General features: G+C 37.5%; 2 protein-coding genes across 2 annotated transcripts; both read right to left on the reverse strand.

Annotated features, from left to right (window-relative positions):
• Positions 1-15,328: 15,328 nt before the first annotated feature.
• Positions 15,329-56,760, reverse strand: LOC128733071 (E3 ubiquitin-protein ligase HRD1). Its single transcript, XM_053826663.1, has 7 exons — positions 56,651-56,760; positions 56,316-56,579; positions 56,018-56,263; positions 55,583-55,962; positions 55,072-55,430; positions 16,088-16,287; positions 15,329-16,020 (listed from the first exon to the last, which is right to left on the reverse strand). Exons 2-7 carry the CDS (start codon positions 56,448-56,450, stop codon positions 15,559-15,561), a joined length of 1,782 nt encoding a protein of 593 aa, XP_053682638.1. The 5' UTR covers positions 56,451-56,579; positions 56,651-56,760; the 3' UTR covers positions 15,329-15,558.
• A 10,469-nt stretch (positions 56,761-67,229) lies between these two features.
• Positions 67,230-70,594, reverse strand: LOC128745805 (uncharacterized). The gene is made up of 2 exons (XM_053842878.1): positions 68,946-70,594; positions 67,230-67,407 (listed from the first exon to the last, which is right to left on the reverse strand). The coding sequence occupies exons 1-2, from the start codon at positions 70,592-70,594 to the stop codon at positions 67,230-67,232; spliced, it is 1,827 nt and encodes a 608-aa protein (XP_053698853.1).
• Positions 70,595-72,089: the final 1,495 nt, after the last annotated feature.

The raw sequence follows: 72,089 nt of genomic DNA on the forward strand, positions 1-72,089 counted from the left end.
GCAGCGGATCATTGTTTGGTGTAGAGTGCGCCGAACGCGTTGGTACCGGAGCATCGATCTATTATCAGCTGTATTAGAATATTTGGTTGCGGGAGGGATGTTCGGTAACCATTGTCACCATTGCCCTGGGAGGTGTTGTGTCAAACATTCAAGCCATTCTGCTGGCCGGATTTTCAACCACATAATTTACCACAACCCGTCCTTTTTAGGACGAACGAATTTGTTTATGAAGAGTTTATGAAAATTTTCTATACTAAATTTCCAAATGTCGCTGATTCTTTAAATCATGAAGAATTTCTTCTGATCCGTCCGGACGCGGCAAAGGTGGTAAAACTCGGCAGCAGCCGATTATTGTTTGGTGTGGAGTGGAAATTGCGCCGACCGTGTTGGATCCGAAACATCGATCTATTATTGTCAATTGCAAGGAAAATTGTCCAATCAATAAGTGCGCAATCGCTCATAAAAGTACTATTTTAGCTTAAATCGTTTCGGTCTCTTCGGCGCACTTATTGCTTGGAAGATAACGAAAAAGTGCGCCGAAGATCGAAACGATTTAATGCAAAATAGCACTTTATGAGCGATATCGCACTTTGGATGGTACAATTTTACTTGCAATTGACAATAAGCTGCTATAATAGAATATTAAATATGCTACAAAACCCAAAGTTTGGTCGCGGAAGCAAAGGGTTTAAATTGGTGGGAATAGTGATGTCCGAAATTTTCAATTATTCTATTACCGATTAATCGGTGAGCCTTGTCTGCACTAATCGATTAATTCAACTATTCGTGCTAGAGAGCTTTCTGACAGCTCAAGCACCCACACTAGCGAACACGAAATCCGCGTGTATATACATGATGTTTACCTCATTTTGGGCAACAGCTGATGCTGGAGGAACAAACCGAAAAATAGCGATTACTAGTTGTGTTTCTCCATTTGCCACACTGCAGAGCACATATTTCGGTCAAATTTTTCATCCTGTTCCAAATTCAAGCACATATTTTGAAAATTTGCTGGTATTTAAGCCAGCGGAAGACGAAACTCATTCTGTACCTTGGTGCCAAAGGAATGCATCTCTTTTGTTTACTGTAGTTGTTTGCCTCATTTTCACACATAACTTTGTTTGCCTCATTTACACACATAACTGGAAAGGTCTAGTGGTCTTCAATTAGAAATATTCGCATATTTCTTTGCATAATTCGATTAATCGAACGATTATGAACGATTACCGAGCATTATTCGGGGATTATACGTACTGATTGAACTATTCGATTAATTCAACTACTCGTGCTGGCATTATTCGATTAAAAATTATTCGAATATTCCTTGTGTTATTCGATTAGTTGAATTAATCGAACGATTAACGGACATCACTAAGCCCATCTGAAGGACGAAAGTTGACAATGGACACTACGAGTCAGAAATTTGAGAATTAGAGATTAATGAACGGACCTTTTCAGGTCCACCATATAAATTAGCTGAAGAGTTGAAATTATGAATTTCTCACATGTAAGAACACAATTCTTTAATGCGCAACTTGAGCATCTATATATGAAATTCATACAAAAATCACCGGCTTTAGCATTGGGAGACGAATTGCGCTACATTCGTAGTCCTACTTCAAGCCTGCGCCCGTGCCACTAGGCATGGACCCTTATACTTTTTTTACATCGTTTTATTCATTTTCATGATTGAAAGCTACTAAATAAGTAATTTAAAGTTGTTTGCAAAATGTTTTGTACCTTAATGGCTTATACTGAGTTGACGATCAAATAAACATTGGCATAACTACAGATCCCTCCTGCTTTGTCTTGTACATCGAAAGAAATTAATATAAACGTAATGACTATTGAATAGTAGAATTGCAGCAACTAACTGACGCAAAGCAGCAAATGAAACTTTCAAAACTATTCGCGGTTAATAGAGTCGCTGATTTTTCTCGCTTTGAGAATTACTACGTTACATCACATGCACAAATACCCCTTCAGTCGTGTTTCCTTGTTAGACAACAGCTCCAACCAAATTCTTGCACTACCTATGTGGATACAGTATGGCAAAAGGAACTGCTCACTTTTCTATGACGTTTCACTTTCAGAACAATAATTTGAACTAGATTCAATGTTTAAACATAAACTCGGTTGAAGAAAAGGGGTGGTTTTATACTTTAACAAAATTGTTTACTTGCAGGGCATCAAATTTGACTAGGTTGAATGTACAAACGATAACCTCGGTCGAAGAAGAGGGGTGGTTTTGCACTCTGGCGTAATTCCCAAGCACAGATATCAAATTGGTATAGGTTTAAGAACTTCGTAATCGTAAAGAATCTTCGACCTGTTGGGACGAGAGGGCTTTGTCACTTTTTTTTTTCTAAAAATAAAGCAATCGAAATCCCAGTAAACAGATGTTGTATTTAACTGTCGTGAAGCAAGGCGATCACGAAGAAAATGTATGGGGATATTTGACCTTGAAACTATTCGTTAATTTTCTCTAATTAGGTAGTGGTTGAAAAAGATAGTTATAATGGTATTTACATAATTGCTACATCGATCGATCGGTATATAAACCATGAAAATCCATTCATAATTGGAAGAGCTATTATTAGTGTTCAAAATCTTTCATTTTTTTGATTCTTAGCCGTAGAGCTTCCAGTTGTGTGTGTTGGAGCTTGAAAATGAGGCAAATAACAACAGTAAACAAAAGAGATGCATTTCTTTGTCACCAAGGCACAGAATGAATTTCATCTTCCGCTGGCTTAAATGCCAGCAAATTTTCAAAATGTGTGCTTGACTTTTAAAAAGGATGAAAAATTTGACCAAAATATGTGCTCTGCAGTGTGGCAAACGGAGCAACACAACTAATAAATCGCTATATTTGGTTTGTTCCTGCAGCTTTAGCTGTTCCCCAACATGAGGCAAACATCATGTATATACACGTGTTTTGACGTAGGACTACGTCTTACGGCAAGTTTTGACACCCTATGTGTCATTCCAAAAAATCGAAAAATGCGAGCGTCACGAAAAATGAAAGGTTTTGAGCGCTAATAGCTCAGCGGTTTTCTAATCGATTTTCAATATTCTTACACCAATCGATCGGAAAATCTTCTAAGAATTGACCCAAATCAAGAAAAGTATGGATTCTTGATGTTGAACTATTGAATAATTGAAAATGATGAACCTATGTTTTACTAGAATTCTCGCTTCGTGATTGGTTGGAAGATTCTTTACGATGATCTAAACCTATACCAAATTTGATATCTGTGCTTGGGAAGTAAGCCAAAACAAGTGACCAACACCCTTATTCTGCGAGGCGAGTGACGTGACTATTTGGAGTCACCGCGAATCAGGTGACATTTGTCACCTAGGTGACTCGCTTTGTCACCTAAGTGACACGGTCTGTCACTTAGGTGACTGGGGTTTCTTACCTAGGTGACTCGGTTGTCACCTAGATGACTCGACTCGCCGTGGCGAGTCACGGCGAGTGACAATTGTCGTATTGAGTCACGTGACTCGCAGAATAAGGGCACAAGTTTCCTCATTTCAACAAGATTTCTTAACACCGCGGTCCAACCTAGACCATTTTGATGTCCTTGCTTGGAAAGTACGCCAGAGAGAGTAACAAAGCCCCCTCGTGCCAACAGATTTCTTACGAACGCGATTAAACCTAGTCCAATTTGATGTCTGTGTTAGGGAAGTGTGCCAGAAAAAATGACAGAAGTTCGTTGTCCCAACAGATCGCAAATTCTTTACTGCGAGACGATTAAACCTCGGCGAACTTGATATCTGTGTTGGAAAAATATGCTACAGCTGTACTGTTCGGTTATAATACGACTCTGTATGAATACGCATGCTTGCCGTTTCATTAGAAGTGTAGTGAAAAGATGTGCTGTTGATAAAATAGGATTGAATTGGTAAAATCCCTTCAACGTGGGAAACCATGGATAGTAAAAACAATCTTTAATTTCAGTAAGGTAGCAGGAAAGCAAAAATTTGTGTTCTTGATTTTGTTAAATTGTTTTCAAATGCACAATCTTTTGAGAATTGAATGTATGCAATGTTACTACTTTGATAAATGTTACTTACAACGCATGTAGCATGTATATATGTTGCATATAGCATGTATACATGAAGAATCGAATGATTATAAGCATTAATACATGCCACTATCACTACAAAGAGACTTACGTAGTCCTGCGTCACCTATATACGCGGTCGTGTCTTGTACACAACCCCTCTGATTTTTCGTGTTCGCTAGTGTGGGTGCTGGAGCTGTCAGAAAGCTCTTTGGCGAATTGATCTGCACCAGTTATATGTAACTATAAATAAGTTTGACATTAAATGTGGTACAGTACATACTGGCGTGAATCGCATAACTGTCCCATTTTCTACGGTGTTTCCCATATAAATGGGACTGTTATGCGATTCACGGCAGCATAGCAAAACAGAACAAAACCTGTAAATATCCAGTGATGCCAGCGCCAATACTTGTCTAGGGACTACGAGGTCTGGTTATCCCACCCCATCGACATATCGAGCTGCAGTGAACGTCAGCGACAGTATGTCCTGGGCTCAAAATTTGACAGCGGGCTCAAATCAGACCGCTGACAGTTGAGTGAAACGCAGTGCTGACATGCTATCTCATTTTCGCACACACGAGATGTTGGCGGCGAGAACATGGTTGCCTGCCAATGGGGTTAGATGCTCCCGGTGCGAGCGGAAATTGTCAAAATGGTTTCTAATTTAGCAATAAAGACCGATTGTATACTATTCCCCCGAAAACCATTCCCCAGAAGCCCATTCCCCAGAAAATCATTCCCCAGAAAGCACCATTTCCCAGAAAATCATTCCCCCGAATGTACCATTTTCCGGAAATACCATTCCCCAGAAAGACACTCCCCAGAACGAACCATTCCCTAGAAAGCCAATCCCCAGAAAACCATTCCCCAGAGAGAAAGTTAGAAATAAAAAGGGCTGGCGGCTTACAACTAGAAGCAAAATTAGAAAAAGAAGAATATGTTTCCCGTGTCCCCAATACCCTGAATTCCACATACCCGAATGTAACACCAGCGGATTGAAGTTTCTATAATAGCAGCTTTGCCGATTAATAATTTCGAACTGTAAATTTATTATTGCGAGGGGTATGACTAAAGGATTGTAACTAGAGTTCAGTAAACCTAGGAAAACGAATTTTAGACGAGGTGTTTAAGTGTCGGTCTCGTCAATTTATAAGTATATGCTGTCCTTACTCGCTGCCGCTCGTTCGGAAAACTAAGGGATAACACCTACTAGTCAGTAAGCCTAGGAAAACGCCCGCACCTAAATAGAGGTGGTTTCTGCGGGGGGCTGCCCCCCCGCAGTGGCCGGCGCTTCCGACGGCGGGTCGCCGGCGAACATTCGCGGCCTGCGGCCGTCTCGCCCTAAATCATCTATAATCCGAAGGGAAGCAGGGGTTTCATGCAATCGATTCCCGAGTCACGCTTATTAGCGAATTAGTAGCAAGCGTCGCCTAGATGATTCAGGGCGAGACGGCCGTAGGCCGCGAGTGTTCGCCGGCGACCCGCCGTCGGAAGCGCCGGCCACTGCGGGGGGCAGCCCCCCCCCCCCCGCAGAAACCACCTCTATTTAGGTGCGGGCGTTTTCCTAGGCTTACTGACTAGTAGGGGTTATCCTTTAGTTAAGTCCGAACGAGCGGCAGCGAGTAAGGACAGCATATACCCAACAATTGATTAGGGTGAATTGGTAGAATTATTGGTGGGGATGGTCACAAAGATCCTTGTACTGCACGGAAATTCACTAACGATAGTAATTGCGGTGAATCAACCATGTAACAGTTTACCGTAAACATAGCCCATTGAATTTTGCTTCGACGTTCTAATTATCTAGATCAAGCAAGCAGTAGCGATCGGGATAATTTTCCAGGTTGTGCCAAGGCAAACTACGCAAGGCCAATTGTTTGAACCTCTTGCGCACTCGTTCATTTTGAAGCTTCCAATAAAGTTTATGCAGAGTCCAAATTAGACGCGCGTTGGCGTTTTCAAAAAGGGGGTAAACTAAGGTACAATACAATGCTTTTAGGCAGTGCAGGTCCTGGAAATCATCAATTCAGTTTTCGCAATAAATTCCAGCTGTTTGTTCTTTATAATCAATCATAGTAACTGATTACCTGTTGATTCTAACTGTTTGATTAACAACACTGTGTGACAACTGTTTTTGTTTTTTAGGCAGAAAACACCTCTTTTTATTCCTTTGCCTAGGTTTACTGACCGTTAGTTACAAACCTTCAGTCCTCGTAATGATTCACAACTGAAACGGTGAGATCCTCCAAACCGCTAGAATTACAGTCGAGCTAGTGTTATTAGAGCTACTGATATTCGGCCCAGTAACGTTCGCCCGAATGATCTATGATGAACTTTCTAAGTGGCTCATTCTGGGACAAAATTTTCTAGGGAATGGTAGGTTCTGGGAAGTGGCTTTCTGGGGAATGGTATTTTCGGGATAATGACTTTCTGGGGAATTGTTTTCTGGGGAATGGTATATTCTGGGAAATAGTTTTCTGGGGAATGGGTCATTCTGGTGTTTGGAAATCTGGGGAATGGTTTTCGGGGGAATGGTATACAATCATAAAGACCCGTTTGAGGACTGCCGTTAAGGTGCTTTAATCAAGATCGAAAGAAAACTCAGAGGGGTTGTGTACAAGACACGACCGCATATATAGGTGACGCAGGACTACGTAAGTCTCTTTGTAGTGATAGTAGCATGTATTCATGCTTGTAATCATTCGATTCTTCATGTATGCATGCTATATGCGACATATATACATGCTACATGCGTTGTATGTAACATTTATCAAAGTAGTAACATTGCATACGTTCAATTCTCAAAAGATTGTGCATTTGAAAACAATTTAACAAAATCAAGAACACAAACTATTACCACAGACAAACAGACGAGACACTCGCGTCCATTCCATCGTCCATTCAAAAACAACTTATTTTTCAAAAAAGCATGTTTCGCAACATGTCCACACAGCGGCGCTCGAGTGTTGCTTTGAGTTTCCAGTATAAAACCATACAAATGCAAAAAACCTACAGTATAAAACCCTGCAAATGTAAAAAACCTACAGTATAAAACCCTTCAAATGCAAGCTACTCCGCAACATGCATAATAGAGGGCGCTAGCGTGCAAGCAAAATGTGTAGGACGATGGTTTTGAAGAATTTTCTTCTATGTGTCATGCCAGTTCATCAGTGCTACTACTTTCCTGCTACCTTACTGAAATTAAAGATTGTTTTTATTATCCATGGTTTCCCACGTTGAAGGGATTTTACCAATTCAATCCTATTTTATCATCAGCACTTCTTTTCACTACACTTCTAATGAAACGGCATGCATGCGTATTCATACAGAGTCGTATTATAACCGAACACTACAGCTGTAGCACATTTTTCCAACACAGATATCAAATTCGCCGAGGTTTAATCGTCACGCAGTAAAGAATTTGCGATCTGTTGGGACGACGAACTTGTGTCATTTTTTCTGGCACACTTCCCTAACACAGACATCAGATTGGACTAGGCTTAATCGCGTTCGTAAGAAATCTGTTGGCACAAGGGGGCTTTGTCACTCTCTCTGGCATACTTCCCAAGCAAGGACATCAAAATGGTCTAGGTTGAACCCCGGTGTTAAGAAATCTTGTTGAATTGAGGAATTCCATCGTCCATTCAAAAACAACTTATTTTTCAAAAAAGCATGTTTCGCAACATGTCCACACAGCGGCGCTCGAGTGTTGCTTTGAGTTTCCAGTATAAAACCATACAAATGCAAAAAACCTACAGTATAAAACCCTGCAAATGTAAAAAACCTACAGTATAAAACCCTTCAAATGCAAGCTACTCCGCAACATGCATAATAGAGGGCGCTAGCGTGCAAGCAAAATGTGTAGGACGATGGTTTTGAAGAATTTTCTTCTATGTGTCATGCCAGTTCATCAGTGCTATTACTTTCCTGCTACCTTACTGAAATTAAAGATTGTTTTTATTATCCATGGTTTCCCACGTTGAAGGGATTTTACCAATTCAATCCTATTTTATCATCAGCACTTCTTTTCACTACACTTCTAATGAAACGGCATGCATGCGTATTCATACAGAGTCGTATTATAACCGAACACTACAGCTGTAGCACATTTTTCCAACACAGATATCAAATTCGCCGAGGTTTAATCGTCACGCAGTAAAGAATTTGCGATCTGTTGGGACGACGAACTTGTGTCATTTTTTCTGGCACACTTCCCTAACACAGACATCAGATTGGACTAGGCTTAATCGCGTTCGTAAGAAATCTGTTGGCACAAGGGGGCTTTGTCACTCTCTCTGGCATACTTCCCAAGCAAGGACATCAAAATGGTCTAGGTTGAACCCCGGTGTTAAGAAATCTTGTTGAATTGAGGAAACTTTGTCACTTGTTTTGGCTTACTTCCCAAACACAGATATCAAATTGGTATAGGTTTAGACCATCGTAAAGAATCTTCCAACCAATCACGAAGCGAGAATTCTGGAAAAACATAGGTTCATTATTTTCAATTTTTCAATAGTTCAACATCAAGAATCCATACTTTTCTTGATTTGGGTCAATTCTTAAAAGATTTTCCGATCGATTGGTGTAAGAATATTGAAAATCGATCGGAAAACCGCTGAGCTATTAGCGCTCAAAACCTTTCATTTTTCGTGACGCTCGCATTTTTCGATTTTTTGGAATGACACCCTATCTCAAAACTTGCCGTAAGACGTAGTCCTACGTCAAAAAAAATATTTTCCTTTCCTTTTATTTTCCAAACCCTAGGACAGGACGTGCCATCTGGTTTCTTAAGACCCGCGCAGAATTGGTACTTTACGGTTGCGTTTACGTTAATCTGACAGTTCGCCCATACAATTTGACAGATAATCTGTCAAATCTACGCAACCGCTACCACAAACGACCAATTGTGCGTGGGCCTTTACTCTTCTTTTCATTATGGCCGCCCTCCCTAATGAAAATTCTTTGTACACTCTGCGCCATGGTTGCCTGCACATATTATTTTAGGAATCACTTCGTTTGCCGGACAACAGTTCAGGAATACGCCGCAGTTTATGCGATTGAAATCATGTTTACATTTCATTTTGAAAATTAAAATTTGTTTGCAAACAAAACTAACATACAACTACAAAATACAAAAGAAATCAAAATTCGGAAATAATATTACTGATCTTTGTACTCCCACTAATCAGCTCTAGCAACACTGAAAGTGATACCGCGTTATATTTTCCATGTTACTTTCAACCAATCAAAAATTGGATCAATTTTGGGTCAATGCCGCGGTTGACATTTGGCACGCCCTGTCCTTAGGCTACACCAAGTTCATTAATTGTACCCAAAAAACCCGAATTAATCCACCTAGCGGCGTGACCTAGCCTTTCTACTGCCACAATAATCATTATTTAATTTCTCAGAAACATCTGAACAGAACAGAAAAATAATGTTAACACAAAAGATAATTTTTGCAGACTTGAATGAATATATATAGAAAATTAGAAATTAACCCTCTAACGGGTCTACAGACGGCCTTAACTTTCGGGCTTCAGAGCCACATACGAAACATAAGAAAAACAAAAAGTTATTTATATCCTTTAATTTTACTACTGTGTTTTATTGATAAATACGTATTTCGGTCTCGACGTGTGACCTTCATCAGTATCTAACTAACTTAGACTGTTTTGTTTTGAATTGACAATATGAAAAATGTGTTCATAGCAGATGTTTTGATATATTGATATTAATACCATGCGTTCAAAAGTTAGCATCTTTGAAAAACAAGAATTCAGAAAAATTATTATTATACTTCACTTTTGAAGAAATAGGATATCTACAACAAAATGATTAATCTCAAAATTTTACTATTTTTTGTTTGGCTTCAATTTTGCAACATATCTGAATTAGAAAAAATAACTGATTAGAGCATTAGATATGAAAAAGAAAAATTTCTTAGCTGGAGGAGCTCCTTCAGATAATTATTTTTGCATAAAAATCAAAACTTGAGCCTCTTTTGAATGTACTTTCATGAAAAGATAGTCATTAGCCTGAACGCATCGTTTTTACAATGTTAGAGGGTTAGGAAAACAAGAAGAAGTCGAAAAATAGTGCAAAAGCTGCGCCATAAACATGCTAGAGAATGAAAAATATTATCGACATGATTTCCAGCGCTTGTCATTTTGAATTTATTTATTAAAACATGATACATGACATAAGACATCTGTCCTTTAAAATGTCACTAACGAAAACAAATCTTACAAAATTACTACCGTGCACCGTTTACTTCCTATTTTTCAAATAACATTTCTAATCTCTAATATCTAATGATTGAAAAGAGCATCTATTGATGCGCAAAATTTGTTTGAAATTTGTATAAATTTATTTGGAAAAATCAACTCACTAGTATTTTTAATCCTGTACACCACGTTACCTACATGCTTAAATTAACTGCTTTTTTTCGCTTTTTGCTTTTCTTGTACAATTGTGAGTAACAGCAAGTGAAGAAAATGACAATTGAAATCTGAAATCAAAGAAAGAAAAAACTTCGATTGAATCCCACTATTTAATATTTATTTGCAACAGATACGTAGTTCGCCTACGACGTGCAGGCTTCATCAGTGTCTTATTTCAAAGCGTATACGTATCTGTCGCGAATGAATATTAAATAGTGGAATTTAGTCGGTAAAAGCACAGAGAACAGACATCCAAGCGAAAGGTCCCCACTTGGATAAAACTTATGTCAAATTAGTTGGGAAACTATAGTGATGGTGTCGCTAAAGGCGCATAAAATTCTACACTACAGCCTCTGGCGCTAGCATAACGCATATAGTCCATATATACTAGCGCCAGAGGAGCCAAAGGTTGTCAGTTTGCAAATCAAAAGAATCATTTAGTTGGGAAACTATAGTGGTGGTGTCGCTAGCATATTAGGTGATTTTAATTTGAAATTTTATCCAAGAATTCGCGAAACATTTGTTCCTGAGTGGATGTCTGTTCTCTGTGGTAAAAGTTTTTTCTTTTCTTTAACTTCAGAGTTCGTATTCCACTAAGAGGCTTCAAAAACTTCAGACAATTGAAATGTTTCTCACTTTTCTTGAATTTCAGTGCAAATTAGAAAATTGCAAATTGTCATCACATACACACGTACATACATACATACATACATACATACATACATACATACATACATACATACATACATACATACATACATACATACATACATACATACATACATACATACATACATACATACATACATACATACATACATACATATATACATACATATATACATACATACATGCATATATACATGCATACATACATACATACATACATACATACATACATACATACATACATACATACATACATACATACATACATACATACATACATACATACATACATATATATATATATATATATATATATATATATATATATATATATATATATATATATATATATATATATATATATATATATATATATACTAGCTGACCCGACAAACTTCGTATTGCCACAAATTAACCTGTGTTGTACATAAATCATGAATCTCGGATGATCTTTGTCACTTCTCGAGTTTTGCAAGCCCCCCAGTGGGCGGCGCTTCCGACGGCGGGTCACCGGCAACACTCGCGACCGGCTCGTCCTGAATGATCTAGTGTTACTATAGATAGTTTTTGTGGTCTTGTTATTGATTAATGTTTTATGGAAGAGTCTCGAATTTCTCGAGTTGGATTAGTTTCTGTTTTATTTGTATGAGAGTCCATATCCCCCTACCACAGGGGTGAGAGGTCTCTAACTATCATAAAATAAATTCAAGACTCAAAAATCTCCTACATGCTAAATTTGGTTCCATTTGCTTGATTAGTACTCAAATTATAAGGAAATTTGTATTTCATTTGTATGGGAGCCCACCCTCTTAAAAGGGAAAGGGGTCGTAATACACCACAGAAAAAAAATTCTACCATCTAAAACTCTCACATGCCAAATTTGGTTCCATTTGCTGGATTAGTTCTCGAGTTATGAGGAAATTTGTATTTCGTTTGTATAGGACCCCCCTCCTAAAGTGGAGAGGGGTCCCAATTCATCATTGAAAAAAAAATTGTCTCCAAAAACACACACATGCCAAATTTGGTTCAATTCGCTTGATTAGTTCTCGAGTTATGAGGAAATTTGTATTTCATTTGTATTGGAGCCCCCCCTCCTAATGTGGGAAGAGGTCCTAATTCATCACAGAAAAAATTTTTGCCTCCAAAAACACCTACACGCCAAATTTGGTTCCTTTGCTTGATTAGTTCTCGAGTTATGAGGAAATTTGTATTTCGTTTGTATAGGACACCCCTCCTAAAGTGGGGAGGGGTCCCAATTCATCATTGAAAAAAAATTGTCTCCAAAAACACACACATGCCAAATTTAGTTCAATTCGCTTGATTAGTTCTCGAGTTATGAGGAAATTTGTATTTCATTTGTACAGGAGCCCCTCCTCTTAAAGTGGGGAGGGGTCCTAATTCACCATAGAAAATTTTCTTGCTCTCGAAAACCTTCACATGCCAAATTTGGTTGCATTTTCTTGATTAGTTCTCGAGTTATGAGGAAATTTGTATGGAAGTCCCCCCTCTTAAAGGGGAGAGGAGTTATAATTCCTCTTATAAAGAGGGGAGGGGTCTCAATTCACCATAGAATAAATTCTTGTCACCAAAAAAAACACCCACATGCCAAATGTTGTTCTATTTGCTTGATTAGTTCTCGAGTTAGGAGGAAATTTGTATTTCATTTGTACAGGAGCCCCCCCTCTTAGAGTGGGGAGGGGTCCTAATTCACCGTAGAAAATTTTCTTGCCCTCGAAAACCTTCACATGCCAAAGTTGGTTCCATTTGCTTGATTAGTTCTCGAGTTATGAGGAAATTTGTAAGGAAGCCCCCCCTCTTAAAGGGGAGAGGAGTTACAATTCCCCTTATAAAGAGGGAGGGGTCTCAATTTACCATAGAATAAATTCTTGTCACCGAAAACACCCACATGCCAAATTTGGTTCTATTTGCTTGATTAGTTCTCGAGTTATGAGGAAATTTGTATTTCATTTGTATAGGAGCCCCCCCTCCTAAAGTGGGGAGAGGTTCTTATTCATCATAGAAAACATTCTTGCCTCCAAAAACACCTACATGCCAAATTTGGTTCCATTTGCTGGATTAGCTCTATAAGGAGTTATAAGGAAATTTGTATTTCGTTTGTATAGGAGCCCCCCCCTCTTAAAGTGGGGAGGGGTCCCAATTCATCATAGAAAAAAATTTTGTCTTCAAAAACACACACATGCCAAATTTGGTTCCATTTGCTTGATTAGTTCTCGAGTTATGAGGAAATTGGTATTTCATTTGTACAGGAGCCCCCCCTCTTAAAGTGAGGAGGGGTCCTAATTCAACATAGAAAATTTTCTTGCCCTCGAAAACCTTCACATGCCAAATTTGGTTCCATTTGCTTGATTAGTTCTCGAGTTATGAGGAAATTTGTATGGAAACCCTCCCTCTTAAATGGGAGAGGAGTTATAATTCCCCTTATAAAGAGGGGAGGGGTCTCAAATTACCCTAGAATAAATTCTTGTCACCGAAAACACCCACATGCCAAATTTGGTTCTATTTGCTTGATTAGTTCTCGAGTTATGCAGAAATTTGTGTTTCATTTGTATGGGAGCCCCCCCTCTTAGTGGGGGGAGGGGTCTCTAACCATCACTAAAACCTTTCCTGGCCCCAAAAACCTCTACATGCAAATTTTCACGCCGATTGGTTCAGTAGTTTTTGATTCTATAAGGAACACAGGACAGACAGACAGACAGACAGACAGACAGACAGACAGACAGACAGACAGACAGACAGACAGACAGACAGAAATCCTTCTTTATAGGTATAGATATAAGATATATATATATATATATATATATATATACATACATACATACATACATACATACATACATACATACATACATACATACATACATACATACATACATACATACATACATACATACATACATACATACATACATACATACATACATACATACATACATTGAATACAATCAGCATTTGATTGATATGTTTTGATTTCACACGTTTTAACGGTTTAATATACGGTGCTCAAGTGTTAAAGTTTGAATAACTTTTGAATACACCGTCCGATTTTAAATAACTCGGTTTCGTTTGATAGATCTCAGCAGTAATTTTCAAATAATAATAAAATGTGTGATGTTTTTCATTGAATTAATGTTTATATGTTTCAAAAATATGTTTTAAATACTATTTTTTCACATTTCTTTATGTAACTTTCAAACTACAAGGCTCGTCATGAAATTTGGAAGTTAAGGGTTTGCAAGACTCCTCTTTCATATGCAATCAATTTTGTTCAAATCGGTTAAGGGACCTGTGAGATAATGAAGTCCCATATTTTTCGTATTTTTATACATAACTTTTGAACTAAAAGTCCGATCAAAATGAAATTCAATAGCAACTTATGGGACACCTAGACCTTTCATTTGACACTAAGAACATTAAAATCGGTCCAGCCATCTCCGAGAAAAGTGAGTGAGATTGAAAGCGTTACATACACACACACATACACACGCACACACACACACATACATACACACACAGAAAATGCTCAGTTTTCGAAACTGAGTCGAATGGTATATGACATTCGGCCCGCAGGACCTTTTTCCATTTCCGGTTTTCCAAGTGATTTCTATACCTTTATACTATATATTTATATAGTAGAAAGGCAAAACGTACCGTTTCCCTGGAACCGAAAAGCTTGTTGATGTATTGTGCCTTTGCACATCGAATTATTAATTGACATTATTTTTCAATTGATTGTAAAATGTAAACATTACTTACGTGCTTAATAAACGATATTCCAATGTACAGACACAAGATTTCTAGCAAACATAGTACACGTAATGTCATCGTTGAACTACCGGTTGTGTAGTTCACGATGTCCATAAGAAATACATGCATCATGAGTTGTTGCGATATTGTTAACGAAAACGTTAATGGCCTGCTCAACGAATAAAGCTGGTCACAACCAACATTGTCTACTACGTACCTAAGAAGTTTCATAGTTTTGACATGGTATTGACCAAAACCAATCACGTCATCAGGCTGATTTGTTTTTAAAACAAAACTAGGTGTACTTACTTGTGAATGATAACAAGCAATATGCGGAAATAATGAAGCCACAATTTTTCTACAATGGCAGTTTCTTTGAAAAAAATGCTACAAAATTATTAGTGAATAACTTAGGTATTTGCTCCTTCTTTGAATTTACATTCCAATTTTGAAACATTTGGCAAGCGTCTGACGCTCAGTTTTAGCTTACCAGACATACATATTTTCTTTATTTCACAGCTTTTCAATGCAGCAACGATTAACTTGCAATCACCAAGACCTATTCGCCTCTTTCGTTATCTTCGCTACAGTCTCAAGTGCCTTTAATATTTTTAATCTGAATTGGTTCGAGAATCAAATTTTTCCAATCTCCTACGACGAATTTCACTTCTTTCAGAGCTCTCAGTTATTTTAAGATTGCTACTACTACTACCGGAACTAACCGGAACTTCGGAAATTGTTGCTGTCGGTTGCTGTTGCTGATCTGGTGTGATTATAAGTTCCTTGCTCGTGCTAGGAAGATGTACTTTGATTGCCGCAGATTCGTCGTCACTTCCCAAGTCTTCTAGTCTAGCAGTATTCGCTTCTTGTGAGAATAAAGAATAATTATTTGCTGAATCTTGAGTAACACAAGCTGCTGTTTCTGCATTAGTATGAACTATATTTTCTGCAATGTTACTATCAGGATTAACCTCGATTGTTGTGTGGTATGGCGGCAATCGAGATACAAGAGCGGTGTATTGGTTCATCAATGCTATGGAAGCATCCATTAGAGTCCGAATATTTTGAAGATGCTATAGGATAATAAATTGAAAAAAATAATAAATTGGATTAATGAAACAGATGTCAATAGAAAATTACCCTCAACCGTTCCTCAATATGACGACGTTCATTTCCTTCCATTGCTCTTAGTTCATCCTCAGTCAATGTGTCCAAAGCAGGGGGGACTGGTGGCAATGGTATTCCATATGATGGAAATCCCACAAATGGAAACTGTGGTACGAATGGTGAACCACCCACGAGAGGAACTTCTGTTGTGTTTAATGCATTGTTGTTTAGAACTAGAAAAAAGCGGATATGTTTCTTAAAACAATTGTGTACCGTCATCCGGGGATACTTGCAACACCGGGGTTACTTGCAACACTTTTGCGCATCGCGCTTTTGACAGCTCTAACGCATTTGTTTGTTAACATAACTATTTGTAGTCAATGGGGTTTTAAAGAAGGGACGTTTACCTATTGTTTAGTTAAGTTTAATCCATTATATCATTGATTTGCTTGTTTTCATACGACTGGAAAGTAATTTCATTTTCAGAGTAGGAAAAATGGATGCGCAAAGTTGCGTCAGTGCATTGACATGAAAGTATTTTTTATCGTTTGGTTCCTGTACACAATTAGTACATCATATAAGCTAACAAATAGCAACTTTGAGCTTTATTTATATTTTGAACTTGGGGAAGGAACGACGAACTTGTGTTGTTACTTCCAATATGGCGCGGCTTACAGCACTTGTAAAACAGATAATTAGAGTAATAGACAGTATGTAAACAGTATGTTTGCATCTGTACGATGTTATTTTGTCTACTGCCATCTCCAGAAAAATTAAAATTCTGAAAAATTCCACGTGCCTTGAAACGGCAATTTGAAGTTCGTCTACATGCTGCATTGTCACCGAATATCTTTAAAAAAGCGATAGACAAAATTGGGAATCAAAACATGCCTCCAGTATCACTTGTTTTACTAGAAACATACTCAAAATATCTGAAAATGCTCATTTGCGGTTTGAAATAAAATTTAAAATCATAAGAAGCGCAAAATCAGAAAAGTGTTGCAAGTAACCCCGTTTACTGGGTAACTTGCAACACCCCTATTTTCGGTTCATTCTACAGGCTCAGTTAGTTGATAATTTTTCTCATAATCATAAATCAAAAGTACTGACCACTATACAAGTTTTGGCTACTTACACTTGGATCTAAACGGTACACTTCGAAAGTTATACCAAGTCAAAGTTCAAAAGTGTTGCAAGTATCCCCGGATGACGGTACCGTCGATTCGGGCGAAATTAATCAGCTGGGTGAAATTGATCACCGCGGACCAACGAACAAAAAACTGATTCATACAGCTGAATATGCACCCATTCATATAAAGATTAAGTTAAAGATCAAAGTCTCTTGGTGGATTTCAACAAGATTGATCTTGTAAATGGCTTCATTTTTGAAAATTTACTATTTTGGTCGAATCAAAGTGTTTATTTTTTCATGTTTAAAACTCAATTTTCAACAACTCACGCTTAGGTATCATTTTGGAGTAAACCTAGTTTCAGGAGATACAATTTCTCAAACATAGTACCTATTAAAATAAATACGCCCTTTTCAAAAGTGATTCTTGAGCCTAAATGGTGCCAAATTCTTTGGAAGGTGCATATTTCCTCTTATCAAAAACGTAAGTGACGTTGAAATAAAAGTTTTTTCATTTACCTCTTTTACATAAAGCTGCTAAAATTTGAAAATAACAGAAATGTGGAACAAAAGCCTTCATAAAATGGTAAATATCTCAGCGAGATTTGAAGATACGTCCTTACTTTCGGCAAAGTTGTTCTTCATAAAATTTCCCATATAGCTACGTTGCTTTGAGACACTGTTCGATACCCTGTTTTGACGTTTATTTAAATGCAATTTCGAAAATTTTAAATGTTTGCCGAATTCAATAAATTTTTGTAACCAAATATGACTCCAGACATGCCACCATAACCTTTTTATGAATGTATCAGTTCTCAATGATTGTGAAAAAAATAGTTAAGTACCTTGTTTCACCTACCTTAACATTTCCAATAATATTTTTTTGAATTTACTCCTGGAAAACGGAAGGGGGGGGGGGGGTTCCATACAAATGAAATACAAATTTCCTCATAACTCGAGAACTAATCAAGCAAATGGAAACAAATTTGGCATGTGGGTGTTTTTGGAGGCAATTTTTTTTTCTATGGAGAATTAGGACCCCTTCCCACTTTAGGAGGGGGGGCTCCTATACAAATGAAATACAAATTTCCTCTTAACTCGAGAACTAATCAATCAAATGGAACCAAATTTGGCATGTGAGTGTTTTCGGAGGCAAATTTTTTATGGTGATTTGAGACCCCTCTGTAGGAGGGGAATTATGACCCCTCCCCCTTCAATAGTGGGAGGAGCTCCTATACAAATGAAATACAAATATCCTCATAACTAAAGAGCTAATCAAGCAAATGGACCCAAATTTGCCATGTGGGGGGGGGGGGGTATGGAGGCAGGTATTATGATGATTTGAGACCCCTCACCCCTGTGGTAGGGCGATAAGGACTCTCATACAAATAAACCAGAAATTTTTGCGTTACTCAAAAACTAATCGAACTCGAGAAATTTTAGACTCTTTCATAAAACAGTCAATAACAAGACCACCAAAAACTATCAATAGTAACGTTAGATGATTCAGGGCGAGACGGCGTTACTGGCGACCTGCCGTCGGAAGCGCCGGCGACCGCGGGGTGCAGCCCCCGAGAAGATTTCCTCTATTTAGGTTTATTTATTTTCCTAGATCTACTGACCTCTATTACTTTCCCCCCGAAAATGGTACTTTCCACGAAAAGATTTTCCGTGAAATGGTAAATCCCGCGTAAGGTATTTCGCGAAATGGTATTCTGCGATAATCTATACCGCGTTATGGTCAACCGAGAATTGGTGTTCCGCAAAATGGTATTTGGCGAAATGGTTTTTAATGATGGCGAATATTTAAATACTATCCGCTTTATTTTATCAGGCTAAGCTATGGGGGGTGTTGTTTTCTACTTTACTCTGAGGAAAATTTGTATATTAAAACACCCATGAACTCCTCACAAACTTGCAAAACTCGAGATTGTGACAAAGGTCATCCGAGATTCACGATTTATGTACAACACAGTTTAATTTGTGGCACTACGAAGTTTGTCGGGTCAGCTAGTTTTTTCATAAAACTCAAATGTGCGACCCCTAAATCGCGTCAACCAATGTTGACGTCATATAAAAGTTTTATTGTGACACCCTAAGCTATCATTTGAGGGGTGAGTCCTCGGGTTTTCTGACATAGTGCTATTTTGGGACACTCTAATACAGATACGTTTAAGCAAAACAACGCAATTACGATACTAAAATTTGCTTAATATCCTTTTTATAGTTCATGTTTATCGAGATTCATGATTTATGTACTGTGTTGTACATAAATCATGAATCTCGGATGATCTTTGTCACAATCTCGAGTTTTGCAAGTTTCTGAGGAGTTCAACCTTAGATGATTCATATTGGCAGTTACGTAACTATGAAAGCATCCCAGGTAACCAATAAGCATCACTAATGTTATTCAAATGCAAGCCAATAAGCATTTAAGTCGCCTTAAATGCTACTTAAATGCTATTTTGGAAAAATATACAGCTACTTTACTGCTAACTTTCTTATAGTGCTGGCAATGCTAATTTGCAGCTAATTACCGCCACGAAGAATTTGAATAGAATTTTGGATGCCAATTTACAACACCTATGCAGTCAAAAAACTAATGAATAACAACGTGCAGTATAAAATGCCAGATATGCTGATTTGCTGTTTATTTTAATGCTTATTGGTTACCTGGGATGAGTAGTTTAATATACAAATTTGTAATTTTTCCTCACAGGGCATATGGTCCTGGCGGGTGTTGAGGGTTCGAATTCGGTTATAATCTCAGATTATAGCTTGGTTCGACTCATGTACCTTCCAGCATTGGACAAAAGGTAGGAGTCAAAACGACTACTTAAGCATAGCTACCGCTCTTCCCCCTAATTTCATTTTTCAAATTCATTTCTCTCCCCTACCGTCCCTTCATCAATTGTAGAACCATCGTTTAAAAAAAAAATATAAAAATATAAGATTTTGATGAAAAAACTTAATTTTATAAAACTGTGCCGTGTCCTCTATGGCCGGACACCAACTTGTTCTCTATGACCGGACAGTAAAGTAATCAGCGAAATTTGCTTACTTCGTCTAGAAATGCTATATCTTTGATTCCTATGTGAAATAAAATTAGTTAAGCAATGCAAAAGGTAGAAAAAATCAGAAAAAACTACAAGGTATACAGCCCTAAGGGTTGTACGAAAGGGTGACGTAGGACTATATCAACACCAGATCAAAGACTAATGTAAACTGCATTTCAGGCATATGTATGTTCATAAGAATCTGTGAGTGAATGTTTAAAAGAGAAGAGCGAAATATTCTGATTCAACTAATAATGTAATGTATATACTGGACACTATCACTTGTTGTTCTTACAAAATAAAATAAGCATTTACCTTATTCGCCAACCGGTTTCGGGTAGATGTTACCCAAATGCTTATTTTATTTTGTAAGAACAACAAGTGATAGTGTCCACTGTCCAGTATATACATTACATTATTAGTTCAATAGTTCTTACGTTGCACGAAGATACGAAAGTGAAAGATTCTGATTCAATTCTTCATTTAATGCAATGGTGGCTTCAAAAATATGTGGACGGGAGTTCATAAGTACAACGCTTGCAACCATTGGGACGTAGACATTTCTTTCAACCTGTTCATAGGACAGGCAACAAAATTCAACCCGACAAAATTTTTTTTCATCACTAGTTCATGATTTCGTTTGAACCGACGCACATGCAATACGAATAATTCGGTAAATTATTAGTTTAGTTTACGAAGCTGCTGAGCAAACCGTTCAACACGACGTTTGAACGTTGCTTTGATCTCAATGCACAAGCATATATTGCGCTCTTCACACTCAATTGGACTCCACAGTTATTAAGTGCAACCTTCAAAACTGTGACGAAAAGTGTGCTACTGATAATATCGCTAGTAATCTTATATCGATAATACCATCAAACTTTATCGTCACGAAAGAATATCGAAAATTGGAGGGTTTAAAGTGAACTCTTCTTCTTGGCTTGTTATTATTTTAACATTTTTGTTCTATTTCTTACGTATTTTTGCCTATACTGTTATATTATCGTTATTAATTATTAACGATAAGAAAACTTTATCAATAATCGTTATAGATTTTGATCGGCATTTCCCATCATTACAACTCTCCCATCTGAGCTGACATTTGATTTAGCAGTGGCGCCAGTACCAGTTGGTGGAAAAGCAAAAAGTATTTAACTTTTCATTTATTTCATATATGCTGCATATTTGTTCAAGTTATGAATTATGCGTGGTATTATGTATTTAGAAACTATTTTTATATTATTCGTAGCGTCGATAACAACTGTACGTAAGCATTAGAATTCAAATAGGAATCAACCAAGATTCATGGGTTTTCCCAGTAGAATCAATATATATAGAATGCCAGTGTCGCTGCAGTGCTCGTGGTAAACATCACACATTTGAAAATTATGTATTTACATTGTATGGCGCATATGTGTGAGTGATCGATTCGAAACGGGAATCTGATTTTCAAACTAAAAAGCCAACCCAATAAAAAATCGTTCTGCTTTTCCGTGAATCACGTAGGATAAACCACCCGATTTGATCGTTTTGGGGTATTTCATCGGCAGGAAAATTTTCTATTGGGCCATTTGACAATGTAGTTCCCGTATCCAAGACATGAACCAGCAACATGTTTGCCACCAAAATATCCATGAAACACCAGCGACACTGGCATTCTATATATATTGATTATACTGTTTTCCCACGAAATTTTGGCAACTTTTCTCACCTACAAAATGTGTGACTGAACAAGTGTGTTCAAAATCCAACTTTCAATGCAAAGAGTAATACCAACACATTATTCCTGGTGTTGATTCTGGGTACGAAGGAGATAAAAAGAGAATGTGAAACAGCTTTTACTCGAAGGCGCGGGCGCATTATTGTCTCATTACTCGTTCATCTTCAGCATTGAACAACTTACTACCCCATTTTCCTATGGCCTGCGCTTTGATTCCATTTTATCGAGTTACGAAGCTAATGAGCAAAACGTTCAATATGACGCTTGAACGTTGCTTTAGAGCAGTGGTGCCCAGACATAGGCAAGGTGCGGGCCAAATCAGATCGCCCATGAATGCCGCGGGCCGCAATAATCTTTGGCCATTCCTGTGCATAACAAAATGTAAAATATGCGACAACAAAAACCATTTTCTAGGAATCGACACAAGTTTTAAACCTGAAAGCATTCAGATTCATAACATGCACGAGGCATTACAACTAAACTGAAGGACTCCTATGTCATCAAAAATATTTCTCATAAGTCCACCATCTTTCAAATCAGTTCGCGGGCCGCACGAATCATCCCGAAGGGCCACATGCGGCCCGCGGGTCGCAGTTTGGCCATCACTGCTTTAGAGATTAGCACCAGGACAATGTATTGGTACGAAGGGGATGGCATGCATTATTCGCAAAATTTCTCATTAACTCGTTCATCTTTAGCATTGAACAACTTACGCATATTGCTTGTGGTGCGTGTGGTGGTTATTCTTGAATTTGGTTCAATAGGTAAATTGAACGGAAAGTCTTAGGTTCGTAGTTAAAATTCAGAGACGGGCTTGCTGGTAAAGTAAACCGCCGTATTCCGTTGTTATTTAAATAATAGAGGTATTCCCGTAGCGCTTGTTATGTTGCGTATACGGAGTATTGCGTATTTATACTGCCGCTTCCATAGAAACCGGAACTGCTATGCGAATTGCGGCAGTTTATACACGAAATACACCGTTTACGCAACATAGCAAGCGCTACGTGCATACACCTAATGTTTGTTTTATGAATAAAATATAGAATTTCGATAATAAAAAAAGCTGCGTATTAATTTGTATTTTTCGCTGGTTGAACAGGTAAGCTAAACCACCACGAGTCGCCACTGATTTCTTTTAAAAATCACTTGTATGGATCATAAAGGTTAAAATGATAATGAATGACCAATTTATGTATTATTTGTATGAGAGTCCTTATCAGAGCCCGACATCGTCGAAACAAATAAATGAAGCTGACTTTCTCTTACCTTCGCTTCATCATGAAGCGACTTGCTTCATTTGTTGAACAGAACGTTTCAAGCAAGTTTCAATTGATGGCAGTTTCAATGGACGACGACTGAAAGTCAGGTACGATTTTTCGATATTGAACGGGTTAATTATAATATGCGCTACATTATAGGAAATGTTACTCAAATTCAATTCATTTGCATCAAAATTGTTGCCCTGCTTCTGAATATTTGATAGAAAAGTACAAATGAAAAGTTAAAACCGATAGTTATGATGAAGTGAAACCCGTCTCAATGACGCTGACTGAAGCCAGTCTGAAAGCGAAGCGGTGCTGCTTCAGCTAAGACCGAAGCTTCACTGTTTTAGTGTTGTGTGACGCTATGCAATTGAAGGTGACGTTATCGGGCCCTGGTCCTTATCCTCCTACCACAGGGGTGAGGGGTATCAAACCATCATAAAATAAATAAATTCAAAATAAGTTCATGCCTCCAATAACCAGCACATGCCAAATTCCGTTCCATTTGCTTGATTAGTTCTCAAGTTATGAAGAAATTTGTATTTCATATGTATAGGAGCCCCCCCTCTTATGCCCTCCTTAAAATTGCTCTTTTACCCCCTGTAAAATTGCTGATCATTTTATCTATCCAACGACATATAAATTGTTCAGTTTCGCTTAGCAGTTTACTAGTTATTAGCATTTGAAATCTTTCATTCAAACGTTACACTTCTATTTTCGTTTTCACAAAGTGCTACCCAGTCCCAGTATAGTAAACAAAGACGTAGTTCTACGTCAAAAATTGCAGCAAAATATCAGTTTAATGTCAACCTATCAACGTGCCTTGTAAATGGAGTTGCCGCGTACATTTTCACGTGCATTCCGCATTACCACCACACTCAATTAAAAAATTATGTGAATAGAACTTTATTCGACTTTTGTACAGCAAACCTGCAAGGACTGGACTCACAAGATTTGTGCCGGAGTTTTAAATTGTTCTAGGATCTTTTTCTTCTATTGATGTAGGTTTTAATAGATAATTTTTTCATGTCCGAGTATAGAGGACAGCTTTCGAATTGAGCTAATTTGTATACAAAATACAATCTACTTTCAAAATTAACCTTGCGGCGCAAATCTTGTTACCTTGTATTTTTTTGCTAATAATATTGTTTTTCTCTACATTAAAGTGAAAATAGATGTAATAAACCCGGTATTTTTTTAGTTTTATCTGAAAAACCTTAGGTGTCCGAGCATAGACGACTTCCCCCTACCATTTCGCAGGGGTGATCCTCTCCTTACTCGTTGTCGGTCGTTCGGACTCAACTGAAGGAAAGTAATAGAGGTCAGTAGACGTAGGAAAACAAATCTCTCGGTGAATGATCTAGTGTTACTATAACTAGTTTTTGTGGTCTTGTTATTGACTAATGTTTTATGGAAGAGTCTCGAATTTCTCGAGTTCGATTAGTTTTTGAGTTACGCAAAAATTTCTGTTTTATTTGTATAAGAGTCCTCATCCTCCTGCCACAGGGATGAGAGGTCTCTAACCATCATAAAATAAATTTAAGACTTCAAAATCCCTCATATGCCAAATTTGGTTCAACTTACTTGATTAGTTCTCGAGTTACGAGGAAATTTATATTTCATTTGTATGGGAGCCCCCCTCCTAAAGTGGGAATCGGTCAAAAGGGGGAGGGGTCATAATTCACCATAGAAAAAATTTCTGCCTTCTAAAATCTCCACATGCCAAATTTAGCTCAAAACCCCCCACATGCCAAATTTGGTTCCATTTGCTTGATTAGTTCTCGAGTTATGAGGAAATTTGTATTTCATTTGTATGGAAGCCCCCCTCTTAACCCTTTATAAGACCGTGGCAATTATATTGCCACCACCGAAAAATATTTGTTTTGCTTCTATAATGACATCAATATAATTATAGAAGCAAAATAAAATTTTTTTGTTGGTGGCAATATAGTTGCCACTGCCTTATAAAGGGTTAAAAGGGAAAAGGGTCATTATTCCCCTCCTGAATAGAGGAGGGGTCTCAATTCACCATAGAAAAAAAATGCCTGCAAAAGCACCCACAAGCTAAATTTAGGTCCATTTGCTTGATTAGTTTTCGAGTTATGAGGAAATTTGTATTTCGTTTGAATGGGAGCCCCCCCCCCTCCTAAAAAGGTAAGAAGTCCTAATTCATAATGGGAAAAATGGTTGCCTCCAAAAACACCCACATGCCAAATATGGTTCCATTTGCTTGATTAGTTCTCGAATTATGAGGAAATTTGTATTTCATTTGTGTAGAAGCCCCCCCTTTTGAAGTGTGGAAGGATCCTAATTCACCGTAGAAAATATTTTTGCCTCCAAAAACCTCCACATGCCGAATTTGGTTCTATTTGCTTGATTAGTTCTCGAGTTATGGGGAAATTTGTATTTCATTTGTATTGCAGCCCCCCTCCTAATGTGGGAAGAGGTCCTAATTCATCACAGAAAAAATTCTTGCCTCCAAAAACACCTACACGCCAAATTTGGTTCCATTTGCTGGATTAGTTCTCGAGTTATGAGGAAATTTGTATTTCGTTTGTATAGGACCCCCCCTCCTAAAGTGGGGAGGGGCCCAATTCATCATTGAAAAAAAAATTGTCTCCAAAAACACACATATGCCAAATTTGGTTCAATTCGCTTGATTAGTTCTCGAGTTATGAGGAAATTTGTATGGAAGCCCCCCCTCTTAAAGGGGAGAGGAGTTATAATTCCTCTTATAAAGAGGGGAGGGGTCTCAATTCACCATAGAATAAATTCTTGTCACCAAAAAAAACACCCACATGCCAAATGTTGTTCTATTTGCTTGATTAGTTCTCGAGTTAGGAGGAAATTTATATTTCATTTGTATGGGAGCCCCCCTCCTAAAGTGGGAATCGGTCAAAAGGGGGAGGGGTCATAATTCACCATAGAAAAAATTTCTGCCTTCTAAAATCTCCACATGCCAAATTAAGCTCAAAACCCCCCACATGCCAAATTTGGTTCTATTTGCTTGATTAGTTCTCGAGTTATGAGGAAATTTGTATTTCATTTGTATAGGAGCCCCCCCTCCTAAAGTGGGGAGAGGTTCTTATTCATCATAGAAAAAATTCTTGCCTCCAAAAACACCTACATGCCAAATTTGGTTCCATTTGCTGGATTAGCTCTCGAGTTATAAGGAAATTTGTATTTCGTTTGTATAGGAGCCCCCCCCCCCCACTTAAAGTGGGGAGGGGTCCCAATTCATCATAGAAAAAAATTTTGTCTCCAAAAACACACACATGCTAAATTTGGTTCCATTTGCTTGATTAGTTCTCGAGTTATGAGGAAATTGGTATTTCATTTGTACAGGAGCCCCCCCTCTTAAAGTGAGGAAGGGTCCTAATTCAACATAGAAAATTTTCTTGCCCTCGAAAACTTTCACATGCCAAATTTGATTCCATTTGCTTGCTTAGTTCTCGAGTTATGAGGAAATTTGTATGGAAACCCCCCCTCTTAAAGGGGAGAGGAGTTATAATTCCCCTTATAAAGAGGGGAGAGGTCTCAAATTACCCTAGAATAAATTCTTGTCACCGAAAACACCCACATGCCAAATTTGGTTCTATTTGCTTGATTAGTTCTCGAGTTATGCAGAAATTTGTGTTTCATTTGTATGGGAGCCCCCCCTCTTAGTGGGGGGAGGGGTCTCTAACCATCACTAAAACCTTTCCTGGCCCCAAAAACCTCTACATGCAAATTTTCACGCCGATTGGTTCAGTAGTTTTTGATTCTATAAGGAACACAGGACAGACAGACAGACAGACAGACAGACAGACAGAAATCCTTCTTTATAGGTATAGATTGTCTGTGGGCTCTACAGCCTGAAAAACTTGAAAAATGAGTGTACGAGTTGAGTTAACGCTTCTAGCGTGAAATAGAAATGGAAATTCAAACAGTGGAATTTCAGAAACCCGACCAAAAAAATTTTCTTTCGTTTTTGTCTTTTTTTCGTGGATTTTTGCATGGAAATTAACAACGTATATATTAAAAGTAAGAATAGATTTGGTTTTCACGTTTAAGGCGGAACCGAAAGTGGCTAACGTTATTGTATTAGTGCGACAAACACTGTACTGTACATCTCATGTGTTCGTTAAAAACCTAAACGTTTATTTGAATATTGCATTAGTATTGGTAATATATGTCAAATAGCGGAGCTTGCAAACATAAACAGCTGATCCGCAGCCAACCGCACTGACTACAAACATCCCAAAAAAGGGTTTGTTTTCTTTATCAAGGCATTCCGATTCAATCAAAATTAACAGCAGCAACTGAATAATGCGTAGGATCACTAGGATGTTTGATTAATCCGCTTGCATCGGATTGCGTTTTTGATTCCTGCATTTGCGTTTTGTTTGTTTATTTCACTCTAAGCTCATCGATGCGGCGAAAGTTGAAAGCTCTTTAAAAGCTCATTGATGTGACGAAAGTTTGCTGAGCGTTTATTGATACACAGCAGATCGATAAATTGAATTACAAGTTTTAGGACATTATAACAGCGCTGGAAGCACTGATTACGTAGCGAAAGCGTGCTCTGCCAATACAGATGCATTTTTAAGGCGCAAAACAATACATGCTTCGAATGGTAGCCATTTATCCAGCCATCTTTGAGCCACTTTCGGTTTCCCCTTAAACTTAAAATAAAAATGCCTAAAATCCATATTTTTTTTGCTCGATTAAAAAATTCACTTTGTTTTTTTTGCCCCCCCCCCTTCAGTGGCCCAACACCGGAGGGACAAAAACTTTTTTAAATATTTGTAATGGCCTTATGAGGAAATGTATTTCATTCGTATAGGAGCCCCCCCCCTTCCTAAAGTGGAGAGGGTTCTCAATTCACCATAGAAAAAATTCTTGTCTCCAAAAACACTCACATGTAAAATTTTGATCCATTTGATTGATTAGTTCTCGAGTTATGCAGAAATTTGCATTTCATTTGTATGGGAGCCCCCCCTCTTAGTGAGGGGAGGGATCTCTGACCATCATATAAAACCTTCCCTGGCACCAAAAACCCCTACATGCAAATTTTCACTCCGATCGGTTCAGTAGTTTTCGATTCTATAAGGAACATAGGGACAGACAGAAATCCATTTGTATAGGTATAGATTGTCTTGATTTCAACGTGGTTGATCAACAGCATGACAGCATAATTACAACAACAACAGGAATAACAACTATATTTCTTTCGATCATCGACAAAATAATAACATCAGCAATCATCGAAATCATCTTCCCCCGGATAGAGTACTACTTGCGGCTGCTAGGCATCACTTTTCTGGACCACCTTTGAGACCCTCAATACAATTTCAGCGGGAAGAACGCTCATCCTTTACCTAACAAATGATGAACCGCAACGACCGATGGCATCTACTTCTTCTGCTACACCTTGTATGGCTTGCCTGTCGCAACACTCGTGTTTTTGATGAAACAAGTCATCTTGGAACCTCGGTTCGGTAAATATGTTTAATAACCATACTGCTACTACTACTTTCCAAACATTGCTTGGAAAATATATCAAATAATTTGATCATTGACTCTCCATCAACTACTTCGCTTAATTATTCTATGATAACCGAAGCTTCGGTATACTGTCAAAATCTTAACCGCATGCGGATTGCTCACAAAATTAATGAAATTCAAAAGAATATCTTAGGCTGCTCCTTTTCGATGATTCTTGTCACCGAAACTACTTGGGATGATAGTGTACATAGCGAGGAAGTTTTTGGTAATAGATATAATGTTTATGGAAATGATCGTAACTATCAATTGTCTGTAATGAAATCAGGTGGCGGTGTATTAATTGCCATTCTATCAGAGTTAGACTCAGACATCATAATCACTCCATCATTTACCGAATTTGAACATGTATGGGCGAAAGCACGTCTTTGCGTCCGTCTATTTTCCTCCAAACAATGCACGTAAAGAAAACTATAAAAAGTTTTTTGAAGTCGCGGAGAATGTCTTATCTGAGCGCTCTCCTGAAATAAAGCTTCACATATACGGAGATTTCAACCAACGCAATCTTGACTACATTACAGACATTGACAACGAGAGCATTCTTCTCCCAGTCGTTGGTGAAAACGAAACCTTGCAATTAATATTTGACAAATCTGCCAACTTGGGCTTCGGTATCCTATGCTTATGCTTAATCTGCCAACTTGGGCTTTTATCACATAAAGAATAGGCAAGATGGCTATTTAGACTTATTGTTTACTAACATAGAAGAAGACTTCTGCGTAATTGAATCGCAAACTCCATTATGGAAAAACGAAGTATGTCATACCGCCATCGAATACTCGTTATTTATACATGAAAATCTGCGACCCTACGAGTGCGAATATGAAGAAGTATCGGACTTCTAGTCCGCAAATTATGAGAACATAAAGCAAAGGATTAACAATATTAATTGGCAACATGTATTGCGCTCTTCGCATTCAATTGGACTGCACAGTAGAGTGTCCCAAAATAGCACTATGTCAGAAAACCCGGGGGCTCACCCCTCAAATGATAGCTTAGGGTGTCACAACAAAACTTTTATATGACGCCAACATTGGTTGCAGCGATTTAGGGGTCGCACATTTGAGTTTTATGAAAAAATGGCATTTTTCAGGAGTAAATTCAAAAAAATATTTTTAGAAATGTTATAATAGATGAAACAAGGTACTTAACTATTTTTTAACAATCATTGGGATCTGATACATTCATAAAAAAGTTATGGTGGCATGTCTGGAGTCATATTTGGTTACAAAAATTTATTGAATTCGGCAAAAATTTAAAATTTTCGAAATTTCATTTAAATAAACATCAAAACAGGGTATCGAACGGTGTCTCCGAGCAACGTAGCTATACTGTATAGATGGGAAATTTTATGACGAACAACTTTGCCGAAAAAAGTATGGACGTATCTTTAAATCTCGCTGAGATATTTACCGTTTTCTGAAGGCGGAACAAAACACATTTCTGTAATTTTCAAATTTTAGCAGTTTCATGTGAAAGATGTAAATGAAAAAACTTGAACTATTTACTCTAAACGTCACTCACGTTTTTGATAAGAGGAAACGTGTACCTTCCAAAAAATTTAGTACCATTTAGGCTCAAGAATTACTTTTAAAAAGGGCATATTTATTTTAATAGGTACTATGTTTGAGAAATTGTATATCCTGAAACTAGGTTTGCTCCATAATGAAGCCTAAGCGTTAGTTTTTGAAAATTGAGTTTTCAACATGAAAAAATAAACACTGAAAAAAAATTCACTATGTTCTAAAGTCAGGAAAAATGTAAAATAAAATATACAGGAAATGGTAACTTCGATTTTTTTGGAAAAATAGTGGTGATTTGAAGGATTTTGAGAATTTTTCTGAAACGGTACAACATTTATCAAAGGATTTTGTAGAACAACGGCTTTTATGAATATTTTGTAACCTAAGATTATTATTACTTATATTTCTTATTATTATTCTTATATTTCTCGTTATACATATATGTAATTTGAATTTGAAGAATGACTTCATATGTGCTTGACAACACGTGATCAAAATAATAATTAGCTTCTAAATGCAGCCGTATGTAAGATATTTGAAAAAAAAAAGTTTAATATATTTTATTTTTTTATTTTAAATGTGCCCCTTTCATATGTTATCCGTGTTATATTACCATGTTAGCAACTAGAATAAATAATACTTTTCAATTTGTCTGAATATACCTTGCTGATTCTACCATCTACTGATATTACAAATAGGGTAAAATAAAATAGGGTGTTTATTTTTTCAGGTTTAAAAATCAATTTTCTACAACTCACGCTTAAGCATAGTTTTGGAGCAACCCTAGTTTCGGGAAATACGATTTTTCAAATATAGTAGCTATTAAAATAAATACGCCCTTTTTAAAGTGATTCTTAAGCCTAAATGGTGCTAAACTCTGTGGAAGATGCATATTTCTTCCTATCAAACACGTAGGTAACGTTTAGAATAAATACTTCAAGTTTTATCATTTACCTTTTTCACGTGGAACTACTAAAATTTGAAAATTGCGAAAATATGTTTGGTCCCGCCTTCAGAAAAACGTGAATACGTCAACGAGATTTGAACATACGTCCATACTTTCTTCGGAAAAGTTGTTCGTCATAAAATTTTCCATCTAAACAATATAGCTACGTTGCTCTGAGATACTGTTCGATACCCTGTTTTGATGTTTATTTAAATGAAATTTCGAAAATTTTAAATTTTTGCCGAATTCAATAAATTGTTGTAACCAAATATGACTCCAGACATGCCACCATAACTTTTTTGTATGTATCAGTATTTTATGAATGTATCAGATCCCAATGATTGTGAAAAAATAGTTAAGTACCTTTTTTCACCTACTTTAACATTTCTAAAAATATTTTTTGAATTTACTCCTGGAAAATGCCATTTTTTCATAAAACTCAACTGTGCGACCCCTAAATCGCGGCAACCAATGTTGACGTCATATAAAAGTTTTGTTGTGACACCCTAAGCTATCATTTGAGGGGTGAGCCCCCGGGTTTTGTGACATAGTGCTATTTTGGGACACTCTACTGCACAGTTATTAAGTGCAACCTCCAAAACTGTGATGAAAAGTGTGCTACTGATGTGTACTGATAATATTGCCCCTTTTATGACTGTTTAGACTACTGTGATAATCATTTAATGCAACGTATAAGTATAATCAATATATATATAGAATGCCAGTGTCGCTGGTGTTTCATGGATATTTTGGTGGCAAACATGTTGCTGGTTCGTGTCTTGGATACGGGAACTACATTGTCAAATGGCCCAATAGAAAATTTTCCTCCCGACGAAATACCCCAAAACGACCAAATCGGGTGATTTATCCTACATGATTTACGGAAAAGCAGGATTTTTTATTGGGTTGCCTTTTTAGTTTGACAATCAGATTCCCGTTTCGAATCGATCACTCACACATATGCGCATACAGTGTAAATACGTAATTTTCAAATGTGTGATGTTTACCACGAGCACTGCAGCGACACTGGCATTCCATATATATTGATTCAACTAACGTATACCGCATTTTGCACTGTTAATCTGACACTAGAGTGGCTTTTAGTTTGATCTACTAATGAGTTTGGCTTCTTTTTCCTTCTTCTCTTTCTTTTTCACTTCATTTTCTTTGAACGAAATCGTGTGCGAGATTCGAATGTGATAATCGTGTAAATCGGGGTAGTCTAAATAGGGGCAAATGTCACAATATCGCTAGTAATCTTATATCGATAATACCATCAAACTTCATCGTCACGGAAGAATATCAAAAATGGGAGGGTACAAAGTGAAATCTGCTTCTTGGCTTGTTATTATTTTAACATTTTGGCTAGGACTACGTCTTTGTTTACTATACTGCGACTGGGTAGCACTTTGTGAAAACGAAAATAGAAGTGTAACGTTTGAATGAAAGATTTCAAATGCTAATAACTACTGAACTACTGAATGAAACTAAACAATTTATGAGTCGTTGGATAGATAAAATGATCAGCTATTTTATGGGGGGTGAGTGAACAATTTTAAGAATGGCGTAAGAGGGGGAGCTCCTATATAAATGAAACACAAATTTCCTCGAAACTCGAGAACTAATCAAGCAAATGGAACCACATTTGGCATGTGGGGGTTTTAGAAGGCAGGATTTTTTTCTATAGTGTACTGAGACCCCTTCCCCGTCTAAGAGGGGGACTCCCATGCAAATGAAATACAAATTTCCTCATAACTCTAGAGCTTATCAAGCAAATGGTACCAAATTCGACATGTGGAGGTTTCAGAAGGCAAGAATTTTTTCTATGTTGAATTATGACCCCTCCCCTGTTTAGCAGGGGGGGCTCCCATGCAAATGAAATGCAAATTTCCTCATAACTCAAGAACTAATGAAGCAAAAGGAACAAAATTTGGCATGTGAGGGTTTTTAAAAGTAAGAATTTTTTCTATGATGAATTATGACCCCTCCCCTGTTTAGGAGGGAGGCCTTCCATACAAATGAAATGCAAATTTTCTCATAACTCTGGAACTAATCAAGCAAATGGACCCGAATTTGGCAAGTAGGGGTTTTTGGAGGCATGAATTTATTTTACGATGGTTTGAGATCCCTTACCCCTGTGGTAGGAGGATAAGGACTCTCATACAAATAAAACAAATTTTTGCGTAAGTGCCATATTTTCTGCTATGTAACAAGCGGTAAGGTGTGAAAGTAAACTAGTAAAGCCTTCTCGGAGCAAAAGACAGTGAATCGACGCCGCTAACTTACGTGCCTGTTGCCATTCATGTCAAAAGAGAAGGTCATTTGAATGACACATCATATTTGTGATGAACGTGCTTTGGCTTTAATGTTATTTGTAACCTATGGCCCTTTTAAAGGCCACAAGGGAGTTAAAGTAAGATTATTGAAACATGTCAAGCTTCGCATAATCATATTTAATACAGTAATCTGTGGGCTGGCCATTCATTACTATTTCAACCTTTATGGTGCACACAAGTTATTTTTAAAAGAAATCTCTATATCTCAACGGTTGTAGGCGTTGTACTTATGAACCCTCGTTAACGTATTTTCAAAGCCACCATTGCATTCAATGAAGAATTGAATCTGAATTTTTCACTTTTTCGCTTAATGGCATTCACAGATTCTTATAAACATACATATGCCAGTAAGGCAGTTTACATTAGTCTTTGATATAATGATCTGATATAGTCCTACGTCACCCTTTCGTACGACCCTTAGGGCTGAATACCTTGTAGTCTATTTCTTACGTATTTTTGCTTATACTGTCATATTATCGTTATTAATTAATACCGATAAGAAAACTTTATCAATAATCGTTATAGATTTTGATCGGCATTTCCCATCATTACAACTCTCCCATCTGAGCTGACATTTGATTTAGCAGTGGCGCCAGTACCAGTTGTAGGAAAAGCAAATAGTATTTAAGTTTTCATTTATTTCATATATGCTGCATATTTGTTCAAGTTATGAATTATGCGTGGAATTACTATTTAGAAACTACTTTTATATTATTCTTAGCATCGATAACAACTCTACGTAAGCATTAGAATTCAAATTGGAATCAACCAAGATTCAGGTTTTTTCTCTTGAAACTTAAAACAAAAAAACTTGAAATTAGTCTAACTTTTCTCACCTACAAAATGTGTGACTGAACAAGTGTGTTCAAAATCCAACTTTCAATGCAAAGAGTAATATTTCGAAATGAAAACCATGTAGGAATGGCTGTCGAAGCCTTCTATAAGCTCATATTTGAAATACCTATTAAAAGACGAAGTGCCTATGAAACAAAGAAGACGTCAGGCTGATTCAAAGCATCCTATATGGTACAACAGTCAAATAAAAAATATAAAAAATCGCAAGCAAAAGGCACACAAAGCATACAAAAACTATAACAATGACAATAACTTAGCAAATTATCTTGATCTCTGTGATCAACTAAACCAAGCAATAAATGTTGCCTTTGAAGAGTATAAACAAAAAACCGAGCGTGAGATAAAATCAAAACCAAAAAACTTTTTCAATTATGTATTATCAATTTCCCACCCTTTCGTACGCGATGAATTATAACCGTCGCGGGCGCGTTTTGTTACCAAAGAAACGGGCAATAAAATCAAAATTAAAATCAGAAAACGTTCCATCTAGAATGCATTTGGACGAAAAAACCACAGATAACATAGAAGAAATTTGCGACCTTTTTGCCACTTTCTTCCGAGATATCTATGGTACATTCACAAAAGAGGATCGCGATTACGGCTACTTTACACATTTTCCAGAATCCTCAAATGACGTAAACGTTAGACAAAGTAGTGTATTAGAAATTTTAGACGCCTTAGAAACATTAGATTACTCCAAGGGCACCGGACCAGACGTTTTACCTCCAACATTCATAAGAAAACTAGCTACAGGGCTAGCTGCTCTACTATTCTGGCTTTTTAATATGTCCCTTCATACTGGATTTTTCCTAAGCATCTGGAAAAGATTTTTCTTAGTGCCTGTGTTCAAAGCTGGTAAATCTGGTATCCGTGATTATAGGGGTATTGCAATTATCTCTTGTATTCCAAAACTTTTTGAAGCAATCGTCAATAAGAAGGTATTCTCGGCAATAAAAAATAGAATTACTCATACACAACATGGTTTTTACAAAGGACGCTCAACCACAACAAATTTACTCGAGTTTGTTAACTTTTCGCTTAACGCAATGGATAATGGAAACTACGTTGAAGCCTTGTATACCGACTTTAGAAAGGCCTTTGATCGTATTGATATACAGGTATACCTCGATAGTACGTACACTCGTGCATCGTTTAGCGTACGTACTATCGAAACGTACGTAATATCGAATCACAATTTTTAATGTAAAGTATTATTTTTATTATGCTAAATATTGTCTAAAATTACAAAATTTTAATATATTATAAAATAAATAATTATCTTGGGAGCGTGTAGAGCGCTATATCTCTACATATTTGCGTTGGTAAGAAGAAATGCTTAACGACTTAGGGACCAATTGCTTCAAGAAATGGTTTATTAGTTTCACTGTTCCTGATTTGAAATGGTTTCGCAATAGTCAATGTTCCTAATTTAATTCTAATGATTATTGAAGCAAATTTTTATTCTCAGTTTTCGTTAATAGTGGGGTGTTCAAGTTCGGAATATTTTATTGCAAGGGATCAGCATCGCTTGCTTTCGTGTCTCGTTCGTTGCAAAAACTTTGACAACAAAATTTTTTCGGAGCCGGGACAATTACCCAGTTTTAAGTTCGAGCCGGTAGTTTGAACTTTGGAATAGTAGTTTGCATTGTAATTTACGATAATATTAGACTAAGGTGAAGGGCCGAGGTCGCAGAGCAGCAAGTTTTTATATGTAACGGTTTGTAAACGAATTAGAACTAGTGATTTTGATAACCACCTCGATATCGTTATCTTGATTTTGCGAGAAACCTCATCCTCATCTAATAAGATGGACGCAATATTATTCGCCCACACAGTGGATTCGCGCCGGACTAGTTTATGTTTTGCTTACGGAAATAAATGTTCAAGGTATAATATTCATATCATTGAAACGAATTCAGGCCCAAATACGTCGCACACGCTCTCTAAACGACTATTTATTTACAATGGTGATCGTGAAAAGTTGAGATGAAATGTAATCGCTGACGCGTTGTTTCGTTGGATCATATCATCTACCAAGATGAACCCTGATCTGTACCTTCCCCTACTAACATAAATCCTATCCCGTGATATTTGTGGAGATGCAGTGGTGCCCGCGGTCTCTAGCAACAATAAGTATCGGACTAGTACAGCCTTTTGGTCGTGGCCGGCGTCGTTATTAGTCAATTTTCAAAGTACCGTGTACCCCCGTTGGTATAACCTTCTTTAATCTGAACATTTTTAATCTGTACCCCGGTGGTATGAATGCGTTCACATTAAAAACCGATCAAGCGTCACACACAATTGGCGTTAAAGTTGACCGGTAAATTAAAAAAAAGCAACAAAATCTTAATGCGTTTCTTCTTGCTCAGGAGCTTTGGCAATATAGCTCATATGCAACTTACCTCTCTCCAGCACTCAAGGTAGACCATTTTAGTCGAAACTGCCGAGCCAATTTCGTCTTATACAAACCGAACCTTTAGAATTCGCGCATGTTTGAAATGTTTTCGAAACGTTTGTTTTCGTCAAATCAAAACAACAAGTTCATAGGGTGCGCGTCTTGCGCGTGTGTGAAAATGAATAGAGTTACCAAATATTCAGATTAAAAATGAACTCGCCCAATCTGAACGAGCTGTTTTTCATATTAGCGGGGGTTGAGTGTATTGAATCATTAGAAGGTGCACAACGAGAATGTCATGCTACTCCCAAGCACCATTCAATTGGTTCTTTGTGCAATCTTACTGGTTCGGCCAATCACGGAGTGCGAGGTGCAACTAAGGGCAATCTACCTAAGCTAAGCTAATTATAAAATAAATAATTATCTTGGTAAAATTATTTTAGAAAAAACACTACAAATGTTAAAAAATAGTTGAAAAGTAAAGCAAAAGGAATCTAAAAACATTTAATTTTTTGCAAAATTCTCTCTCAAATTGAAAATTTACATATTTTAATCGAATAAATCTAGATAAAGGTTTGGTACATAGTTGTCAATATAAGCTGAAATATTCGATTCTCGACTAGAGGGTGCTGCTAGATAGAGTCAGTAGGATTGTTGCAATAGCCCCGTAACTGTTCTGTACTTTAACAACCGGCTGCGAAGTCTATCGGTAAAGAAGGTTCAAGTCTTAGAAAGATGTTTAAGCCCAAGGTTATGCTTTATGGGACAGACATGTTTTTATTTAGCAACGTGCGCTTGTAAATAAAAGCATAACTGACCAATCTTCGAAATTTTGAAAAAAAATGCATTTGTGTCTAACTTTACAACCAAATTAGTGTTGATAGTTTAATTACTAGCGCAACGTGATTTTTCCTCCGAAGAAAGTAAAATAATTCTTGTATAATGACGCACAACATATATATTTATAAATTAGTCGGTTGCTTGCAGTCTCATTTTTCCACACTTCACTTTTGTCCATATGGGCCAGTTATGATTTTATTAGTAGTAATTGTATTAGACGTATTTGACGAACACCAGTATCTGCAAACAAACGAATATAACATTGCCTGTTATTCCCCCCATCGCAATTGGAAAGATTGTGTATCGCAGAAAAGGTTAATTCCCTGAGCAAAAATCTGCAAAATCAGAATGCTAAAATAACTGTTATTTAGAACGTATATTTTATTAATTTACTATTTAAGAACTGTTTTTAATTTTAAAATAATGGGTTTTATATAACAGAAATAATTGATATTATTCAAAAATGTAAAATTATTGAATACGTATTTGCTTGTATTGACTCATAAATATTGATAAAAAAGTTTCTGCTTTATATAGAAAATAAAAAAAATCATTGCTGGAAAATGTACGTACTATCGAGGCAAAATGTACGTATTATGGAGGGTACGTATTATCGAGGGTACGTACTAACGAGGGTACGTACTATGAAGGTATACCTGTACCAATGCTTCTCTTCAAATGGCAAAAAATAGGTATACATCAAGAACTTTTAATATGGATCGAATCATATCTCACATACCGCTAGCAAAATGTTAAATTTAAAGAAAGAACATCTAATCCCATTCAAGTCACTTCTGGAGTCACTCAAGGGTCTCATTTAGGACCGCTATTGTTTATTTAATTCGCTAATGATATCTCATTCGTTCTTAAGAATATAAAAATCCTTATTTACGCCGATGCACAGTGGTCCAAACAGCGAAATACGTGATCGTGTGATATTGCGCCAAAACGTGAAGTTTTTCGCATATAGCGTCTTTAGGAACATTTCTTGGTATAATAAGCCCCTTCTTGTGAGAGAAGTCTTTGGGCGATTAATTCCCTTAAAAGTGAGATACGAAAATTATTTTCTCGTACATTCGAGATACAGGTTGGGTACTTTCGGCAAAGTTGTAGTTAATATCAATGCAAACAACTTTGTCAAAGACACCATACTTGTATCTCTTCATGGAAATTATCTATGAAGCGTTATTCGTGGCCAAACCCTTTAAAACAGTTTTTAAACCCTGACTTATTCTGGTCAACTTTTACGTGTTCATAGTGTTCATAGTTCATAGTATTATACCAAGAAATGTTCCTAAAGACACTATATGCGAAAAACTTCACGTTTCGGCGCTATATTAAACGATTACGTATTTCGCTGTTTGGACCACTGCACAATAGTTGAAAAATTGCGATTTTTTGCCAAAATTATTTTTTAGTTTCAAATTGATTCTAAAGCAATGATTTAAACTTATAAGAACTAATATTTAGGGTGATTTGGGAAAAAATGATCAAATGTTTCCGGTATAAATATTTGCTTGACAAAAAAAAAATTTCTTTCCCGCGGGGAGTTTCCCATTTTCTCATTGAAACTCTCTTCAGGTACTAAATAAATTTAGTAACAAAGATAATCAAATTTGTTGAAAGAGTACTTAAAATTTTGAAGACTTTCTAAAAATATGATAATTTTAAAATTATTTTTTTTCGGAAAACGTCAAATTATAGCAAACTTTTAATTGATGTTTTGATACAACATACTTCGAGCTTTCAGACGCACTGTAAGAAACTGCGGCGACAAGAGGCGACAAGAGTTGTATTTTTGATTTATGTTTATAAGAATTTCATTTTTATTATAAGTAGCTTATGGCGCACCTCATTGAGTTTAAATTTGTTTTCATTTCATTTTTTAATAGGCTAAGATATCAGTTTTAAAATGATATATAACAATGATATTTACATCCGCGATAACTATTTAATTTTTTGACTTTTTTAAAATGACTTATTTTTCAAACTTCAAACTTGCCTATTTCAAGGCAACTTTGACGGCTTATTTCTACATGATATTTTTTTCTATCTAAATTTTATTCGCGAACCATAAAAATATAGACAATTTACTACAAAACCGCGTTTAAGCATGTGCTAAAATGTGAAATTTTACATTCGGCAATTTTGGCCGCTACCTCTTATGTGCACTGCACAGTGGTCAAGGAGACAATTTTAGGCGGAAATTAAGGTTTCTAGCCTAAAATTGACCTTCCAGACAAAATTTGTGTTCGACAAAGTTGTTGCATGTAAAAAGGCGCTCATTTGTGTACTATCAAATTTTAGGGTGGTTCTTTATTAATTATTAATTTATCGAAACAAATCAATCGAAACAACAACAAACAACAAACAAATCGAAAATCTAACTTTTTTTTTTGAAAAATAGAAGTAAACATTGTTCGTCAAAGTTGTAGAACTGTTAATTTTATGCAATTAAAAAAAAATTAGTTGTAACTCTTCAATTGACTGATTTGAAGCCATTTTTCTGAATCGATTTAGGGTGACTCTTAAAAAAACGGTTTTGTCGCTGTAACTTTTTAATTGCGAAATTTTTGGAAAGGTTGTCTTCAGATAACTTTTAGGATTCTTTAAGACAAAAATTTTGCAGCATAGAGCGTGCTTATACATTGAGCCAATCATGAGTAATTAGCATTTTTCTTTTTAAAATAGGCCCTTTTCAAATGTTGATATCTTTGGTGAGGGCAAACGAAACAAATTTTGACGGCATTTTGAAGGGCATACTTTGCTCTTTACTATATATACGACTTAAAGATATGTTATTTTTTTATCTCGAATAAATTAAATTTGAAAACATCAAGTTTCACATATAATTCAACGCTCTTATGACCCCTAAACAACCTTGAAAATTGAATTTTTCAAAAAACCCAAGATATTCTATTTTAAGACCTTCTCTAAATTAATTGTTTTGATTAATACTAACATCCTGTGAAGAAAAATCTGAGGTGCATGTGAGTTAACTAATAAGTACCTTCGGACATAGTGTGCTCTTGAATGTAAATTTGAATGCAAGCATGTACTAAATCGCATAAAGATGGGTTTTTTGGTTCAAACATTATTCCAGTGTGACAAAAATTACATTTCTTCAATATTTATTTTATTGAAAACATCTGCAATGCTTCGTTTTTTGGCAACTAGTCAAGGCGTCTATGTTTCGTGACTTTTTTGAACAGCGTGATTTTTTACAGCAATACCCATAAAAAATTACAAATTCATCAGAATTATCAAACACTTTTATTGATTTATTTATCTGCTTCAATTGTGGCCTGATTATTGTATGCGGTTGTTTATGTACTAATGTTTGAAACTATTGATTTTCAGTATTTCAATTAATTTGAGATACTCGATGTAAGACGCTGGTCCAAAAAGTCAGTCATCGCATGCTTGAATCTCGGCTGGGAGAGGTTGTTTGAGTCAATAGGATCGTGAAGCTGCTGTCCGATTCCACACAACATTCGTAGTCCGCCGTAGTACGTCGAGAATCGTTAACTGAATGGTCGGCCGACCACGTGAAAATGAGCACAGCAAGTTTGTAAACTTATTAATAAAAATAGTTTTGTGAGCAGTAAGTGGTGAGATTTTGATTCCTTGATTGAAAAGTAGACCCGGAGCCAACTTTGAGAGCCTTCGCGCTTTTCACTGTTGAGCTAGCCTGAAAAGAGGTCGTGAGAGCCCGACCCGGTGGTTCGACCAGGAACTTGGGGTGAATTCAGCTGACGCCCCTCTGGCGTCAGCAATACCAATTGGCAACAACTTTTTTGTCTCTTTAAAACGGCTGCCAACGTTTCCAGAGTTGGAGTTTTCTCCTTCTGGGCGAGGTTCGCTTATCCCCAATTGCTCGGTAAGGCCTGAACGAATGGTTTCACTCCGGTATTTGACTTCAACGTTTTTCTTTGACACTTTTCAAGTAAATAAGTGTCCAAGTGGTAAGTGTTCTTGAGTAGTATCTTATAGCGTTTTTTTTAACCTGGGTCAGTTCCAACTCGAACACTGAATAAAAAACCCGATTTAATCCACCTACTGGTGAAAGGAACCTTTGTTATACGGTCTTACTTGCTATTTGAGATAGAAATCGACACGTCTTCTGAACATAATTCATCTATTGGTTATCATTGCGTAGTGCGTTGGTTTACATAAAATTTTTGAAAATTGAAAAGTTAACAAAATTTGAACAAAATAGGAACACTTTTAAATGTTGATAGATCCTTTTTTCATGAAATTGCTTTCATCAATTTTTATTAATCTTCGGTTACTCACGCTGTTGTATTTTGTACAACACGTGTAGGTTTTTCAACGCCATATTGTTATGAAGTTACAAATCGTTGTTTAACTAACGTATATTCTTCAACTAACTTATTGTGAGCAAAATGTCATAATTATTCAATGCATTAATAATTTAAATTGTTGGGAAAACGTATGCACCAAAACTATCAGCCAATGTAAAATGTTTAAAATGTATCCGTCTGCTGGTAGTCGAGTAATTCGGAGTCAAAATTAGGGTATTCTTTATAATCAAAGTTCTACAGTTCCTAAACAAGCAAACACACAGGTATACTATTTTCAGCAAAGTTGTGTATTTTTACTATTTGTGCAATTTTGTAGTACATGAAAAAGTCATGCAACAATTACAAAAAGAGCAAAAATAAAAAAAAACTGATTTTACAAATTCATATACAATAAATAAGATTTTTCTATCTTCGCTGCAGAGATAGAAGGTTACTGTCTTCAGCAAAATTTCTTGTAATAATATGCTCTATAACTTTGCAGAACATATCAATGTGTTATATTGACACTGGAAAAAAATATTTTTTTATTTCACTTTTAGGGGGATTAATCAAAATTTAAATCCCACCAGACGATAGAGTTTTCAATTTCTAGAAACTCTTCCAAAGGTTCGATAAACCTAAAACCAAGTTTTCCTAGTCAAAACTCTAGTGCACACGTTTTCTTCGGTTTGGGGCTATTTTGCGCACGAGTAACCGTGTTACAAAAGTTGGCGCGAGTGTTCGAGGGTTCTATATCTTTTGATCGGTGGAACCAATTCTTATGAAATTTTTCATATATATGTGTAGTGTGAAAACCTCTCGTTTGATATTAAAATAATTGAAATTAGGTAAATTATCTTGGTATAAATAATTATAAATTATTGTTAATTTTGGTGTGGTGTATACGATTGCTCATAACTTTCAAATTAAACGTCCAATCAAAAAATCATTCAATAGTGATCTATTAGGATATATTATCTTTCAAATGAGGCTAATAGCGCATAAATCGGTTTGGCCATCTCTAAGAAACAGGCGATAATTATTACCTTGTCAAAACAGGTTTTTTAAGCATAACTTTTAAACTACTTGTTTGTTTTCAATTAAAAATTCCTGAACAATTTAACTTTAATAAGGACTTTCATTTGATACTAAGATCGTTGAAATCGGTCATGTAGTTCCGGAGAAACCCGTGTCACGTATTTTTCACATTTTTGCTAGTAACTTTTAAACGAAACGTCGTATCACGAAACAACTCAATAGTGATCTACTAGACAATAACACCTTTCAAAGAAAAGTAATAGCGAACGATTCGGTTCAGCCATCTCTAAGAAACAGGCGATAGAAAAAATCATTACATACATACACACACACACACACACACACACACACACACACACACACACACACAGACATTGCTCAAATCGTCGAACCCTATCGATTGGTATATGTGACTTGGCCCTCCGGGCCTCGGATCAATTTCGTGTTTTTCGACCAATTTTTAAACCAGTCCAGTTATAGTATAACAAAGGTAAAAACATTTTCGGGAAAATAAACAAACGTTTTCAGGTTGTCAGTGTATTGTTCATGGCGGGGTTGAAACTGTAAAAATACCCAGAGCGCACCCGTCGTCTAAAAAGTTCAACCCAGAGCGAAACTAAGTTCAACCTGAGTGAAAAAACAAACGTTTTGACAACCGTTCGATTGGAACTAGAGCGAACCTGAGTTGGACCTAATCAAATACAAAAACGCTATTAGTGTTAACCATGGTGAAGAACATTTTGCTAGTGGCCAACATTTTAGTAATTTTTTTGGCATTAACTCTAACAACTTCTCCCAGCCGAGATTCAAGCATGCGATGACTGATTTTATGGATCAGCGTCTTACATCGAGGGTACATATGAGGCGCATTCAGTGTCTCAAATTAATTGAAATACTGAAAATCAATGGTTTCAAACATTAGTACATAAACAACCGCATACAATAATCAGGCCACATTTGAAGCAGATTAATCTATACCTATAAAGAAGGATTTCTGTCTGTCTGTCTGTCTGTCTGTCTGTCCGTATGTTCCTTATAGAATCGAAAACTACTGAACCAATCGGCATGAAAATATGCATGTAGAGGTTTTTTGGGGCCAGGAAAGGTTTTAGTGATGGTTAGAAACCCCTCCTCCCACTAAGAGGGGGGGCTCCCATACAAATGAGACACAAATTTCTGCATAACTCGACAACTAATCAAGCAAATAGAACAAAATTTGGCATGTGGGTGTTTTCGGTGACAAGAATTTATTCTATGGTAAATTGAGACCCGTCCCCTCTTTATAAGGGGAATTATAACTCCTCTCCTCTTTAAAAGGGGGGGCTTCCATACAAATTTCCTCATAACTCGAGAACTAATCAAGCAAATAGAACCAAATTTGGCATGTGAAAGTTTTCGAGGGCAAGAATATTTTCTATAGTAAATTAGGACCCCTCCCCACTTTAAGAGGGGGGGCTCCTGTACCAAAGAAACAAAATTTTTTCATAACTCGAGAAGTAATTAAGCAAATGGAACAAATTTGGCATGTGGGTGTTTTTGGAGACAAAATTTCTATGATGAATGGGGACCCCTCCCCGTTTTAGGAGGAGGGATCCTATACACATGAAATACAAATTTCCTCATAACTGAAGAACTAATCAAGAATATGGAACAAAATTTAAAATAATTGAAATTAGGTAAATTATCTTGGTATAAATAATTATAAATTATTGTTAATTTTGGTGTGGTGTATACGATTGCTCATAACTTTCAAATTAAACGTCCAATCAAAAAATCATTCAATAGTGATCTATTAGGATATATTATCTTTCAAATGAGGCTAATAGCGCATAAATCGGTTTGGCCATCTCTAAGAAACAGGCGATAATTATTACCTTGTCAAAACAGGTTTTTTAAGCATAACTTTTAAACTACTTGTTTGTTTTCAATTAAAAATTCCTGAACAATTTAACTTTAATAAGGACTTTCATTTGATACTAAGATCGTTGAAATCGGTCATGTAGTTCCGGAGAAACCCGTGTCACGTATTTTTCACATTTTTGCTAGTAACTTTTAAACGAAACGTCGTATCACGAAACAACTCAATAGTGATCTACTAGACAATAACACCTTTCAAAGAAAAGTAATAGCGAACGATTCGGTTCAGCCATCTCTAAGAAACAGGCGATAGAAAAAATCATTACATACATACACACACACACACACACACACACACACACACACACACAGACATTGCTCAAATCGTCGAACCCTATCGATTGGTATATGTGACTTGGCCCTCCGGGCCTCGGATCAATTTCGTGTTTTTCGACCAATTTTTAAACCAGTCCAGTTATAGTATAACAAAGGTAAAAACATTTTCGGGAAAATAAACAAACGTTTTCAGGTTGTCAGTGTATTGTTCATGGCGGGGTTGAAACTGTAAAAATACCCAGAGCGCACCCGTCGTCTAAAAAGTTCAACCCAGAGCGAAACTAAGTTCAACCTGAGTGAAAAAACAAACGTTTTGACAACCGTTCGATTGGAACTAGAGCGAACCTGAGTTGGACCTAATCAAATACAAAAACGCTATTAGTGTTAACCATGGTGAAGAACATTTTGCTAGTGGCCAACATTTTAGTAATTTTTTTGGCATTAACTCTAACAACTTCTCCCAGCCGAGATTCAAGCATGCGATGACTGATTTTATGGATCAGCGTCTTACATCGAGGGTACATATGAGGCGCATTCAGTGTCTCAAATTAATTGAAATACTGAAAATCAATGGTTTCAAACATTAGTACATAAACAACCGCATACAATAATCAGGCCACATTTGAAGCAGATTAATCTATACCTATAAAGAAGGATTTCTGTCTGTCTGTCTGTCTGTCTGTCTGTCCGTATGTTCCTTATAGAATCGAAAACTACTGAACCAATCGGCATGAAAATATGCATGTAGAGGTTTTTTGGGGCCAGGAAAGGTTTTAGTGATGGTTAGAAACCCCTCCTCCCACTAAGAGGGGGGGCTCCCATACAAATGAGACACAAATTTCTGCATAACTCGACAACTAATCAAGCAAATAGAACAAAATTTGGCATGTGGGTGTTTTCGGTGACAAGAATTTATTCTATGGTAAATTGAGACCCGTCCCCTCTTTATAAGGGGAATTATAACTCCTCTCCTCTTTAAAAGGGGGGGCTTCCATACAAATTTCCTCATAACTCGAGAACTAATCAAGCAAATAGAACCAAATTTGGCATGTGAAAGTTTTCGAGGGCAAGAATATTTTCTATAGTAAATTAGGACCCCTCCCCACTTTAAGAGGGGGGGCTCCTGTACCAAAGAAACAAAATTTTTTCATAACTCGAGAAGTAATTAAGCAAATGGAACAAATTTGGCATGTGGGTGTTTTTGGAGACAAAATTTCTATGATGAATGGGGACCCCTCCCCGTTTTAGGAGGAGGGATCCTATACACATGAAATACAAATTTCCTCATAACTGAAGAACTAATCAAGAATATGGAACAAAATTTGGCATGTGGAAGTTTTCGAGGGCAAGAATATTTTCTATGGTAAATAAGGACCCCTCCCCACTTTAGGAAGGGGGGCTCCTATACAAATGAAATGCAAATTTCCTCATAACTCGAGAATTAATCAAGCAAATGGAACCAAATTTGGCATGTGAAAGTTTCCTAGGGCATGAATATTTTCTATGGTGAATTAGAACCCCTCCTCACTTTAAGAGGGGGGGCTCCTATACAAATGAAATACGAATTTCCTCATAACTCGAGAACTAATCAAGCAAATGGAACCAAATTTGACACGTGGGTGTTTTTGGAGACAAACATTTTTTCTATGATGAATTGGGACCCCTACCCACTTTAGGAGGGGGGGGCTCTCTTACAAATGAAATTCAAATTTCCTCATAACTCGAGAACTAATCAAGCAAATAGAACCAAATTTGGCATGTGGAGGTTTCTGGAGGCAAAAATATTTTCTATGGTGAATTGGGACCCCTCCCAACTTTAAGAGGGGGTGCTTCTACACAAATGAAATACAAATTTCCTCATAATTCGAGAATTAATCAAGCAAATGGAACCATATTTGGCATGTGGGTGTTTTTGGAGGCAACCATTTTTTCTATGATCAATTAGGACCCCTTACCTTTTTAAGAGGGGGGGCTCTCATACAAACGAAATACAAATTTCCTCATAACTCTAGAACTAATCAAGCAAATGGAACCAAATTTATCATGTGGGTGTTTTTGTAGGCAAGAATATTTTCTATGGTATATTTTCTATGGATTTCCCCACTTCAAGAGGGGGGGGGGGCTCCTATACAAATGAAAAACAAATTTCCTCATAACTCGAGAACTGATCAAGCAAATGGAACCAAATTTGACATGTAAGTGGGTTTGGACGCAAGATTTTTTTCTATGGTGAATTGAGACCCCTCTCTTTTTTAGAAAGCGAGTTATGGCCCATCTCCCCTTTAAGAGGGTGGGCTTCCATACAAATGAAAGGTAAATTTCCTCTTATCTCGAGAACTAATCAATCAAATGGAACCAAATTTGGCATGTGGGAGTTTTAGATGGCAGAAATTTTTTCTATGGTGAATTACGACCCCTTCCCCTTTTAAGAGGGGAGCTCCCATACAAATGAAATTCAAATTTCCTTATAACTTGAGAACTAATCAAGAAAATGGAACCAAATTTGGCATGTGGGAGATTTTGGAGTCTTGAATTTTGTACGATAGTTAGAGACCTCTCACCCCTGTGGTAGGGGGATATGGACTCTCATACAAATAAAACAGAAATTTTTGCGAAACTCAAAAACTAATCAAACTCGAGAAATTCGAGACTCTTCCATAAAACATTAGTCAATACAAGACCACAAAAACTATCTATAGTAACACTAGATCAATCAGGACGAGACGGTCGCGAGTGTTGCCGGTGACCCGCCGTCGGAAGCGCCGCCCACTGGGGGGCTTGCAAAGCTCGAGATTGTGACAAAGATCATCCGAGATTCATGATTTATGTACAACACAGGTTAATTTGTGGCAATACGAAGTTTGTCGGGTCAGCTAGTAAATCAATAAAAGTGCTTGATAATTCTGATAAATTAGTAATTTTTTATGGGTATTTCTGTAAAAAATCACGCTGTTTAAAAAAGTCACGAAACATAGACGCCTTGACTAGTTGCCAAAAAACGAAGCATTGCAGATGTTTTCAATAAAATAAATATTGAAGAAAGGTAATTTTTTGTCACACTGGAATAATGTTTGAACCAAAAAACCCATCTTTATGCGATTTAGTACTTGCTAGTTCATGCTTGCATTCAAATTTAGTTTCAAGAGCGATGAATTATATGTAAAACTTGATGTTTTCAAATTTAATTTATTCGAGATAAAAAAATAACATATCTTTAAGTCGTATATATAGTAAAGAGCAAAGTATGCCCTTCAAAATGCCGTCAAAATTTGTTTCGTTTGCCCTCACCAAAGATATCAACATTTGAAAAGGGCCTATTTTAAAAAGAAAAATGCTAATTACTCATGATTGGCTCAATGTATAAGCACGCTCTATGCTGCAAAATTTTTGTCTTAAAGAATCCTAAAAGTTATCTGAAGACAACCTTTCCAAAAATTTCGCAATTAAAAAGTTACAACGAAAAAACCGTTTTTTAAAGAGTCACCCTAAATCGATTCAGAAAAATGGCTCCAAATCAGTCAATTGAAGAGTTACAACAATTTTTTTTTAAATTGCATAAAATTAACAGTTCTACAACTTTGACGAACAATGTTTACTTCTATTTTTCAAAATAAAAAAGTTAGATTTTCGATTTGTTTGAAAATAAAAACCACCCTAAAATTTGATAGCACATAAATGAGCGCCTTTTTACATGCAACAACTTTGTCGAACACAAATTTTGTCTGGAAGGTCAATTTTAGGCTAGAAACCTTAATTTCCGCCTAAAATTGTCTCCTGGACCACTGTGCACTGTGCGGTGATATGAAATTATACTTAGAAATAAAAAATGAGACAGATGTCAACACATTTTGTAACGAAATACAAATCTTTTATAATTGGTGTAAAAAGAGTTTACTTCAACTAAACGTGAACAAATGTAAATTAATTAAATTCAGTAGGAAACGATATACACCTATGACCAACATCTCCCTTGGAGATCAAATGATACAAAACTGTGAACGAATTAGAGATTTGGGACTTATTCTAGACTCAAAATTAACGTTTATAGATCACTATAATACAATTACTTGTAAAGCAAGCAACATGCTCTGTTTCATAAAACGCTTTAGCTTTAATTTTCCTCTTTAGTTTTAAGCCTTTCCTTTCCGTCATAAGACGACTGCTGCAAGCTTATAAATATCGAAACATTAAAGGCGCGTCGTGAATTTGCAATGGTCCCATTTGTTAATGGCATAGTCTCACAACGTATTGACTCTGCCGAACTCTTATCTAAATTAAATTTTTTCGCACCTACTAGAAATTTACGTGTTCGTACACTATTTGCCACGGATCATTATCTAACTAATTATGCTACATTCGGGGCCATAAATCAAATGATGGTGCTATACAACCAACATTGTAATTTTATTGACTTCACAATTAAAAAAACAAAATTGAAGCTATATTTTCGGACAATGCGTAACTCAAATCAGTAACAATAGAAAACTAGCAAAAAGTGATTGATAAAATTATGTTAAGCTTGCATCACGGTCTACACACGATTGACTGCAAATCTATACCTATAAAGAAGGATTTCTGTCTGTCTGTCTGTATGTTCCTTATAGAATCGAAAACTACTGAACCAAACGGCATGAAAATATGCATGTAGGGGTTTTTTGGGACCAGGAAAGGTTTTAGTGATGGTTAGAAACCCCTCCCTCCACTAAGAGGGGGGGCTCCCATACAAATGAAACACAAATTTCTGCATAACTCGACAACTAATCAAGCAAATAGAACAAAATTTGGCATGTGGGTGTTTCCGGTGACAAGAATTTATTCTATGGTAAATTGAGACCCCTCCCCTCTTTATAAGGGGAATTATAACTCCTCTCCTCTTTAAAAGGGGAGGCTTCCATACAAATTTCCTCATAACTCGAGAACTAATCAAGCAAATGGAACCAAATTTGGCATGTGAAGGTTTTCGAGGGCAAGAATATTTTCTATAGTAAATTAGGACCCCTCCCCACTTTAAGAGGGGGGGCTCCTGTACCAAAGAAACACAATTTTCCTCATAACTCGAGAACTAATCAAGCAAATGGAACCAAATTTGACACGTGGGTGTTTTTGGAGACAAAAATTTTTTCTATGATGAACTGGGACCCTTCCTCACTTTAGGGAGGGGGGCTCCTATACAAATGAAATACAAATTTCCTCATAACTCGAGTGCTAATCAAGCAAATGAAACCAAATTTGGCATGTGAAAGTTTTCGAGGGCAAGAATATTTTATATGGTGAATTAGGACCCCTCCCAACTTTAAGAGGGGGGGCTCCTATACAAACGAAATACAAATTTCCTCATAACTCAAGAACTAATCAAGCAAATGGAACCAAATTTGACACGTGGGTGTTTTTGGAGACCAAAAATTTTTTTATGATGAACTGGGACCCCTCCTCACTTTAGGAGGGGGGGCTCCTATACAAATGAAATACAAATTTCCTCATAACTCGAGAGCTAATCAAGCAAATGAAACCAAATTTGGCATGTGAAAGTTCTCGAGGGCAAGAATATTTTCTATGGCGAATTAGGACCCCTCCCAACTTTAAGAGGGGGGCCTCCTATACAAACGAAATACAAATTTCCTCATAACTCGAGAACTAATCAAGCAAATGGAACCAAATTTGGCACGTGGGTGTTTTTGGAGACAAAAATTTTTTCTATGATGAATTGGGACCCCTACCCACTTTAGGAGGGGGGCTCCTATACAAATGAAATACAAATTTCCTCATAACTCGAGAACTAATCAAGCAAATAGAACCAAATTTGGCATGTGGAGATTTCTGGAGGCAAAAATATTTTCTATGGTGAATTAGGACCCCTCCCAACTTTAAGAGGGGGTGCTTCTACACAAATAAAATACAAATTTCCTCATAATTCGAGAACTAATCAAGCAAATGGAAACATATTTGGCATGTGGGTGTTTTTGGAGGCAACCATTTTTTCCATGATGAATTAGGGCCCCTTACCTTTTTAAGAGGGGGGCTCTCATACAAACGAAATACAAATTTCCTCATAACTCTAGAACTAATCAAGCAAATGGAACCAAATTTATCATGTGGGTGTTTTTGTAGGCAAGAATATTTTCTATGGTATATTTTCTATGGATTTCCTCACTTTAAGAGGGGGGGGGGGGGGCTCCTATACAAATGAAATACAAATTTCCTCATAACTCGAGAACTAATCAAGCAAATGGAACCAAATTTGACATGTAAGTGGTTTTGGACGCAAGATTTTTTTCTATGGTGAATTGAGACCCCTCTCTTCTTTAGAAAGCGAGTTATGGCCCATCTCCCCTTTAAGAGGGTGGGCTTCCATACAAATGAAATGCAAATTTCCTTATAACTTGAGAACTAATCAAGCAAATGGAACCAAATTTAGCATGTGGGATATTTTGGAGTCTTGAATTCATTTTACGATAGTTAGAGACCTCTCACCCCTGTGGTAGGGGGATATGGACTCTCATACAAATAAAACATAAATTTTTGCGAAACTCAAAAACTAATCGAACTCGAGAAATTCGAGACTCTTCCATAAAACATTAGTCAATACAAGACCACAAAAACTATCTATAATAATACTAGATCATTCAGGACGAGACGGTCGCGAGTGTTGCCGGTGACCCGCCGTCGGAAGCGCCGTCCACTGGGAGGCTTGCAAAACTCGAGATTGTGACAAAGATCATCCGAAATTCATGATTTATGTATAACACAGGTTAATTTGTGGCAATACGAAGTTTGTCGGGTCAGCTAGTAAATAAATGAAAAAAAATTTAAAAACCATATTCCATATTCAAAACAGTGCCTAATTCTGAACAGTTGCAAATTTTTCTTAAATATTGACAGAACTCTAGCTGTTTAAACCATTTTAATAATATGAAATCATCAGATGTAGTGATTAAATTGTTTAAATAGCTAGAATTTTGTCATTATTTATCAAAAATTTGCAACTGTTTGGAATCAGGAACTGTTTTGAATATGGTGCTTGCACGATACTCGAAAAAGTGATCAATTTCACCCGAATTCACGGTATTTCCAGTCGGAATGACATTAGGCCGTATGAATAAAAGAGTTTGTTTCACTCCTTCCATAAGGTTTACTCGGGAAAAGCAAAGAAAACTGTTTTATTCATACGGGCTATTGTACCATGGGGGGGGGGGGGGTGGGGGGGGGGGATTGTACCAACAACCAGAAATGTTTGTTTGTAAAGTTATACTAGATGGTTGTCCGACTTTCTCTAGAAAACTAAACCCCAGAAAATAAAATACCGAAGGATATTCCTCAGAAAGAATCACTCTCCAGAAAACCAATGCCCAGAAAGTACTAAATTCCAGAAAACCAATTCCCAGAAAGTATTAAATTCCAGAAAACCGATTCCCAGAAAGTACTATTTACCAGAAAGCTATTGACAAGAAAGAACCAATATCCAGAAAAATATTTAACGAGTAATCCGTAACAAGTAAGTAAATTACACTTCTTTTTTTTCGCGAATGGGTTACGCTCGTTACAAGATGTGGCACCTATTTTAGTAGCAAACGTTTCCTATGATTCAGGGCGAGACGGCCGTAGGCCGCGAGTGTTTGCCGGCGACCCGCCGTCGGAAGCGCCGGCCACTCAAGGCCGCAGAAATCACCTCTATTTAGGTGCATGCGTTTTTCTAGGTTTACTGACTAGTAGGAGTTATCCCGAGCGGTAGCGAGTAAGGACAGCATATAATTACCCAACAACTGAGCACGCCGAAAGTTGTGAATGGTTTCTATGACAAAGTAAAGCCTAGGTGCTTTCGTTATCGAAACTTGACCTTCTGTTTTTTTAAACGACAGACTTCGCAGCCAGCTGTTAGAGGGCAGGACAATTGCAGGGCCAGTTGCTACGATCCTATTCACTCTAACAGCCTCTCCCAGTCGAGATTCGAACATTCGATGACTGGCTTATTAGGCCAGCGTCATACCTCGAAGCCAACTGGGAGGTTTCTATGACATACTGTTTAAATTTTCCAACTGTAACAGTTAAATCCAATAACCCGTATTACTCTACAGTATACCGCTAGTCCGACACCCAATAATCCGACGATTTGATAGTTCGGATCTCACTAATCTGGAAAATTCCGAATTAAAAAGGATTGTACTTAGCTTCATTTAACCGAACACTGCCTTCATAGGGGGTCTTCATTAGAATCAAGATGTTATTCATTCCAACTAAATGAGGCGCGCTTACGGTAACTGTTATTTCGCGGATTTCGTATAATTATTTCTGGGAAATAGTATTCTGGCGATTAGTTTCTTCTGGAGAATAGTATTCTGGCAATTAGTACTTTCTAGATATTAATTTTCTGCGGATTAATGCTTTCTGGTCAATGGTTTTCTGGTTATTGGTGCTTTCCGGGGTTTGGTTTTCTAGGAAAAAAGCTTCGGCGTTTTATTTTCTGGGGAATAGTTTTCCGGGAATTGTTATACAATCGCAATTTGGTTATACAGCAGGACAGAATACTGATTTTTTGAACTCATATTGATGTAAACTAGATCAAATTATATCAGAATTTGATATAATTGTGATATGCCTGGACAATTTTTGTTATTTTAAGGGGGCATAGTACTTTTTCAATTTAAAGAAATCGAAATTTTTTTGATTATTTCGAAAGATTAACATTTTGACCATATGTGTTTCAAGTCATTTCGATGAATTCCAAAAATTGACAAAGTTACAGCTATTTGTACCGCGCATGTCTGGAGCGATTACACAGCGAATAAAAACTTCAACGTCGTTTTTCTCGAAACCAGGTTTTGAAAGTCGGTACCATAAATATCTCAAGAACGGCTCAAGCAATTCTCATGATTCTTTTTTTGTTTCAAAGCCAACAAAATTATCTAGTGTTTGACCCATCTGTTTTTCGATATTACAATTTTTGTATTTTTTAGAAATGTTAAAAGTCAATTTTTTCGACTAAAAACCTTACTTTTATATTTGAATGTCCGCCATTTTGTTATGAGTTCGAATTTTAAAAAAAGGATGGGTCAAACACGAGATAATTTAATATACTTTCATGCCGTTTTGGAATTTTTCAATTCGGATAAGCCCCTTAGCGCCAATCCATGGTACCGCAAATCATGTTTTTTTCGAATGATCATGTTCAAGGAGCCAAAGGGGATTTGGCCGGGTCTGGCCGGCCTAATTTTTTGGCACACTTATACTACATTCTATGGCGGTTCAAGCGATGCTAACTTTAGCTGCCAGTAGGAGTCTATTTACGGAAAAAAATACTTGTAAAAACGGTAAAATTTATGCTTCAAATCCAGTTTTAAAGCAAATAAAGCAACATATGATATATACACCTTCTAGAAAGTTACGTATTTTAATAGTATCCAAAAGTTTGTAGAACATGTCGAACCTGTTAGATGAGGTTTTGTGTACAAGAAGTTTAAAAAACTGATTTTAAGGGGGTCACGACAGAAAGTCAATTATATCTCGCAAACCATATGATGCAGATACTTAGTATCTTCGGCAAAGTTTAATGAAATTCAAAGTTCTATGACTTTGCCGAACACATGACCATGCTATCTAGTTTTGTTATCCCTTTAATATCCAATTATATGAAAATGTCATTAGATGCAGAATATTTTTTCATGAAATTTCTCCTAAGACACCTAAGCTCGAAAACGTCAGGAAAAGCGAGAAAAGCCTTTTGACCGCCTTTTTCCAGAATGGTCCCACTGTGCAACGGTTTCGCGCATGTACAATATGCCATGCTTTTGACCTTATCGTAGATCATTTTAGCTTCTAATAAAAACCTTGATAATTTGCATAAAAAACTAAGACTAAGAATAATAATTTCAGTAAACTTACCATTTGGCGTTACACCTGCTGGACTTGATCGATTGCCTTCATGATTCACCTGATTGCCAATTTCATTTCCAACTTGCTGCACAGGGCTAGGGCTGATTGTTGTGAGAGGCGTTCTAAGAATGTTTAATCGACAAGTGGGGCATGTCTGTTGCCGCTGAAACCATGATCGCAAACAGGCAGTATGAAATATATGGCCACATGGCAATTTTTTTGAACTGTTAATCATATCTTCTCGACAAATAATGCAAATATTATCGGAAAGTTGTAATTCCTCCTGTGTTGCGTCTGGATACAGTGTATTCATATTTCGGATTGCTCGACGAGATAAAATAACATCGTTCAGAGCTTTTTTGAAATTTCTGAAAGATAGTACAAAAATCAGTGCATTGATAATTAAAAATTTCAAAGTATACTGAAACATCGTTCTTCTGTTTTTTTGATTAATCTGGTCAAAACTATAAACAGTAGTCTACTATCGATAGTCAAAACTTGATATCATAGGTTAATTTACCTCATTGTGTAGTACATTGGTCGGAATGCAAAAAGCGGCAATGTGTAGATCTTTACCATAAGAACTACAAAAATGACATATAGTACCACACGGATAAACCCTACGATGAGTTCAGTATAAAGTAAAAATACTGCTTTATTTTCCCACGGAGTATCCGAGCGTAATTCGGCAGCATGGAACATGTACTTGATAGCAATGTTCAGTACCATAGTCATGAGGATAGCATATTCGAAACCGAAAACTAATTGGACGGTGGCTCCTTTGGCAATTGTTGATTGGTATGCATACGAGATAAGCTGATAATCAAGGACGCCAAGACACACTAATAACCCTGCAACTCTCAAATGAAATACCCATCCTATCACTGGACTTCTCTCCATCTGTAAAAAAGTTATCAAGTTAATATAGTCTTATGAGTACTCTAAAAATACTTACATAATCTACACGGTCTTCCGCCAACCAGTGAAATGATTTTAAAAACAACAAAACTGTGAATAATGCTACAAACTTTGGATTGAAATCGTCTCTGAAAACGGTAAAAGCTAGACAGGTTTCAGTAAGCGCGTACCAAAATCTTTCCATCAAGTGCTCGAATTCTGCAGCTCGTAAAGTTCCAAGAAATATTTTTTTCATAAGTTTACCGAGCATTAAAACCAAAACAAGGGATTGTATGTAGATTACCTACAAGTAAAAAAAAATAAAAATATTTTGCCAGATATCTGAACATACGTACCGCCATGCTCGGATTGGATTTAGTAATGTAAACTACGGATGGATAGAATTGTTTCTTTTGATAGTAGGCGTTACCTACTACTAAGCATGTTAGTGCCATACTCAGAACAGATATTCCCAAAGCACGCATTTTCATAAAATATTCAGCCAAAAGGCTGATAGTTTCAAAGAAAATATTAATTTTGCAGAGCGTCAGGTGCGTTTACTAACAGGTCGGCTGGTTTGGCTTCTGAATTTATTGTTGTCGTATGTCAGAAAACTTTATCTGTCAAGTAAAATAGAGGAACACTATTGTAATATCAAGACACAGAGATTAAAGAATACTTCAACACGAACCGTATTGTATTGCAAATAGATCAGCATTGCCGAATAGAGAAAACAAAATGATGAATGTTTTTTTTACAAATCGAAAATTTACGAATCGTTTATTTAACTCAAAATTATTTTACCACGTACACACCGAAGATAGCGAAAATTTTATCACGTATAGGTTTGTCATATACTACGAAACGAAAATAAAGATCTTAACCTGAAGAATTGTCACCAGCAGAGATGCCAGTTTGACTTTATGGACAGGGATGGCAGGTGATTTTTTTGAAAAGTCTTCACGAATCAAGAAAAAATGAAGATAGAATTAACAAAAGGGCGAATGTCGCAACCGTAAACAAACCGAGTGAGAGTTGATTTTCCTATGCTGGTCCAGCAAAAAATAACTCTCACTCGTTTTGTTTACATTTGCGACATTCGCCCTTTTGTTAATTCTATCTAGAAATGTCGACTAACATTTGAAAGGGGCGGATAAGCCAACTGTCAAACAGAACGAGTGAGAGTTCATTTTCCTGTGCTGGTCCAGCAAAAAATAACTCTTGCTCGGTCTGTTTGACAGTTGGCTTATCCGCCCCTTTCAAATGTTGGTCGACAAATGTCTTCATTTGTCATCCTTCGGCTTACCACCCATAGAGCTTTCTGACAGCTCAAGCACCCACACTAGCGAACACGAAATACGCGTGTATATATCTACATGATGTTTACCCTAGTGTTTACCTCATTTTGGCGAACAGCTGATGCTGGAGGAAAAAACCGAAAAATAGCGATTATTGGTTGCGCTGCTCCGTTTGCCACACAGCAGAGCACATATTTCGCTCAAATTTTTCATCCTGTTCCAAATTCACGCACATATTTTGAAAATTTGCTGGTATTTAAGCCAGCGGAAGACGAAATTCATTCTATACCTTGGTGACAAAGGAATGCATCTCTTTTGTTTACTGTTGTTGTTTGCCTCATTTTCAAGCACCAATACACACATAACTGGAAAGCTCTATTTAAATGGCATGGTGAAGACATGTCTTCACTAGAGTGACTATCCCAAGTAACCATAAGCATTATTCTAAAACCGTATATTGGAAATAATTCTGCATCCCAAGTGCCAAACTTCTGTATATTAGCAATCTTAAAGCTTATAAAACGTATACACTCAACCCCCGCTAATATGAAAAACAACTCGTTCAGATTGGGCGAGTTCATTTTTAATCTGAATATTTGGTAACTCTATTCATTTTCACATACGCGCAAGACGCGCACCCTATGAGCTTGTTGTTTTGATTTGACGAAAACAAACGTTTTAAAAACATTTCAAACATGCGCGAATTTTAAATGTTCGGTTTGTAGAAGACGAAATTGGCTGGGCAGTTTCGACTAAAATGGTCTATTTTGAGTGCTGGAGAGAGGTAAGTTGCATATGAGCTATATTGCCAAAGCTCCTGAGCAATAGGAAACGCATTAAGATTTTTTGCTTTTTTTAATTAACCGGTTAACTTTAACGTCAACTGTGTGTGACGCTTGATCGGTTTTTAATGTGAACGCATTCATACCAACGGGGTACAGATTAAAAATGTTCATATTAAAGAAGGTCATACCAACGGGGGTACACGGTATTAGCATTGTTGATGTTTAGAAGTATTAACGTAAATCAGCATTAAAGAAAGCAATATATGCGCATATAACGTAACAATATAATGCATTTAGTCAATTGTATTAAAACTTGACTAAAACTTGACTTCTTATTTTGCTATTCTGCGGCCACTATTTGTGCCCTCTTCCATCTGACGGTTGCCGTCTTTTTCTACCCTATTGGTAATGCAGGACAATATGATATTATATGAGAGGGAATATCACCAAGATTTAAATACGACTAATTTAAAGTGACCAGATTTTTTTTGAACGAATGCGGGACGGCAAAGGCAATCTACCCTGGACTGAAAACAAGGATTTTAGGTTAAAAATAAATTCATCGAAGGGCAAACACATGAAAAGATAAGGCTCAAACTGACAAGTTCGCGACTCCCATGGACGGTAGCCCGGTATGGCGTCGAACTAGAAGTGGTAGTAAGTTCGCATAGTTGGGATAACTTGTGACCGCGGAAAACAACACTATTCAAAAGATCCAGCACCGCATGCACGCGGGAACGCCGGCTCATTTTGCTCTTTGCAAAACGCTACGATCAAGACGCATATGCCGCCGTACGAAGCTGATAATGTACAAAACCTTTATTAGACCAGTAGTTGTTCATGGACTTAAAACTGTGACGCTGCTCACAGAGGACATACGCACCCTTGCCGTGTTTGAGGCATGTGCTGCGGACAATATTTGGTCGAGTACAAAGTGAAAGCGGAGAGTGGCGGATGCGTATAAATGATGAGTTATTGCTTAAGGATAAGGATTGTTCGTACATTTGACGAAAGTCGGTAGGCTACGATGGGCCGGACACGTCGTCTACGAGCATGCCATACGTGGGTTCATCGACAGGGGGACATACGTGCCAGATGGCTCGACCAGGTCGAAAGCAGTTTGAGACTTCTAAGACGCCTGGGAAATTGGCGACGAGAGACTCAAGATCAAATTGTATGGCGATGATTATTTAAAACAGCACGAACCACCCTGACGTTATGCTGAAGACGACGACCGACGGTAGGACATATTGAATGACTTATCAAATTAACTCAAATAACAGTTAATCAGATAACAGGGCCGCCAATACATATAAGTGCAACATATTTAAGGTCGCCAGTTATTCAAATTAAAAACAAACCCCATTAGTTTGCTGAGCAATCGTTCCACGGTCCACGGTATAACAAAGTTATTTTGAGGCAAATTAATACAAAATATACATAAATTTTTCAGTTGAATGCACTTGTACCAACAATAATTCATAAATAGGAAACCATTCCTCTGAGCGTTTCAACATTCAACTGGCACGATTAAAAAGCTTATTAATGCGGGACACTTTCCGGGACGCTTAGTAATCCGGGACAAGCCATCCAAATACGGGACAGTCCCGCACAATCCGGGACGTCTGGTCAGCCTAGACTAATTTCACCTCACTCAATCACATCCGCTATGGTTTAGACAGCAAAGGTGCAAGGAAACGAATGAGGTTGCTGTAGGGAATATGTCAGGCTAAATGAATTAGCGAGTTAATGAATCTGGATCGATTGAATCATTTGTTTCAGTGCAACTAAAATATATGCATACATACGGCATTTCGAAAGTTCGAAAGAACGAGAGAACGAACATACATTGTGTGACTCGAATCTCTTACTGGCTTCGTTTAGCGAATAGTACGACAAAGAGGGAGATCGAAGATCGTCCGGGACGAGACGCACCGGTTTGAGAGTATTGATATCGTTCCCGAAACGAGCGCGTCAGTTTTTGGACGAACGTAGATTTGGACGGACGTTATTTGGTGCGTATTTCGGAAATCTAGCGTAGAAAAACGACCAGACACTACAGTTGCATCTAGCTGTCAACTCTATTTTTAGAACGAGAAATAGTTTTGCAATCAACCTATCCAGTCGCTTAATCAACGCTTCATCAACCTTTATGCAGCCAAAAACATCTATTTTTAAATTTAAAAAAATGGAACGCGTCATTTTTACTTCGCCGTCAACGCGATATTTTTAGTTTCGAATAACTTTAATTCGTACAAGTAGTAAACTAGCTAATTAAAAATGCATGTCTTTTTTCCGGGAATTGAACCCGTCATCTTTTGATCCATAAGCACTCACCGTATGATCCGCCCCATTTGCATCTGCAGAACAGACAGTGAGTATATCTTTACACCTGAAGCCTACACGCTTAAATGATTCTACCTGTAAATTGGTCGGATTTAGTTAAAGTTAGGTTGAAACTACTCAAAATGCCCTTAAAGTGTACAAACTCAAATTTTGAGTAGTTTTTCAACCAAAAAATTGGTAGAAGGAACTTAAAATTGCGTTATTTGTCATAGAGAATAATTCAATTATCGGTAGCAAGTAGCCAAAATTGGTTGAAATTTTTACCCAAAGTTTGAGTTTGTACACTTTAAGGGCATTTTGAGTAGTTTCAACCTAGCTTTAACTAAATCCGACTTATTTACAGGTAGAATCATTTAAGAGTGTAGCCCGTCTAGCGGGAAGCAGTCGATAATGTCGATAACTGATAAACTTTTGCTGTCAGCCGAATTGCGAAATTCTATGATCTGACAGAATGTGTGCTGTGAGCCGAAAGAAAACTTGTTAGAAGTTTGTAAAGCCACTTTAACACCCTTAAGCAGACTTAAAGTAGTTTGAAAGCTGTGAGCCTAATGAAAGCTTCCACTCTAGCTTGAGCTTCCACTCTACATTTTAACACCTTTAAGCAGCCGTAACCCGTAAAACGGTTTGGTGTTTATGGCTGTTTAGAAGCAGATTGTTTAGCAGAAAAATCCGTTATTAAGCTTTTTTATCAGCTTTTGGGAGAGAACTGATTTGAAAAACTTAAAGTAGCTTAAACATCCCTTATTTAAACACCATTTGAGTGCTTACTTTATGCAGCTTTGGTTGCCTTAAACCAACCCGTAAACAGCCATTGCTCTTGCAATTCAGCTACCGTTGTTACTTGGGTAATCACAAAAATGTTTATTTTGTTTAGTGTGATACATTTATAACCAGACCTTTTTTTCAGAAAATTGTTTCCAATACCGGTGTTCTTTTGTGTGACATGTAGTTTATGTGTGTGTGCTGTAAATAAAAAGTTACAAAGATAAATAAAAATTTAGTTTACCGGTAATTTGTAGGATGACATTCTATTTTTAATATTGTGCTTTGCAGCTGTACCTGGATTAATCCAGATTATTTTCTCTAATGCCAATGTATATGACAAAACAAAACAGCAACATAGCAGTTGTCACTCTTTCTCACTCACAGCATTCGCATTGTCGCACTATTTGTGCCAGTCGCACTTTTAGACTGCGGTGTCCAGTAAGGTGCAAAATGCGGGATAATGAAAAATAATACAAAAAAGAAAAATCGGCCGAACCGGTTCCTGCACCTCTAAAATTTTTCTTGCATATAGGTTTACCCGCTTAAGCGGGGTACGCTGCTGAAAAGTAATTGGTAAAAAGATAGGACAAGAAATGCTCAAGAAATCGATTTCTTTTACGATTTCTTAAGCAGTACGCACCTCATAAGAAATATTATTTCACGTCCAGATGACGTTGGTTTACACACAAGTCAATTAAAACGTCACTTTTCCGTACGGAATAGGCGAGTTCGAGCAAAACTAATAGCAACCGTTCGCTACCTGGTTGTGATTATTGGAACTACAAAAAAAGTGCAATTCCCAAAATGCTTGCTGGTACCTATATGGAACTCGACTTTAAATGTAATATTTTATTGAATTACCAACAGTGGGAATGATGAAAATGGATAATAAAGGTAAGAAAAAGTATTACCTTTCACTTGATTTATATTGTTTCTGTTTCGGGAGATTATTAGAGCTTCGCAAGTGAATTTATGTCTTCGAACTGATAGGTTATATGTTTGGTTCTTGGCGCAGATTATGCTAATCACGAAAAAATATTTGAAAACACATTGGAAAACACTGAAGACTGAAAATAATTGGTGATTCTCTATCCAGGATATGTAAACTTTACAGCTGACTCTATGTACTTTTGTTTCATGCGGTACAAAATCAAACATTAACATTTCTCTGCCATAAAGTTAATTAATTCGAATATTTTCACTTGCCTTAACGTAAATAAACAAATTTCTTCCAATATTTCGCTATCTAAAATCCTGACAATTGAAAGGGTTAATCAAAAACTGCATTTTATTTCACCTTTTTTCAAAAATGTATGGAGTTTGACAGCGATTTTACTTTTCATCACTTTTTTTATGCAGCGCCTCTAAGCGGGCGATAGCTTGTCAAAAACGCCTATAATATCCGGCGCAATTATTACCACAAGAAAAAATGACAGGTGGTTGCTTGCATTGGAGTTGTCAAAATTTCTTCGGTAAATAACAAGATTTTTTCTTGAGCTGTTTTCTTTTCAGCAGCGTACCCCGCTTTAGGTGCGTCCGGCAGAAAAATCTGGAACAAAAATCTGGCAGCGAAAAACTTTTTCTGCCAGACATTCTGCCGGATTTCTGGCCGCCGTCACCCGTGAAAACTGGCAGAAACGCAACAACCGATTCTGGCAGAAATTTCGCCTTAAGCGGGGTCGCTGCTGAAAAGAAAACAGCTCAAGAAAAAATCTTGTTATTTACTGAAGAAATTTTGACAACTCCAATGCAAGCAACCACCTGTCATTTTTTCTTGTGGTAATAATTGCGCCGGATATTATTCCGTACGGAAAAGTGACGTTTTAATTCACTTGTGTGTAAACCAACGTCATCTGGACGTGAAATAATATTTCTTATGAGGTGCGTACTGCTTAAGAAATCGTAAAAGAAATCGATTTCTTGTCCTATCTTTTTACCCATTACTTTTCAGCAGCGTACCCCGCTTTACGGTTTTGTTTTGATTTTTCTGCCCGATTTCTGTTCGATTCTTGCCAGCCATGTCGAACAGAACCGGTGCAGGAACCGCCCGCTTAGGCGCGCCCGGCAGAAATCGAACAAAAATCTGGCAGCGAAAAACTTTTTCTGCCAGACATTCTGCCGGATTTCTGGCCGTCGTCACCCGTGAAAACTAGCAGAAATGCAACAATCGTTTCGGGCAGAAATTTCGCCTTACGGTTTTGTTTTGATTTTTCTACCCGATTTCTGCCAGTCATATCGAACAGAACCGGTTCGGCTGATTTTCCTTTTTTGTATTATTTTTCATTATTAAAGATAGAATGTCATCATACAAATTACGTTAAACCAAATTTATATTTATTTTTCTAGCTTTTTATTTACATTATTATATTTAAGCACACACACACATAAAGCACATAAATGGCGCAAAAAAGAACACCGGTACTGGAAACAATTTTCTGGAAAAAGGTCTGGTTATAAATGTAGCACACTAAACAAAACAAACATTTTTATAATTAGTTATAGATGCAGATTGTTTGATTTGTTTTGTGTGGCTATACGAACGAAAACTGAAGGTTTGCAAATATAAATTTGTAATTTTCTTACCTAGAATTGGAAACTGCAGCGAGCAGCGCGTGTCATCTTTTGTCACTTGTTATGACATAAAGAGAATAGAGCGAAAAACGAAGAAGATGAACCGGTTCTGAATGTCAAATTCAGCCGGCGCCATATTGATTCTGTTCGATTTCTGCCAGGCATCCGAAATTTTCGTAAGCGGGTCTGTTCTGGTTGCTCGCAGTCAAAGTATCTCTTTTACACTCACACGAAATTTCGTAAGAAACTGTCAACGCAAGAGTGATGAGAAAAGCAACAATATTTCTCTCTCACTCATCAGCTGAATGCTAGGGTAGCTTGCTTCGTGTTTGCCCGTTCAAACATGCACAATATTTTTACAAACGCAATCAGCAGTTGAATCAATATATAGATTGCCAGTGTCGCTGCAGTGCTCGTGGTGAACATCACACATTTGAAAATTACGTATTTACACTGTATGCGCATATGTGTGAGTGATTGATTCGAAACGGGAATCTGATTGTCAATTTACGGAAAAGCAGAAGGATTTTTTATTGGGTTGCCTTTTTAGTTTGACTATCAGATTCCCGTTTCGAATCGATCACTCACACATAAGCGCATACAGTGTAAATACGTAATTTTCAAATGTGTGATGTTTACCACGAGCACTGCAGCGACACTGGCATTCTATATATATTGATTCTACTACAGTGGACCCCCGTTCGTTTGAACGATTCCTCATGCAAACTAACGGGGTTCGTTTTTAATTTGAACAACTAGCAACCCTAAATATGCTGAAATTTATATGAACTTACCGCCCTGCTCTTTGTTATTGTTTTGGTGGTTTGATTTAGTCTCGTTTAGTTGGTAGTTGCAAGCAGCGAATATGTTATTCTCCGATCGGATTTCTATCGTTATCGTTGGGAAACAAAATGTGAAACTGATTAAACTAGGATTGAAAACGCTAGATCAGTACAAACAAATCGTGTTTATGTGCATTGTCTGCGAAGGCAAATGATGCCATGTTGAGAATGACATTTGAACCATTTTTAATTTGCACATCGTGCAAACCAGCGGGGTTCAAATTAAAAAGTGTTCAGATTAAAAACGGTCAAACGAACGGGGGTCCACGGTATTACTACGCACCTTTGAAAAAGTTACTTTACTCAGAGAACAGACATTTATGTTCATATAAAATGCTATGCAAAAGGTGTGTAAGCTTTTAAACAAGACACTAGCGACATCTCTTTTAAGGCGCACCAGTTGTACAACGTGTATGTTGCCAAATTTAATATATTTTCTTGCTATATTCAACACATTCGAGAAACTGGCAATTAAGAGACAACTGTAACGTCGGCACTATTCGCTATGTGCGCGAAACGGTGCTGCCACCTTCCCTAGTTTGTTCTATTTGTGAAGTCTGTGCACAGGTTTGTTAAAGAGTGAATAGGATAGACAAAACTTTGCACCAAATCTTCACAAACTTTCCATATGGCAGTTCCATGAGAGTACAAGAGATCGATTTGTGCTTACATAGCGAATAGCAACGGCTATAGCTGTGTTCATTGATTAGTTTTATAACATGATGGGGTTTGATTCGTAATTCTTAATTGATTCGATAATTTTGAAAGCAAAATAGTAACCGAACGGCATTTTGAGTTTATTTATATTTCATACTATTTTGCGATACATATATTGTCAATTGCAAGGAAAATTGTACCATCCAAAGTGCGATATCGCTCATAAAAGTGCTATTTTGCATTAAATCGTTTCGGTATCTTCGGCGCACTTTTTCGTTACCTTTCAAGCAATAAGTGCGCCGAAGATACCGAAACGATTTAATGCGAAATAGCACTTTTATGAGCGATATCGCACTTTGGATGGTACAATTTTCCTTGCAATTGACAATATTGTAGTTGCAGTCGACGACAATATTGACGTCGATTATTACGGTTTTCAACTGCAACAACAATAACTACTATTCGCGTTGACGAACGTAAGCTGCTGCTATCTCCAAAAGTTTACTGTAGGGGTGAAGCGGAATATAAATTTCTGGAAGAGCGCAAGAGACCGAAACATTTTGGCAGATTTTCACCCACACGTACATACGGGAATTTCTATGAGTGTGCAAGAGATCGTTTAATGCCGTCAACGCGAATCGTGTTTGGTGATTTTCCCGATTGATCATTCCATTCTTTCACATAACACCACCTGATCCCTCCGCGGCGACGCTTGCCATAGCCTTTTCATCTTTAACCACCTTCCGAAAAATTCCGGTAGCGCTTTGTTGCTTTTGCAGGTAGGGTTTCAAGCAATTCTTCTGCATATCTGAACCTGCCGAACGCTAAAATCATGGAGTTTTCGCAGTTTGTGCACCAACGGATCGTAACATGGAACCAAAATCACTCTTACAGTCGGGAAACCTTTCGTGCAGCAGAATGGGTATGAAAAACAGCAATTTTTAAAAGGACTGTTATGGTTATCAACCGAATTTGGACCCCTAGAGGAAGTAATTTTACATTTATAGAAATAAAATATATATTACCTTCTTTTGTTATGCAATTCATGCAACTCTCTTTTAGAACAACTTACCTAAATGGCAAAGTGTTGTTGGGTCATCTATTTGTCGATAAAAATGTGCTATAGACATTTTTATTTACTATGTAGTTTTCATATTTTGGACCCTCTTACTTTATTTTAGACAGTGTCCAAAATGTATTTTGGACACGACAAATATCAACGAATATATTTTGGACACTCTAAGAATTATTCAACCAGGATGATAGTTCAGTCTACTTTCAATATTTAAATTCATTTAATATCAGAAATTTATCATGGGATGAGATCGTAAATTTGAATATAAAGTCAATCACGACTTTATATGGTTTAAATCCGTTGTTTAGTTATGCTTGTTTGGAAGACTTTTCAGCACAATTTGATTACTGTAAATAAAAAATCTTCCGTTTATCATATAACATAACAGTTTCACATGGAACATAACAGTCTTCATGTTTATTGATTATATCGGACATGAAATTAAAATATACGATTTAATATGGTTGAAACGTTAGCAAATATCCTCAGGTAGGAAAATAAAATATTCAGAATTTAATGTAAGTAAAGTCCAAATTAGTGCATTCTTGGTATCCGGTTCGTCGAGAAATGCGTCCGATTGAATTACTGGAAACGTTTTCAGGGGATTTAGAGCTCTAATTTGCGGCTCACTACCAGTCTCGATTTGCGAATCATTCCGTTCATGATACGGTATTTAATGACAGGGCATCCCTTCAGAGCCATTTTCTTCACTCATTCAACAAGCTCAAGTTCGTCAGCATGATTAAGTACTGGAGCAGTTCCAGGTCTTGACTGGTTTTTGTATTGATTGGCCTTGCCAGCGTTGCTGATATTGTTCAGGGGTTTGCGTGTGAAAAAAAGAAAGGGAAGTATTTTTGCTTTTGTCAACACTCACGCGTTGACAGTTCGGCACGAGATTTCCTGTAAGTGCGAGCAGCCTACGAAATCTCTTTCAACGCTGGCAAGGCCAATTGCTTAGCCGAAACTTGATCGTCGATCTGGGAATACCGAGCTGGCAACATGCTGTCTTAATTGCCACACCGTTACTGATTTCCTGCCAGCATTCATTAATTGCATCCTCCGAGCGGGCCACTCTACATGATTTTGTTATATTTTGCATGATGTATTCCCTGATAAACAAGATATTTTAAATAACGAATTGTTATAAATGTTCTTTTTACTTAAAATCTTACCGATTCAATCACAACTCGAAGAAATAGATAGACGGGTACATTCAATTTTGCTTTTCCACTGAATCTTAATAGGTAAACAAACTGCTGCCAGAAATCAAAATACAGGGGTGTCCAAAATCTGATGGTATGGAAATTTTCACGATACAATTTGGACACTATTTTTTGTGGGTTTTAATTAAAATCTTGAGAAGAAACCTTCGAAACCACGTAAAATACGTCTTCCAGAATAAAACTAACTGATTTCATCAATACAAATTCATTGGATTTAGCTATTAAAACCAAATCGAAAATGTGTTGCAAACATCGTTTCCTCTTCACCTATACGTCGGATTGTGAGCGGTATGTGGCAATACACTTTATGATTGTAAATTTTAGCTAAATACAGGTAATTTAAAGTGATCCGAAAGCATTCAGGCTTAGAAAAGAATCCAAAGAATATTATTACGATATCAAACCAATCGAATTTTGAGCTACTAGTTAAAAATGTGGCTAAACATGTTGAAAGGGTCCAATTCATGTAAGGGTCCAAATCAAGTTGGTTACCCTACTTTACTTCACAAGTTTTCTATTTTAAAAATGCTGTATTTCACCTTTGATGTTTACTCGGCGACGGACTCAGCAAGCAGAATTATTTACTAGTGACGTTGCTAGACCACAGAGAACAGACATCCAAGCGAAAGGTTCCCACTTGGATAAAACTTATGTCAAATTAGTTGGGAAACTATAGTGATGGTGTCGCTAAAGGCGCATAAAATTCTACACTAAACTCACAACAGCTAGCTTCTGGCGCTAGCATAATGCATATAGTCCATATATACTAGCGCCAGAGGAGCCAAAGGTTGTCAGTGTGCAAATCAAAAGAATCATTTAGTTGGGAAACTATAGTGGTGGTGTCGCTAGCATATTAGGTGATTTTAATTTGAAATTTTATCCAAGAATTCCCGAAAAATTTGTTCCTGAATGGATGTCTGTTCTCTGTGGCTAGACTACTGGTAACCTACTATTGTGAATTGTGACTTGTGGAACAGCAAAAACGGATTTATCGTGCGTGGTAGTTTTGTAGTGGTGCTGGTCGAACTTTGAATTGGAGGTTGTGTCACAGAGAACAGACATCCAAGCGAAAGGTCCCCACTTGGATAAAACTTATGTCAAATTAGTTGGGAAACTATAGTGATGGTGTCGCTAAAGGCGCATGAAATTCTACACTAAAATTACAACAGCTAGCTTCTGGCGCTAGCATAACGCATATATTCCATATATACTAGCGCCAGAGGAGCCAAAGGTTGTCAGTGTGCAAATCAAATGAATCATTTAGTTGGGAAACTATAATGGTGGAGTCGCTAGCATATTAGGTGATTTTGATTTGAAATTTTATCCAAGAATTCCCGAAAAATTTGTTCCTGAATGGATGTCTATTCTCTGTGGTTGTGTGATGACAATTAGCTTCTTCTGTTTCAGCGACAGCAGCAGCATACTCCGGAAGCAAGCATATTTTGGTTATGGGGCGGGTGATAACCCCCCGTGCGGTGCGTAGTGAGACGACTCTTATCAATCCGTCAGGACCTGGTGAAGTGGTCAGGATGCGTGCTAAAGCCCAACGGATCGGAGGTTGTAGCTCGTCGACGACTATAACTAATCGGCCAGGCAGCAACTTATCATTCCGGACGTTCATCGTGGTATCCTGCATTTCTTGAAGGTACTCTGTGCGCCAGTGACTCCAAAACTTTTGGACGTGCAGCTGTAGTTTTTGAAAATGGTCAAGTCGATTTTCCGGAATATCTCGATGGTCTGGGTCGGGCAGGGCTAATAGACTGGATCCTGTGCGGAAATGACCGGGCGTGAGCGCAGCCAAATTGTTCGGGTCTTCGGACATTGGTAAAAGCGGTCGGGAGTTTATCAACGACTCAATTTGGGCCAAGATGGTGGTAAGGTGTTCAAAGGATACACGGGTTGATCCGAGCTGGCGGTTCAGATGCTGCTTTGCCACCTTCACAGCCGCCTCCCAGAGGCCGCCGAAGTGTGGCGCTTTCGGTGGATTTAGATGCCAAGTAATCCCCTCAGTAGCACAGGTCGAAACGATTTTCTCGGTCTCCTCACTTTTCCGCAGCAAATCAAACAGCTCATTTAACTTATTTTTGGCCCCTTCGAAATTCTTGCCATTGTCGGAGTGAATGTGAGCAGGGCGGCCGCGGTGAGCAATGAATCGTCGTAGCGCTAGCAGGAAACCTTCGGTAGACAGGTCGCTAACAAGTTCCAAGTGTACGGCTTTGGTTGCGAAACAAACAAACAGGCGCAGATAAGCTTTCGCAGGAGCAGCGCGCTTGTGTACCGGTCGTAGATAAAACGGACCAGCGTAATCGACTCCCATGACGTTAAACGGGCTACTGGGAATGACTCTATGCGCAGGTAGTTGTCCAACTTGCTGCTGTGCCGATATCGGGTCAAGGCGAGTGCAGCGCATACATGCGTTGTGAGCTAGCTTGCGGCCCTGAAGTGGCCAAAATTCATCACGAATGGCATTTAATAGTAACCGTCCTCCGGCGTGTAGCATTTGATGGTGGTAGTGATGGGCAATTAGTAGAGAGAAAGGATGAAAGCTGGGAAGTATGGCAGGATGTTTGGCTTGGTATGGCAGTTGAGCTAGTTTAAGTCGCCCTCCAACCCTCAATACCCCCTCTCGGTCTAGAAACGGACTCATTCGACGTATCTTGGAGCGTTTATCTACCGTTTTTCCTTCCTTCAAGTCATTCAGCTCTGAGTCAAAGGCGTCATTTTGTGCAAGTTTAATTAACGCCATTTTGGCTTGTGCTAGTTGTTTTACCATTAAGGCTCGTAGTGCTGGATGTGAACCGGGGGGAGGCTGTGTTCTGGCATTGACGCGGATGTTTTTAATGAAGCGCAGGCAGTGTCCTATAATATGTAGAAGTCGAGTATATGATGACCATCGAAGGAAGATAGGATTGACTGTCGAAGCTGAAAGGACCACTGCTGACACCTGTGGGATTTCAAGTATATTTTCTGGAACACTAGGTGGCTTTCCGGCAGGCCAATTTGCGCGTGGGAAGGTTAACCAACTGGGACCCTGACTCCACAGTGTACTTTCTAGGAACTCCTCAACGGACATTCCCCGAGACACTAGATCGGCAGGATTTTCTTTGCCAGATATATGGTTCCACTGACAACCGTGCGTGAAGTGCTGAACACCAGAAACTCGATTTCCTACGAATGTTTGCCATGTATTTGGAGGCGATTGCAGCCACTGTAGCGTAACGGAGGAATCTGACCAAAAATATGAAGCAGAGATTTTGTAAAATCTTTTATGTTATTTTAGGCCATTTATCATCATTGAACCCACTCTGCAACGATCATCAGCTTAACTGATGATCGCGAGAATGTAACTCACTCTCGCAAGTTATCGATCTTAGTCTCATAAATTGATTATTATATTCGGTCATTCTCCCCAACGTTGGGAGAACCAGAATAGGAGATACCTAAATCTGATAGTTCTGATAGCAGATAGCGTAAAGAAGTTCGTTTCCTCTAAGTACGCATATAAACTAGTTGCAATATACAACGACTCTTTCACCTCGTAATAAACGTGTTCTTTAATTAGTCATCGCCGGCCTATTTCTGTGTATTAAAAGAACAATTCCTACGGGACTATTTACTGTGCGCGCGAACCGTTGCAACCTGCGCGACTCGGCCAGGTTGATAATATTACGATTAGTGCGCGAAGATCGAAGACGGAAATTTTACAGATTTCGATTCCGATTGCTTGCTTTATCCGATGATGTAAATGTGCTGCCAGCACCGCAGCGCAAAGTTCTAAACGAGCAATGCTGAGTCGTTTCAGCGGTGCAACTCGAGACTTGGAGGCAAGAAGCTGAACTCGTATGTTTCCTAACGTGTCTTCACAGCGAGCATATGTGCAGGCATCGTAAGCAGATTCCGAGGCGTCAGAAAAGGTGTGCAACTGAATGGTAGAGTTGGGAAGCAAAGCGTAACGACTGACGCGATAGGCGGGAATTTTGGGTAGCTCACGATGGTATTTTTCCCATTTTTTCTGTAGGCATTCGGGAACCGGATCATCTCAACCGCAGGTTAACAACCATAACTCCTGCATAACAATTTTTGCCCTCACTACAAGGGAGCAATCAGGCCCAATGGGTCAAACAGCTTGGCGATGGAAGACAGAATAGATCGCATGTGTCCGAGTTCGATATATTCCCTCGTGAATTTATGGTACTCTGCACTGAGGCCGGGCTCCCGCTGAAGACGGCGTTCTAAAAGCTGAAAGCGTCGATAAGCAGTTGCTTTGGATTCACCGAGCATTATAGCAAAATCTGGCCTACGGGGAAGACGAACTATATATCGTCCTTCATGATTCCTGGTAACTGTAGCTTTGTAGAAAGATTCGCACCGTCGCTCTTCAACTAAGTAATTGTCACTGATAGAAAGTTCTTCCGTCTTCCAAAAGCGCTCCATGCTCTCCTCTAACGTTACCATAGATACTGCGACTACATTACAGGAAACAGGCTGTGAACTTTTGTCTGCTACATCAGCGGAGCCTGCAATGATCCAACCGAAAACACTGTCCACCAACAGAGGTAGGCTATCGC

Source organism: Sabethes cyaneus, chromosome 1 (assembly GCF_943734655.1).
Source record: "Sabethes cyaneus chromosome 1, idSabCyanKW18_F2, whole genome shotgun sequence".
Lineage (NCBI taxonomy): Eukaryota > Metazoa > Arthropoda > Insecta > Diptera > Culicidae > Sabethes > Sabethes cyaneus.

Coding starts and splice junctions, on each gene's coding strand:
- LOC128745805 (XM_053842878.1), bottom strand. CDS start 70,594: ATGTCCGTTGAGGAGTTCCTAGAAAGTACACTGTGGAGTCAGGGTCCC. Junction 67,408..68,945: donor AAAATATGCTTGCTTCCGGA/GTATGCTGCTGC, acceptor CTTGTTTATCAG/GGAATACATCATGCAAAATA.
- LOC128733071 (XM_053826663.1), bottom strand. CDS start 56,450: ATGAAAATGCGTGCTTTGGGAATATCTGTTCTGAGTATGGCACTAACA. Junction 55,963..56,017: donor CGGAAGACCGTGTAGATTAT/GTAAGTATTTTT, acceptor ACTTTTTTACAG/ATGGAGAGAAGTCCAGTGAT. Junction 55,431..55,582: donor CCAATGTACTACACAATGAG/GTAAATTAACCT, acceptor ACTATCTTTCAG/AAATTTCAAAAAAGCTCTGA.